We start from the raw sequence: 61,176 nt of genomic DNA, 5'->3' as shown, positions 1-61,176 counted from the left end.
TTTAACTGGGATGGTGCCCCCCTGGGAGTTCGTGCCCTACGCAAACTGTATACTCTGCGTATAGGGAGCGGCGGTACTGCACAAATTAAGATATTTTTGATAAAATCCGAGAACTTTCTGACCCTCCATAGACAGTAAGGGAACTACTATAGTCAAGGCACAGAAACGTAGTAACAACATTGATAAAATAGTCTATGTGACATCAGTGGTTCAATCGTAATTTTATGAGGCTACAAGAATACTTTTTGTGCGCAAAGAAAACAAAAATAACAAATTTACTCAACAATTTCTTCTCTTCTGGGTCAGTCTACTGCCATTCACGAGACTACCCCAAAGCAATGCTCTCCATCAGCAGCGGCACATGCATGCGTCATGATACTCTCGTGAATGCCAGTGGACTGACCCGGAAGAAAAAAATCATTGAATAAAGTCATAATTTTTTTTTTATTTGTGCACAAAAAGTTGAACCACTGATGTGTCAAAAATATCTTAATTTGTGTTTCGAAGATGAACGAAGGTCTTAAGGGTTTGGAAGAACATGAGGGTGAGAAATTAATGACAGAATTTAGATTTTTGGGTGAACCATCCCTTAAGGCTATATAAAAAGATATAAAAAAAGATAATTTATTTGAAATTGCAATGCAACAACGTAAAAGTCAATAGTGTTGTTTTTGATCAATTTAATGCATCCTTGCTGAATAAAACAATTACTTCCCCAAAAAAAGGCTTACTTGCCCGAAATTTCAGAATGTTTTTTGAATGGTATATATATTTTAGGTAATAGTCCAGCCTATTTAACTGGAAATTAGTATCCATATGCCTCATAATGAATTCAGTTCTAGCGTGAGCTAAATGACTGCAAGCCGATCCGAGCCAACCCATCATTAATCTATTAAATTGAAATCATAACTACTGACAATTCACATCACTTATAAATCAATACGTGCAGCAAAGAAGTGGCTGAACATATATGTAATGGATCTTTTACACAACAGGTAGGCTTAATTTAGTATACAGCTCTCTTTCCTTTTGCTATCACAACAGAGGATAACTTCTACTAAGATGAAGGAGCAGAGAGAAGGAAAGAAGAATGGATGGAAAAAAATGAGTGCCAGTGCGGCTAATTAGCCATGCAAATCCTCAAGCTGGCGGATTGAGTTTTGAAATGAAATTGCTCCTTTGGATCTGCAGTGCGTATGTTAATCTCTAAGCATTTGCCTGTTTGAAGGCAGTTTGTCGTTCTGAACAGAGAGTTCAAGAGGTTTCTTATTGCCGTCTCTGTCCTTCTGACTGAGCCACTGCTGAACATTTATCCTCCATAGAAAGGCCTTTCCCCCTCCTCCATATTCATCAGCCATTTATAAATTATTCTCATCTCCTCTATGACGACCAGATATGCCAGTGTGTGCCAAAGATTGCTGTGCAGAATTGGACCTTGCATGATAAATAAGATACAGTTTATGGAAAGCTAAATAAGAAACTGTGCTGAAAATAGTTGGGATGTAAATGATGAATTTATTTTGGCCAGTATTGGATTTTTAATTATGTGTGCTCATTTCTTTTTACATTTAGATTAGATTTTGCTTTCATTATAAATAATCACCAATATCAAAGATCGCTGGTGTCTCCACCAGGCTACAAACTGTCCCAACTAGCAAGATTTTAGCTTAACCAAAGTCAACCAGCTTAACCAAAAAGACCATGGCAATCAACCAGGTTTACCAGCTGGAGTTTTTTAATTAAGCATGCAGAGCAACCACCCAATAAAGCATTGCAATAATCTAAACCTGAGGTAATGAATGCATAAATTAACGTCTCTGCATTTAACATTCAGAGCATAGGTCGTAATTTTTATATATTTTTAAGATGGAAAAATGCAGTTTTACAAATACTAGAAACATGGTTTCAAAGAAAAGATTGTTATCAATAGCACACCTAGGTTCTAAACTGATTGCCGTAGCAGTGTTAGACAGTGTTTAGGCTATTACATGTGGAGGTTTTTTTTCTTAAGCATACTCATAAATACTCATCCAGTTTTTTATTGATATGTTTCATCAGGCCACAAAGAAATATAGAGCTGAGGATCATCAGAATAACAGTGAAAGCTAACACCATGTTTCCTGATGATATCTCCCAAGGGTAACTTGTAAACGTGAAAAGCAACGGCCCTAATACTGAGCCTTGTGGTACTTGACTGATTGCACAGACACTATTGGAAGAGAGATGAACTGGATGATGACATCACCGAATCATCAATGTGATTGTCTTCTTGTATTATTGACTAGTATTTTTCTACCATACCAAAATGTTTGTTAATTCTTTTCATGTGCAAGATATGCTGGTTTTTGAACATTCTTATAGGCATTCTGGGTGTGGGGAAATTATGGAGACTTTTGTTTGCTGCTAAGGACTTTTATTATGATGGAGGACACCTGCAGGACACCGGCCCTCCAGGACCGAGTTTGGACAGCCCTGATTTAAACTAACAAGAATTTATTGGTCAACCAGCTTGAGAAATACCATGGTGGCTATCGTTCACTAAACCAGCAAAAACCAGGCTGGAGTATGGAAATTCATTATACAGACCATTTCAGCAGGACATGTACTGAAAAAAAGAAAATTACCATGTTATTTGGTCACAGACATTATTCTGAAACAAAAGCTCCCATCTAAACAAGATTGCCATGTGACACTAAGCTCCAACTGCTGTCCAAAAAAAGCACCAGGACACTGTGACATCACTCTGGAAGTTTCATGAGATCAGAAGACGAATGTGTGCGTTGAGTTCCAGTTCAGTCCCTCCTTCCTCCTGACGAATGTCCATTTTTTTTCTCTGCCACTAATCCTTTCACTTTTCCATTTTAATTCCCTGACATCTTTTCAGACAAACCACATACTGTAGTGGAAAGAGACCCTGAAAATGCTGAGTCTGATTGAAAGACCATGTTGTTGCCCCTCATAAGGGCTCCAGATGTAACCAGAGCTGTTTGCATCCTGACTGGCCAGATCAAAAGGTCAGCGACACGTGTACTAATTCAAATGTAAGGGATTAAGCTGGCTTGGACATGATGTAGGAATGTAATTTACAACACAAGAATGGATCAGTAATGTAGACAGTCTCCTCTGTTCTTCTTGGCCACTGTCTGGTTCAGAAGGATTTGATATAATGCACCTAAAGTCTTGGAGACATCAACCAAAGGCTCCACATGTCCTGGCCAAAGCTTCTTATTCCTAAAAGTACATTTAGATGGATTAAAGCCTATTAGAGCTCTAAATATCTTATATTGGCTTGAATAGTGAGTATTGTATTGTATGCTGTGACATAAGTAAATATAAGAGCTGAAGTTTAGCTGGACGCAACAATTATTAAAAAAAAAATATGATTGTCATCAGCCCATCAGCATTCAGCTGCTATTATTTAATGTTAAAAAAATGAATGATCAAGTGACAAGAAGTTTGATGGGCCTACTTAAGGACTTGGAAAAAGTGTGCACTTCAATGCTTTTTGGACACAATCGAGATGGTCCTCAATGCAGAACACAAGATCCAGGGAGCGAGGTTGGATCCAGATCCAACTCCTCCCACCTTACATATACCTAAACCTACCCGTCTCCACCCTCTGCTCTCTAAACCCACCCATCTCCACCCCTAAACCTACCAATCTCCACCCCCTAGATGTGGAGCCAGCCCCGCACCCTGGATCTTTTTTCTGCAGTGAGGGGCTACTGGCACAATCTGGCACTATGTAATGGCAAACATGGACGACATTAGATAAAATTAATGTATGAAATGTGCATAAATTGTTATCCCATGTAAATACCGGGATAATGAACTGATGTTTGTCCACTTAGGACCTTGGTTAAAGTTTTGTAAGTATCCAACTGAAAAAAAATATAATAATTATAATAATGACAAAAAAAAGGTTTTTAACACTTCAATTAATGCAATAGAAATACCTTACAGTCTCCGAAGACAGATACTGCTTCCCTATTCCTGACAGTGATGGGGGAAAGCTGGACCCAACACAAAGCAGCATTGATGGAAAAGCTTTTACGATTGTTTAGGGAGAGCTGACATATTCAGAGTATCTCCGTGCCACAAGATTTGGAGTGGTTTTTGGTTCTGAGTTCACATGACGCCCAAATCTAAAACATACAATGTTCCAGCCCTCCTTACAAACCCTAGGATAAAAGAGAACAAACAAGCTTAGTTCAAACACAAATACAGCAATCTATGACCTCATTCATTCAAGCCATATCAGCAGACACATTGCAAATGTAAACATAGGTGTGAGTGTATTATCAAGGATGTCAAGAAATGTTCTTCTTTGTACAATGCATAGCCTGGTGAAAATGACCCAAAATGGTTGTTTTTGGGTTTCTTTTAAATTGGAAGGTCAATTTAAGCCCTTCTCTCTGCAGCCTGCATACCAATTGTAAGAAGCCCTTTACAGTAACCACATATGTCTTTAATATGCATGGTGGTCGTAACTTTCCCAAACCCACAGAACAAAGTGTCCCTGTCACTGTTTGTGCTTTAGTTGGCATTGTTAGGTATGGGTCTCTAAATTTCCTTTCATACCATGACTTATAAATTCACAATTCAGCATGGTTTTTGGTTTTCATTATTTCAAATGCCATGTTTCTCACATTTGCCAAAGGTTTCTTTAAAGAGTTATACGACCAAAAACAAGTGCTGTACTGCAGATCAGGCAAGAAACACGCCACTAGAGGGTTCTGCAAACCAGAAAGGTTTGGCTGTGGAACAAACAAGCTTTATTAGGAAAACTAAAAAACACAATTACTGCCTTGTCACAGGGAACTACATATCAAGCTTTTGTGAACTGTTCTTTTACTTCTTTTACTGTTTATACAGGTCGATACAACCGGCGGCAAGTAGAGTGTCAAGAAAAGTGCAAACCAAACAAAGTGTGAATGAGCCATTCCAACATAAACTCAACCCTATAAAAAACAAGCATATGATATACCCAGACCTTAAAGGCGGCCCTGCAGCCACGTCGGCCAATCCACAATCTAATCATCACTTACTTTATGGACAAGTCAAGCACGCTGCAGGTGACGGGCCCTAAGCCACCCTCGTCCCAGCCAGACCCCCAATATAACACCTCTTCTGTTCCACAATTTCAGAGCCAGGCATTATGGTTGCCCGTATACCTCCAGACAAGGCATTAAATAAAGCTCAGGGCCTGTGACAGCTGGGATGTGGGTGTGATACTGAAGCCTAGCTGGGCCAGCACATTGTTGAATATGGCTGGTTGTCGGAAAATTTTGACACAGTGTGAAAGAATTTGTACGCTATGTACACTACTATTTAAAAGTTTTGTGTCGGTAAGATTTCTTATGCTCATGATCGCTGTCTTCATTTGACCAAAAATGTATTTCATTGATTTCTGGCAAAGCTGAATGTTCATAAGCGTTACTCCAGTCCTGGGTGTCACATGATCCTTCAGAAATTATGCTATTATGATTTGGTGCTTAAGAAACTATTATCAAACTGTTATTAATGTTGAAAACAGTTGTGCTGCTTTATATTTTTGTGGAAACGGTGATGCATGTTTTCCATGATAGTTCAACTAATAGCATTTATATTAAATAGAAATCTTTAGTAACAATATAAATGTTTTCACTGTCACTTCTGATCAATTTACTGCATCCTTGCTGAATAAAAGTATACATTTCTTTAAATAAATATTCTTACAGGCCCCAAACTTCTAAACTGTAGTGTATGTTAAAAAACTGCATGCTTCTTTTAATATGTCATCGGGTTCATACAGTGGACATACGTTTATGTTAGCCTAACCATGTTTAACTTCACAGTTGCATAAAAAACTCGCTAGTGATGTCTGGTATTTCTGGAATGCTCTCCATCATGACTGCATTGTCAGTAAACTGGTATTTTACTTGGATACAGGGTGTTAAAACACACCCATAGGCACAAACACACATTCTTATCATGAGCCAACAACTCATGTAATGGCCAGCCTGAGCCATAACTGATCACGTGATCAATATGGATGATGCCTAACAATCAACTCTTAAACCGATAGACATCATCCATTGCGCTAAGACAATGTATCTCAGTCTGTAGGCAAGAGGATCAAATGCAATATCCCTGTGATAATGACTGGAGCCACTATGTCTTATCGTCCTGTCCGCCTACTTAGCTTTGATTATAACTCTTTACATTATGGCTAGATTAAATTTACAGCTTTAGATGTGTGTTATTTAATGAGAGAATGGGTGACTATAGTGGATAAGTCTAAGCTATTGATGCTAGTTGCATTCATCCCTGGTGTCAGGGAGTTTGATCTCATCACGGGATCTCTGTGCATTCAAAATTCCATCAATAAAATGCACCCGTGTTCGTTGTCCATACGCCTGCCCATAACCCCACCGCCACCAAGGGCCACTCTATCCACAACGCTGACATCAGCAAACCGCTCACCCACACGACGCCATCTACCCTGTACAGTGAAATCCGGGATTCCTCCGTGGAGAGAACACCTCTCCAAAGTGCTAGACGTCATCGAATGTGAGCATTTGCCCACTCAAGTTACGACGACAAACTGCAGTCAGGTCGAGACCCCGATGAGGACGACGAGCATGCAGATGAGCTTCGGTTTCTGACAGTTCTGCAGATGAGACGGTTTCTGACAGTTTGTGAAGAAAATTATTTGGCTATGCAAACCGATTGTTGCAGCAGCTGTCCGGGTGGCTGGTCTCAGACGATCTTGGATGTGGAGGTCCTGAAAGTGAAAGTGACGTGACATACGACCAAGTATGGTGACCCATACTCAGAATTTGTGCTCTGCATTGCACACACACAGCAGTGAGCACACACACACCGTGAACACACACCCGGAGCAGTGGGTGTGCTCGGTAGCCATTTTATGCTGTAGCACGAGGGGAGCAGTTGGGGGTTCGGTGCCTTGCTCAAGGGCACCTCAGTCGTCGTATTGAGGGTGGAGAGAGCGCCCTCAATACGAGCTCCCCCCACTTACAATTTCTACCAGACTGCCGGACCTGAGACTCGAACTCGCAACCTTTAGGATTACAAGTCTGACTCTCTAACCATTAGGCCACGACTGCCTGGACTAGTGTGGTGGGGTTACACGTTGTCTGCAGTTGTGAGGTCGGTTGGATGTACTGTCAAATTCTCTGAAACGCCTTTGGAGACGGTTTATGGTAGAGAAATGAACATTCAATTCACGGGCAACAGCTCTGGTGGACATTCCTGCAGTCCAAGCTCCCTCAAAACTTGCGACATCTGTGGCATTGTGCTGTGTGATAAAACTGCACATTTTAGAGTGCCCTTTTATTGTGGCCAGCCTAAGGCACACCTGTGCAATAATCATGCTGTGTAGTCAGCATGTTGATATGCCACACCTGTGAGGTTGATGGATTATCTCGGCAAAGGAGTAGCGCTCACTAACACAGATTTAGACAGATTTGTGAACAATATTTGAGAGAAATAGGCCTTTTGTGTACACAGAAAAAGTATTCGATCTTTGAGTTCAGCTCATGAAAAATGGTGGCAAAAACAAAAGTGTTGCGTTTATAATTTTGTTCAGTGTATATATACTGTATGTATTTTATTTTATTCTTGAGCACCAAATAAGTTTATAAGAATGATTTCTGCAGGATCATGAGACACTGAAGACTGGAGTAATGGCTGCTGAAAATTCAGCTTTGCCATCACAGAAGTAGCCTACATTACATTTTAAAATAAATTTAAATAGAATTTAAAATTCTAATTAAATTGTAAATATTTCACATTACTGTTTTTACTGTATTTTTTATCAAACAAATGCACACTTGGAGAGACTTCTGAGAAATTCACATTTTTGATTAGTAGTATATGACATGTTTTAAGATTTGATTTGATTTTGCACTCTTATTAGCCAAAATGTTATTTTCATTGACAAAATTAGATACCAGTAGAGTCACAGTAAAATTAATGAATAGAGAGAAGGAAGGAGAAAAAACACAATCAGCCAACAAAGTGTTATGTGAACATGCAAGAAACAATAAAAATCTCTCCCCAAAGCCACCCTGTACACCCTGTGCATATACCCAAACTTTCCCAAACACCATCGATCTGTCAGTCGAAGGCTTATTAAAATGTCATTGACCCTTAAACTGCATATTTATGCTGTGTTAACTAAGCTGATGCCAGAGAACTGCACACAGACTCATTGTCACCGAGCCGGGTTGAGTCAGACAGACTGTGGCAGTCAGAGATAAGCTTTATTGCACAATGTGTGCACAGGGTCCATATGATTGATACTTCTCCATTATTATTACACCAGTGCGAGGTAATACATTCTGGGATGTCATAAAAGCCTGGGTCTAAATTAGTTGTGTCAAATTGTGGTGGTGGCCCCGTCTCCCTATCACACCATCGAAATGAGGTGGCACTGACACGGTGATGAGGGGGTGAGCGAGGGCTGCATCAAACAGTGCTCAAAACACAGCTCACAGGATTTTTCTCATTAAATAATATATTTTTTTCCTCTCTTTCTCACTGTCTTTATAGAACGGTGAATGTTTGCTGCCTGTGCTGTCAAAAAAAGACAGCGAAAGCAATTTCACTGTTGCAAAAAAGCTCACTGTTGCTAATCTCTAAAGACAACCAAGTATTCAACAAGAGGCTCACACCAGTGCCCAAGGTATCCTATCCACCTAACCTATCCACCTGCGTTATTCTTGCACGTGTCGTCTATCTCCCCCCGCTGTCTGGGTTCAGATCCTCGAGCTGGCAGAGACCGTGACCCTTCACCCAGATACTACTCATGGCAGTGTTAACAGTTCAAATACAAAATAACAACTTCCCCATTTCTTAGATAGCAAGCTTGCCTATTATTATTTTAAACTATGGAAAATTGTAACACCTCATTTCACACATATATATTCGTAAATATAGGTGTCAAAGCCATACACTTCATATATAGCAAAATATGAATAACACCTCATGACTTTTTGACTAGAAGGTCCATTCTGCAAGTGTATTTAACAAATGCAAAATGCATCTCCTTGACATCAACCATTTCTTTGCAAAGCAAGCTTCATAAACATATTATTAATAACTTCACAGCAATTCATATTCGTGCTCTCCATATACAGCACATACTGGAAACATAACATCTTGACATTTATATTTCTGTAACAAGAGTTTGAAGTTCCATTACCTCGAAATCATTTGTTAACATTTGCAATTCAGTAGAAAACCCACTCAAATTAATCATCTCTCTCATATTCTTCATTATTCTTTTGTTTAAAGATTCTTGTTTTCTCATCAACTTCAGAACCTCTTTTAGTTTAACACAGATCTTTAGATTTTCCAGCTCTCTTGCGTCGTTCCTCTTTTTGTCTCTTCTTGTCCTCCTTACTCTGGTAACGTCGCAGCCACTGGTCTAAAAGATCATGAAAATCAATTTCTATTTTTCTGATTGTCTTGTTTGATTAGTTGAGGATGGATTAGAAAATGTCATACTGTTATTACATTGACAAAACAAATGTGTAAATCATCCTGGATAATTAGTGTGTTCAAAGGGAAGGAATCCATTCCCTGTCCCGGCACTCCTTTTCTGTGCTCATTAGAAGAGATGCGGGAGGATGAGCCGGCTGGCCAGAGTCTTATTTTATCACCTGCTTGTCCCAGGGATGGTAACATGAGCGGTGAGGTTACAGTACAGCTCTGTACAAGAGAGGGAGCCTCTTTCAGCGGAAGCACAGGAAAGAAGGAATGCTTGCCATTTGGATGTTAAGGGAGGACAGGAGGGAAATAGAGGTGTGTGTATATAGTTGTGTGTCGGAGGGAAAGACAGTGAGAGAAACAGATATACGAAAGTGTGGGAGAGGTTTGGCTTAATGCCATGTATTATCATGTTGATGTGTATGTCTGCTTGGTAGGAGGGGGTTTTGGATATGGGGACTGATATCCAAAATGATAAAAGCACCATACCTAACTATATATCCAGATGTTCAGTTAATTTCATTCTCTGATCCCATGATTTGTACACTTTGGACAGCTCACCTATGTATTACACAGGAAAGACTGTAAGAGAGAAGAAGAAAGAGAGAAACCACTTGCCAAAGCACTAGTCTGCACAGCATTAAACGCATGTTTAAGTTTTAACAGTCTTACCATGTATATACTGATATGATTAGGGCTTCTTCAACTTAAATTCCATAGAAAATGGCAAGCTTAGTCATGTTCGTTTTCTACAAATTCTTTCCGTATAATACAAAAGTGCATCACAATTTTGATTTTTTTTTTATAACCAAATGACAAAAGCCATGGTCTGAACCATTTAAAAACGAAAAAAAAAAAAAAAAAAAAAAAAAACACTGCTTAATCTGCAAATACCTGTTAAAACCACTATCTACTAATAAAGAGAAAACGAACCAGGTTACGTATGTAACCCAGGTTCCCTGAAGGGAACGAGAGCTGCGTCGGAGACGCTATGGGAACGCTCTCAGCGTCATTCCGCTCTGAACATCCTATGTCATCAGTCCAATAGAAGGGCGACGCGTCACGGGCGGGGTGACGTCACGACCAGGAAGTATATAAGCACGTGCGGCGGCGCCCGCGTTAGCTTCATGTCATGAAGCAAGCGCTGGCAGGGATGCCGGAAGTATGGCTTCGAGACGCAGCTCTCGTTCCCTTCAGGGAACCTGGGTTACATACGTAACCTGGTTCGTTCCCTTCCAGGAACGTCGAGCTGCGTCGGAGACGCTATGGGAACGCTATGCCCACGCCGCCAGACTGACAAGTCCCTGCCTGATGTCAGGACGAGAGAACAGAGGAGCCTGGAGTGGCTCGAATGTCGAGGTCATAGAACCTGGCGAATGTCAGGGGCGTGGACCAACCAGCAGCGTCGCAGATGTCTTGGACAGAGACGCCTGCCCAAAGGGCCTTGGAGGCCGCCATACCTCTAGTTGAGTGCGCTCTGACTCCCAACGGATGGGCAAGCCCAGAGGCCTCGTAAGCAGTATTGACAGCATCCACAATCCACCTGCTAAGAGTGGGCTTCGTAGCAGGAAGACCCCTCTTAGGCGGACCAAAGCAAACCAGCAGCTGGTCCGACTTCCTCCACAGGGCAGCTCTGTGGATGTATGCACCCAGTGCTCGCACTGGGCACACACAGTGGTGCTTTTCCTGGTCGGGCTCCCTGAAGGGAGGAGGACAGAAGGCCTGAAGCACGACCGGCTGTGGTATGACCGTCGGAACCTTAGGTACATACCCCGCACGGGGATAGAGGAACACTTTGGCCAAACCGGGCGCAAAGTCAATATGAGAAGGGGCCGAAGATAGGGCCTGAAGGTCACCCACCCTCCTCAGAGAGGTGATGGCCAACAGGAAGACGGTCTTGATCGTGAGGAGTCTGTCTGTTATCTCCTCTATAGGCTCAAAAGGCACCCTACTCAGAGCCTGTAATACCACAGCTAGGTCCCACGTGGGGACCCGTGATCGTACCGGAGGCCTCAGCCTCAGCGCACCGCGGAGGAAACGTGTAACTAGGGGGTGTCTGCCCACTGAGTGGCCACCGATAAGGGCGTGGTACGAAGAGATAGCTGCCACGTAGACCTTAACAGTGGAGTGGGTTAACCCTGCGGAGAAACGGGCCTGCAGGAACTCCAGAACTGTACCAACCGGGCAGTTGACTGGGTCAAGCTGGCGATCTCCGCACCAAGAAGTGAAAAGCTTCCACTTCAAGGCGTACAGTTTCCTCGTGGAGGGAGCTCTGGATTGAAGGAGGGTCTCGACAACCTCGGTTGATAGACCGGAAGCTATGAGTTGCGCCCCCTCAGAGGCCATACCCACAGCTTCCATAGCTCCGGCCGGGGGTGCACGATGGCGCCCCCGGCTTGTGAGAGGAGATCTCTCCTGATCGGCACCGGCCACGGGGTGCCGTCGAGGAGAGAAATCAGGTCCGAGAACCATACTCGGCCCGGCCAGAACGGTGCTACTAACAGTAGGCTGACCGCGTCCCGGCGCACTCTCGCCAGAACTCCCGGGAGCAGAGCGATCGGGGGGAAGGCGTACAGACGCAGCCTCGGCCACGTCTGTACCATAGCGTCCAGACCCAGCGGAGCTGGCGGAGCTAGAGAGAACCAGAGGGGACATTGCGCTGACTCTCGAGTGGCGAAGAGGTCCACCTGTGCCTGGCCAAAAACCTTCCAGATCTGCTTCACCACCTCTGGGTGAAGCATCCATTCCCCGGGCCTCAGCCCCTGTCTCGACAGAACGTCTGCTCCCACATTGAGATGCCCAGGAATGTGCACAGCTCTCAGTGATTTGAGCTTGCCCTGGGACCACACAAGGATCTGGCGTGCCAGCTTGTACAAGGGGCGCGAACACAGACCTCCTTGGTGGTTGATGTAATAGACCACCGTCGTGCTGTCGGTGCGCACCAGCACGTGTTGATCTATTAGGTCCGGGAGGAAGTGCCTGAGCGCACGGAACACAGCTAGGATCTCTAGCTTGTTGATATGCCACGTTAGATGGCAACCACTCCACAGACCGCGGGCAGGGTGGCCACTCATGACCGCACCCCAGCCGGTGAGGGATGCGTCCGTCGCTAGCGAGACGCGGCGACACGGAGCTCCCAGCACCGGGCCCTGAACCAAGAACTGAGGATCTCTCCACATGTCTAAGGCACGGACACCACGGCGTGACACTTTGACAGCGCGGAGCGAGTCTCCCCTCAAGGAGACCCCCCTGTTCTTGAGCCACCACTGTAGGGGCCTCATGTACAGCAGGCCAGAAGGAATCACGCTGGACGCTGCTGCCATAAGCCCTAGCAGCCTCTGAAACTGCTTGACAGTGAATGGCTGGCCTTCTCGCACTCTCTTGACTGCCGTGCGGATCGACTCGATCCGAGCAGGGGTCAAACGAGCCTGCATCGCGGTCGAATCCCACACTACGCCTAGATAAGTGGTTCTCTGAACTGGAGAAAGCACACTCTTCTTGGCGTTTAGTCTTAACCCCAACTCTTTCATGTGGGCGAGAACGACATCTCGATGCCGAACCGCCAACTGCTCTGATTGAGCGAGAATCAACCAATCGTCGATATAATTGAGTATGCGGATGCCCTGCAGTCGCAACGGGACCAGTGCCGCATCCACACACTTGGTGAAAGTGCGGGGTGAGAGTGCTAGGCCGAAAGGAAGAACCCGATACTGATACGCTTTGCCCCCGAAAGCGAACCTCAGGAACTTCCTGTGAAGGGGAAGGATGGATATATGGAAGTAGGCATCTTTGAGATCTATCGTGACAAACCAGTCCTCGGACCTGATTTGAGACACAATCTGCCTGATAGTGAGCATCTTGAACTTCAGCTTTCTGACTGAGCGGTTCAGGACGCGCAAATCCAATATGGGCCTCAGCCCCCCATCCTTCTTTGGAACAATGAAGTACCGGCTGTAGAAGCCGGCGTGGACTTCGTGAGGCGGAACCAACTCGATGGCTTCCTTCCTCAGCAAAGTGCCGACCTCTTGTTCCATGACCAGAGCCTGCTCGGGGCGGACCGTGGTCACGCAAACCCCGTTGAACGGCGGAGGTGGCCCATCGAACTGGATGGCGTAACCACTCTCTACCGTCCGCAGGACCCAAAGAGATACGTGTGGCAGGTGCTGCCAGGCTGCAGAACGATCTACTAAGGGAATCAGTCTCTCGAGACTGACCTCTGGTGTCAGAGAAGCGGCCAGACCGCTGTCTCGATGCGGCGTACCGGGACAAGACGCGTAATCTGGCGGCTGGGGCGCGTTTCTCAGGCCCGCTAACGTCACAGGCGGAGTAACCTGAGAGCAACACTCGCTGGGACCTGCTGTTCCCTGGGACTGCAGGGTTGACAGACAAATCCCCGGAGGGCACCGAGGGGAGACGGTCACCGTGTACCGCGGTGCAAGCCGCTCCACCCCAGTAGGGGTCGCCCTCCGTAGTCCTGGGGCTCGCCCATCAGGACTTCTTCGTCGAGGACCTCTTGGCCGCCAGGACATCCCTCAGGTCTGCCTTCGGCTTCGAGGTCCTCGATACAGAGCGCCGCTGCCCTCGGCTCCGCCGCGGGGGAGCGCGAGAGGCGACGCTCTGTTTCTGCGCAGCCCTGTGTGAGGAGCTGGTATGCGGAGGGGACTGCTCCCGCCCAGCAGCCCCAAGAGTTAGAGAGCGGCGGGGGAGAAACCGCTGAAACGCCTCCGCCTGCTTGCGAGCCTCCTGGAATCTGTTGACAACCGAACTCACGGAGTCGCCAAACAGACCAGAAGGCTGAAGCGGGGCGTCCATGAGGCAGACCCTGTCTTTCTCCTTTATCTCCGACAGGGTCAGCCACAAATGCCTCTCCGTCGCCACCATAGCTGCCATGGAGCGGCCGATGGCACGGGCCGACTCCTTGGTGGCGCGGAGGGCAAGATCAGCGGTTCTCCTAAGCTCTGAAATATCTTCTGGCCTAATATCACCGCCCTCGTCTAACTCTCTCAGCAGTTCGGCCTGGTACGCCTGTAACACTGCCATAGTGTGCAGACACGCACCGGCCTGACCTGCTGCCGCATACCCCCTGCCCACTAAGGATGATGTGGTGCGCAGAGGCTTAGTGGGCAGGGTAGGAGCCTTCAGAGCTGACGCCCCCGCGGGTGACAGATAGCTCGCGAGCGTTTGTTCGACCCGGGGCATCGCTCTGTACCCGCGCACGTCCAGCTCCCGCACATTACCGTAGTAATGAGACGCGGGGACGAACGGGCGGGACGAGAATGGTTTAGCCCACGATCTCGACACCTCGATGTGGAGATCGGGGAAAAACGGGAGGCTCCTACGCAGAGGTGGCTGCCGCGCGCGCAGAAAACGCTCATCGAGTAAACTAGCGCGCGGCACAGGAAGTTTCTCGGGGGGCCAACTGATGTCTAGTTTGGCCACTGCCCGTGTAACCACCTCTAAAAGCTCCTCATACTGGGGCGGAGGCGGCGAACCCTCATCGACGCTCGCCGTCCCAACCTCCTCGGAGGAAGAGAGACGAAGCGTCGAGTCCTCATCTCGGGAGGAAGGAACTGCTTCCTCGAGAGACGGGACACCAGATCTGGCGGATACGGGGGGAGATAGGGACATGCCCGTCTCACCCTCGCCAGCCAGATCAGCCTGTGAGCCCCACGAGTGCAGCCGCCGCTCTGCCTCGGCAAAAGCGGGGCCAGCACCGCGTGGGACGCTCACAAAGGCTCTCTCCTCGAAGAGAGCCCTCCGGGTGCGGAGTGTGCGCAGCGAGAGCCGCTCACAATGCGGGCAGTCGGCTCCCTCGAGAGCCGCTGCCGCATGCTCCGCACCCAGGCAGACCACGCACAGATTATGTGTGTCCTCCCCAGTAATGTAGCGTGGGCAAGGAGTAACACACAATCTGAAGCGCGATCTGGAATCGCCCCCTGTCTTGGTCTTGCTTTTAGGCATGTCTAGCTTCAAAAAGGACAGACAACACTAAATAAGACTCACAAACAGAGAATAGGACTGACAACATACAGAGCGCTTGCTGAATGACAGAAAGCTAACGCGGGCGCCGCCGCACGTGCTTATATACTTCCTGGTCGTGACGTCACCCCGCCCGTGACGCGTCGCCCTTCTATTGGACTGATGACATAGGATGTTCAGAGCGGAATGACGCTGAGAGCGTTCCCATAGCGTCTCCGACGCAGCTCGACGTTCCTGGAAGGGAACATATACACACATGCACAATCAAAGAACAAGAACAAAAGTAGGTCAAAAACAGAAAAATAAAGCTTTAAATTGATCCTTTCTTTCTGGCTAGCATTAAAGAAACCAAATATTTATCTCTGCATACCTAAAGCATAACTATTATGTAAATAGTTTAACCCTGCCTAGCTGTTTTTTAAAGACCTAGACATTGAATACGCTGGTTAATAACGTAAGTTGAAAAGAAAAAAAAAGAGAAATATTTGTTTTAATGATGTTGAGAGTGAATGAGTAACTATTTGTCTACCATTACTATTTTTAAACACATATCTTATCAGTCAGACCACACTCAAACACACAACCTATACATTCTTTCTTGTGTAACGTGTGCCTTCAAAAGCTTTATCAACCACCCCAGACCCCACCCAGAGTCACTAAGTAGAGTCTGACGCCAGACTGTAATTTCTTGCTTAAAAACAATGCTCAATGAGACCAACAGGTCAGCACAATTTTGCAGAGTATCAATTACACCGCAGAGCTAAAGCAAACAAAACAGAAAAAAACCTGTCTCCATCAGCGCCTCCCTTAACATACCACTTTAGAGAATAGTGGAGCTATTCAGGCACTTGTGAAAACCTTTAAACGTGCTGGAGGCGTCTGATGTCACACTCAAGTGTATTCTTAAGTGGAGTCGTTCCTTTTGCAGTTGAGAACTTTTCTTCAGTTACCCTTTTTACTTTAGGGGCTCTAATTAGGATAACTTTACAGTCTTTAGTATTGGATGACTTGAAAAACAAACAGGTATAGATCAAAGTAGACGGCTAAGGAAATGTGAAATATTCTAATACAATAAATGATACAGACAAGCATAACCAAACAGTTGAGTTAAGTCTGGTTGCCCTAAAGAGCCATTGAGCTTTCTGTTGAAAGGCAAGCAAGACAAAAGAGAAGCAACAAGCACCCTGTTGCAAAATCACTCTAATTTGTCATCACTCTTTGATTATGCAGTGCAGCTAACAATGTATCTTTCACTCTCTAACAAATATTAACAAGTCATGGATGGCAGAAATTTAATTATACAGTTTGGATCTAGTAAAAAACGCTAACTGTTTAAATGAGAGCTCTGCTTATGTCCTGGTTAATGGCATTAGGCTAGAATGTGACATTAACAAATAGTGTTCATTACACATTTTCCGTGTGACCGGGTCAGATCTTCCTGCATGTAAATATCGGTGGGAGAGGAAGTTCATGCTTAAGGATGAAAGATGCTACAGTATTTGATTGCAAATTATAAATGATTATCCATCAAAAACTAGCATAAAAATATGTGTGTGCTCTCACTATTACAGAATGAGACTCACACAGAAGATTAGAATAATGCAGATGGCATTTATTAACAGCAACAGAGGTAAATGGCAGGTAAGTAGAATGTTCAATGCAAAGGTTTGGTGAGGAAGGTAATCAGAGTCTTTTCCTTACAGGAGATCGTGGCAATAACGGAGGAGGAATGGATGACAGCACACACCTCAATGGAGCAACCCAGGGAGACACAACGGAGAGGACATATGCTGGAGAGGAGCACAGGTGCCAAGTACACGATGGAGGTAAGTACAAAGTATAGCTGTGTGTAGCATAGAGACAGGGGCGTAGTTTGTGGGGGGAATGGGGGGAGGTGGTAAAATTATGGTAAAATATGCGATATATTTGAATTCCATTGAGAAACTGACACTTTAAAATGCTATGGAGAAAGTGGAACACTATCTAAACTAAAAAGACTGATGAAAAGAGGAAAAAACTATCTTGCACCAGCACTAACATAATATTAAAATATTTTTAAACTACCGATGACCGCCTTTACTATAATTTATCACGTTTTACTGCAGGCTTATTTATTGTGGTAAATTTAGTCTAACTTGTAGAATTTATAACAGATAATCTGTTAAGGGAATAGATTTGTATCTAAAGATTTATACTACAAATGTGGCATGTTGTAGCCATTGTTTCTAAAGGCTGTTGTTTCTCATAACAAATGCAATATAGAGTAATAAAAAATTTTAAAAAAGTCATTATTGGCGTGGTAATGATTAATAGGCTAGCCTTATTATAACAAATGCTACAGTTAAGAACTATGGTACTTTTTCATAAGAGCAAGTAGCCTATAAGTTAAAATCGAGAGCCAATGGGTTCTAATGATGAGTGATGGAAAAACCAGGCCTTCAGATATTCCAATGACGGCATAGATTAAATCATTAAGAGCCGGATGAACTATGCTGGAACTATGCTGGAACTATGCCATTGCATAGAGAGTCCACTACGTATGAACAAGACCAGACACTGGAGTGGAGTGAGGTGTGTGCTTATAAAGTCATCTTGATGAGGGTGCAAATGCAGTGCAGGTGTGTTTAATCAATAATCAGGTGAGTGTGTGCGCTGTGATTGGATGGTGAGAGAGCCTGACCGATCTGTGACACTCACTCAGATAAAAAAATAAAGAAAACATATTTTATTACCCTCTATATTTTAACTTGTTTGCTGGGAATCTGGTTTTTAGGCTTTCAGTGGCTTCCTCCAGCTCTTCTCTTTGGTGTTTTGGACAAGGCAAGAGTAGGGAGATCTCTCCAGCTTTTGCCTGCAAGCTTTGCAGACCCTTTGAGAAAAATCTGAGAACCTGTCAATCAGGAGAGATTAGAATGGAGTGTGTCATCATTTGCAGTATTTTCATTTACATTCCAACACAGAAGAATGACATCTGGCTCAGCTCAAAATAATTTGTGAGGAATGTAGTAAATCCAAGAGCTGGAATAGGTGAAATTATTCTCTGCTTAGTCACTTTAAATTGCCAAGTGATACAAGTGATTTAAAAAAAAAAAAAACTTCTAACTAATACATTCTATAGAATCTAATTGGCTGAGAATCTGGCTGGCATTTATATATATATATATATATATATACACATACACATTTTTTAACTTTTATTTGCATATATATTTTTATATGCCATCAAAATTCACGAAGAGACACTTTTTCTTGCAAAGGAGAGTCAAACATTTTTATTGCGTTTTAATGAACGGTTACTCTTTAGCTGCAAGAGTTTGTTTAGGTTTCTACACTTCTGATATCACATATGCTTCTGGTCCCACAGCAGAGTATAACAGGGAGGTCGGGAACACGGCTGACATTTGTTTATGTAAGAAAGCAATCCATCTAATGACTGAGTCATCTTCTCAAAGGGCCTCTGGTAGAGGAGAGCTGAGATGAGAGTCACACGGGAAGGTTGCGAGACTCATCTCCAAAGCCAGGCCCATTAGTGTGATCAATGTGAGAGATAGAGAAAGAGATATTCTGACCAGAGCATTGTATTAGAGTGATATACACAGGAAATGTAAAAAGTTTCAATATCATTTCTATCGGCTGGAATCTCTATTTTGTGGACTGGATTTGTGGAAGCCATGTATCACATTTCCATAAGTCCATTTGGAACGTCCATTTTAACTTCTCATATTTTCCAAACTATGTTATTTGTGTTATACATGCAATAGTCATTCTCTATGGATGACCCCCATGCAACTCTTGTCACTCTCACTCTGTATTGCATATCAAACCTTCTCCAAGTTGGGTTGAGTCCTGCTGCCTCTTAGAGGTAGGAATGTGTGACACACACACACACACACACACACAAACACTAAATCACACACACAGTTAATCACATTTGCACTTAATTAGGAATTCGAAATCTGATTAATGAACACTGTCACACTTTTTCTCTAAATCTATTTTACATTGAGGGTCTATTGTTTGCACCCATAAAGGTATAAAATTTGATGTAAATAAGCCTCGGGCGGTTCTTTGCAATCAATCTTGATCTAAACATTTAAGTAGTATTTCAAATCTGACTCTTAATTTGACTAAGAGCATTATTTATTTGCATTTCCGCGGTTGTCAATGAAAATCCTTCCTCTTCAGTACCGGAAAAACACTTTGGTTGCACGGCTGAACCACAGATGTGTTTATGTATCTAAATACATTTTCTAACCATTTGCTTAGACTTTGGATGCATAAATCCTCTCAGCCAATTGTGTACTACATGCAGGAAAAGTAAAAGTTGTATTCAAATATATCATAATAAAGCACACTAATCTATCTATATGTCCAACTATCTGTCTGGACATCCTGAAATCAGAGTTTTACTAGACCGTTTCCTCACATGCCCTTCTGTTTCTATGACTGAACTGCATTACCTGCCCTATATTTTTCCGATAGCACTGGCCGTAAAGATGTCTCTCTCATGCTCAGATGTCCCAAATCCACACATAAAGCTGTCCAGTGAAAACTACAGCAAGCTTTTCACTGCAGCAAACCATGGGAGCTCAGGATTCACATGTCTGATGAATAAGAAGTTTTCTCGTCTACTTGAGGTGACGCTTGCTGACCATAAAAACATTGAGATCCTATTAACAAAACAAAGAAAAAATGATAACATCTTGTTTATCTTTAAAAAAAAAACTGTATTTTGATTTCAAAATGGATATATCTGAACTCTCTAAACAAATGACAGCAGATACTTGCAATTATTTGTTGTAAATACTTGAGCCTGTTTTATAATTCAATACACTCTAAGTATCCAGAGTAAATATAACAAAGATAAACGATAGATATTTGTATATATGCTCTTACATTTTTTATTCAAACCAAACGCATTGTATAATAGCGCTCTGAGATTTCCTCTTCTGTGTTACTGAAGAGATAAAAAAAAAAAAAAACACATACTTCTACAAAAGTTGCAGTAACAAAACTGCAAGGTCAAACACAAAAATGCATAAACACTGGCACAATATTGTGCAATGAAGTTCTCTCAGCCTGCGTTTTAAATTTCAGTGGACTGGCTTGTCCACTCAGAAACAGCGTTTCTGCACATTCCTTTATCATGAAACCGATAATGGTGGTGCAAAAACATTTGACCCAGGGGGCATCGCAGGGGGATGGCCCGGCTATGGTTGTTGCCTCTTCTTTCTCCCGGGATGGCCGAAAAAGGCCATGGTGTGATTTGTTAAATGCGAGTCAGCCCTTGCATTGTGTCCTCATCACGGGGACATCTGGCACAAACAAGCCGTGTTCTCACTGAGGTCTCCATCTCTATTCTGAAGCAGTGGGCTGTACTGCATTGAAACACTCCTTTGGCTTTCTCATGGTAATGCTGCAAACTACAGGAGCAGATGTGAAACATTTGGTTCTGTTCTTGTTCACTTGTAAAGAAATAATGTGCTGCTTTTACTTTTATTTCACCATGTTGTGTTCTTCTCTTTATTAAAAAAGGAAAGAGAATACGGTAACAACAGGGGGAAAAAAATGACTGTCGTCCTTGGTGGCCTGAAGTGCGCTGAGGTCCGAGTGTAATCGGAGTTGGAAGAATGACGGATTAAGGGAAAAGCAAAAGAAGAGCCAAATGTTCTCTCAGTGATGTATCTGTAAGGACATAAAAGATAAATAGTGGTGAAAACTGTGATGGAATGAACACCAACTTTTTTCTCTCTCTCTCTTATCCATAACCTACATTTCACTGCTGGTTATACTCTGTATAATTGTGTATGTGACAAATAAAAAATCTTGAATCTCTTGAATCATAAGCACAAATGATGAAGTGCAAACGCCTTATAGATTTGGAGATAATGTTTATAGATTTAGTCATGCAGTAATGCATGTCTGAAATAATCTTATTAAACCATTACTGTGACTGTGTAAACACACACTTGCACAAGAAATCAAACAACGTATCAGTTTCATACTAATTTTTTCCTCTATCCAATGGCTTATCATATGTTTAGCATTATCTTAAAATTCTATATATTTCCAAACTGAAAATGACAAAGCATTTTGGCCTGACTTAAGTAAGGGATTTACTGCAAAATAATGTTTACAATCTTAACAACTATATTATAACGTTGATTGGAGAGGCATTTGAGTCTTAGCAGTGTAGTTACTTTTTAATTTATTTGGTGAACATGGTGATTATTATGAATCTATAAACCATGTCTTGATTTCTCTACAACCACCTTGCGTAAACTACAAACCTGCATTTGTTCGGCTGTAGCCACGGGCGCTGAATGCGACATTTGCTTTGAACACGAGCGTGACCGTTCCCCAGCAGAAACTGACAGGAGTCTGCTCTGCCCAACCTGCATCCTATTGGTTACTGGCATGCAAATGACATGCGCTCGGGAAAGGTTTGTGGAACCTGATTGGCACGCGACATGTCAGTCACTTCAGGTGACGTCATTCTGAAGTTAGATACAAGGCACACACGTGTGAGCAACTAGTGCTATGAAAGTTTATCAGAATTTCACAAATCAGAATCAAATTCACCAAGTTTTTGAATTTTGGACTTATTAAAGGGGCTTCTTTTTTCGCTATACATTTGGACTGAAAACAAACTATTTAAGAAATAATCCAAATGAACTCCTCTAACAAAGTAATTTAAAATTCGCACTAAACTAATTCTCAGACTAGTAAGTGTTTACATAACGACAAGGAGCTTTACATATGCGCAAGGGTTTTTGGAGAGCGGCGCGTGCGAACTCTAATCCAGCTTTGATGCTCTCAAGCTCCAAACTCTGCCTTATTTTTTGATGGCAAGACTGAATAATGCCAGTCTAGCATGGCTGTCTCTCCAGCTCATGCCACCCGTGGACCGACATGGCATTTAGCCGCGTCCTTTCGGACCCTCCGTCCAAGAGCATCTTTAAGACCTTCGCGGTCATGTTGCTGTCTATACTCGCGTCTTTATACTTTCTCCACTGCCTCACGGAGCGATGCGGGACCTGCATGCCCACAGAGAGAAGAGAAGCGGGTCCAGTGGAGGGATTTTACGCCTCGAAACTTAAAGATTTTGAGTCGCTGAGGAGAAAGAGACTTCTTCAGAAATGGACCGTGATAAGGCACCACAGCTTGATCCACCGGCTCGAAAGTGTCCGTGAAGAGGATTTACCTTTAATTGATGCTGACAGACGCGTTTTCCAGGCGCACGGAACGATGCCAAACTCACTGGATGTAGATTTGGAGACGGGAGAATCGTATTTTGATACAGGTAAACTGAGTGCTTTAGGTGAGGGCAGTAAGAAGATGCCTCAGGCGATCATCATTGGGGTGAAAAAAGGGGGGACGCGCGCGTTGCTGGAGTTTCTGCGCGTGCATCCAGATATCCGCGCGGTCGGAGCCGAGCCGCACTTCTTCGACCGTAACTATGACAACGGACTGGACTGGTACAGGTAAGGTACATTTCCATTATGATGATGTGCCTAATTTACACAACAGCTTGACAGCTTAAGGACATGCTTAGATATCTAATAAATAAATACGTATATCAATAATTTATATCTCTGGTGAACTTGGATAAGAAATATTAACATTATCATAATCTATTATATTTTACATCTGAAGCCATTTAATAATGTATTATTGTATAAAATAATATTATTATTAATAATAATAATTCATTAGTAGTTGTATTATTTCATTTTGCTGTATGGAGGGTCAAGTGATTAAAAATAAAAAGGTAAATAAATAAAAGTACACCATACACACAAGCCAAATCTAAAAGTTAGCCTACTCTGTAAATATAGTATTAGAATAATATATATTTGATAAGATTAATAATAAAAAGAAGAAAAAACACTATTTGTGGAGTTCACAGTTTTGTTCATTTAAACAAATGTATTTTATTTATTTTTTTAAACATGCAAATAAAAATAAATAAATGCAAATAAAACCATCCCTTTTGATTGAATAATACTGTATTAACAGTATTAACATTAATAATTGAAATGCTTCACACTAACTGCTGTAGCTTTTTCCCAAATAATTGGTAGATCAGATTAAAAGTATTAAAATCAGCTCCGATCCCATTTGCTAATTTTCTAAAACATAAAAATCAAATCCTCATTTGGAAAGTATCTCTTGAATGTTTTGGTAATTTGAATTGCAGAAAATTAAAGGGAGAACACAAGCTAAAAAGTATCTTCACAATATTACATAATGCACATAGCTGGTCAGTATTTTTTCATTAAATATAATAAAGAAATAAAAAAGTGCAAGAAGCTATCTTTCACTCACTAGAATATTAAGAGAGAAAAAAATCCTTTAGAAGAAAGTATATTCCCATCAAACTTTTTTTTAATACTTTGTATAATTGCTTTAAAATATTATTAACTTTTTACTTAAGGAATGAAGATTTAATGATAAAATCTATGAGTATTTTGTATTTTGTGGTATTATTTTGACACACACACTTACTAAAGAATATAAGAAAAACAGTTTTTAGCGTATTTTTGTTGTGCTTTTATATGTATATTTTCTACATCTATATGGTGGGTGATTGTGTGTGCGTGTGTGGGGTTCATTCACATATCTTTAGGCTGCTGTTAGAGTTTAACAGCAGCTTGTCTTTTGCTGCTCAGAGTAATGGGGCATATCAGACATCACAGCTCTGTTATTAAGAGGGATTATGGCCGTAATGAAAGGTTACCTGTCTGTCTCCGCAGGTATATTTCACCACCAGATTTAGTTAACATACCGGGTCATGCAAAAGTGCAAAGGCAAACTTGTCCTAATGCTAACTTTCCCGCCCCTCTCTTCTCCTCTGATAGATTTCCAGACTTTCTTTTACCGAAAATATAGATAAAAAGAAACAAATAAATACAGAAATCCTTTAAAAACACTTACTCCCTTTATCAACATGCAATCTCTCTTTTATGCATCACTCTTTCACATCATTCTATTCATTCTTTGTGCTTCGTTATATCCATGAGGATCCCATACATCCAAAAGAGTTGCCAGGATTTTTGGTAATGCGACACAAGGCTCAAAAAACAGGCCTGATAGTCGTAAACCCCCCATCTTTTAGAAAGCAAGGGCCCTTAATTTAAAATGGCACAAGAAAACAATAACTGCAACATCTAAATGATTTGCTTGAATAACAGCATGTGCCAGATTACTCATCCATTTACAGTGTGTCTGCGTACTTTTTTAAAACACTGCAGAAAATGTGTTTGAAAATTGCGACCCATCAGGTAAACTGAACAAAAGTGAGTGGAATAACCAAGCTAGCAGAAAATGTTAAGAAGCGTGATTTACGTGAGCTAAAACACAACTGTGGACGGGTGTCAACTTTCTACAAGACAGGAAAAAATAAAGAAATAAACTAAGCAGTCAATGTTTTTCTCTCACTCTCTTTTCTCAAACGAGCTGAAAGACATTTCCTGAATATATGCACAAGACGTGACAGTTTGATGGATCTGTGCAAATGTCTTAAAAATAAAGAAAACAAACATAAAATTACTTTTGCGGCATAAATTCTCACCCTTTGTCAAACCCTCTGGGAATAATTGCATTTCTCCCGACCGCTGAAGTTATGAATGGGCTGTTTTTTGTGTGTTTTTTTTTCCCCTGCACTAATCACTGTGTCCAATTTGCTGGAATTATGTGACTCTTTTCAGGCTAGGCTGTGAATGTTTAAACACAGAGACTTCCATCTGCAGGGATGAAGGTCCTTTGTGTGTCGTAATGGCTGATACGGAGACTGTGAAGGAATCACACAACTTTGCTTCTCTGTGGGAATGTGAGACATGTGTGTGTTTTGTCAATTAAGTTGCTCGTGTCCAGTTGATCGTATTGGTGGCGCAAAAAGTCTGAAGAAAAATCTGAAAATCAAGATGTGCTGAGCATTTTCTACACTGTTTTCAGCAGTTTGTCAAAGAACTAAATGAAAAAGTAATTGTAATGTTGCCAGACTGCATCTGTGCTACTACAAATATCAGTGTTGTGCTTGCTTGTCAAAACATTACTCACCCATTTGCAGTCAACATCGCAACAGTAAAATCAGACACGCAGCCAGAACATCTGTGAGAGGTAAAACACGGAGTATTAGATTATATAATATTATGAAAAGCAGGCTTTTTCTTTGGGCTACCCCTTTTTTAAATTATTGACAGTTCATCGGCTCACTGTCAGCTAAAACAATACGTTTCTCTGTCTTGTGTTGAGACAATGCCACGTAAACCCCAATGCTTTTGTTATGGAAATCTGTTCTGTGAGTCTAAAAAGAGATCATTTAAAAGGCTCAATGTATTGGGACTTCTTTGCTTAAATGAAAGTCTGTTACAATCAAAGCTTCTAAAATGACGCTTCCAGAAACCTATTGTGTCCAGGGGTGTGTTTTATTGATTAAATGGCTGGTTGTGCTACATCTCAGAATTGGACCGTCATCTGTCATAAAATCATGAGGCCTTTACCATTGGTCTCCAATACCTGACTTATCCAGTAGATACTGTATTCCATAATTCCCAGTTGTGGAAGAGGAGACACTTTAAAGAGTGTGTGTGTAATATAGTAAACTTTCCAGTCACAATTTACCTTAGTCTTCCGTTCAAATGTTAGGTTGGTTGGTAAGATTTTTCACATGTTTTTGAAAGAAGTATCATATGCTCACCAAGGCTGCATTTATTTGACCAAACACATAGTAAAAACAGTAATATTGTGAAATGTTATTAAAATTTTAATTAAGTTTTGTATTTGAATGTAATGTATTCATGTGCTGGCACAGCTGAATTTTTATCAGTGTTGAAAACATTTGTGCTATTTATTTTAATTTTTTGGTGGAAACTGGACGGTTTTTGTGAAATAGAAAATAAAATAACGGTAACATTCAATACGTCCTTTCTAAATAAATCCATTAACTTTTAAAAAAAATTTAAACATTTATTAAGCTTTACAATGTATTGACAACTAATGCAGGGCCCAAAACCATATGAACAATTACACCACATCCAAAGTGTGGAACATCTCCAAATAAAGTTGTGTTACAACATCTTTGAAATATTATTTTGTTTTTGGTATTGCACTAATAGTCATACGCACTGAATTAGTTTCCTTCATAAATTATTTGGGCCACTTGTGGTAAATTTCATACTTCCTTTTAATTATAGCATTGTTTTATATGTGAGGAAATTAAGTAATTACACATCTGGTGAGCCTGTGCGCTTATGTTTCTTTGCACTCTTCCCCCTTAGTAGCCCCTGCGGTGAGGGCTTCTCTCAAGTGGATTCAAGGAACGCATATCAAAGCGAAGCCACTCAAACTACATTAAAACCTCTTTAAAATTCAAGCTATAAAATGTGGAAAAAATCCTAGGCCACACATCTGAAGAAATTTCTTTAGGACTACTCATTTTTCTCCTTTAACTATCCTAAGCTGAAGTTTGCATTGTGCAAATAACTAGTTAGCAAAAGCTCCAAATGTCTCTGAACATTAATAGTATTCAAAGCAACAGAGTTTGACTTGTAAAGCTGGTTTGTGATTAAGTGGGAAGCAGGCTCTAAAACACGCCTCTGTTTGGAGCTAGTAGACACATCTCTCATCACAGGTGTTGTAGAGAAGGTTTTGGAGGACCTGGTAGAGGGTAGAATTTGGCAGAGGGTAGTGCGAACTCCGTTGGAATAAGAGGAATGTTCTTAAGCGATGCATGGCACAGACCCCGTTTCTTGTACACAGAACATGGTGTTCGCTTCACACTGGCAGACGCAGTCTGTGGTTCATAGTGCAGTGGCAAAGTTCCTGGGAAAATAAAAGAAATACTAAAGAAATGTTAGTGGAAATACGGACAGATTCACATGAGTACAGTAAAAACTGACAGTCAGTAACATCTACATTTGCATTCAACACGCTATTTCACATTTGGTCTGGTGGAGTATTTCAAAGAGTTGTCTGAACCAGGCATGATCACATTAGCATTCATATATAAAGCTTTATTTAAAAATAAATAATAATAAATAAGCTACTTAAAATAAAGTGTTTCAAGATTGTACTTAAGTGTACTTCATGTGTATCTATACTGTACACTTTATCCAGCTGCAGCTTAGTTTGATTTTAACCCACCAGTACACATCTAAAATACATGTAATACCTTTCTAATTATATTAAAATGACAGAATATTACACAAGCATAAGCTACTTAAAATAAATTGTATCAAGATTGTACTTAAGTGTACTTGTAGCTGTGTAACAGACTCGGTCTGTTACATATGTGTAACAGTAGCTGCCTATTACATGTACATAATTACAAACTGTAAGTACAGGCTGTTCCATAACTTAGTCACATGGTACATTTGTTTCATGTAAGTACAACGGTTACTACTAAGTACTTAATTAGGTAATTACTCTGTATTATGACACCTTAAAATAAAGTGTTACCAAAACAAATGTCTTTAAAGAACTGTTAATAATAATAATAATTAGTCATCTATAATATAGGTCAAATACCAATATGCTACTACTAATAAAACCCGAATTCTGGAAATGTTGGGACTTTTATTTTTTATTATTTGAATAAAATGAAAACTAAAAGAATTTCAAATCACATGAGCCAATATTTTATTTACAATAGAACATAGATAACATAACAAATGTTTAAACTGAGCAATTTTACAATTTTATGCACAAAATGAGCTCATTTCAAATTTGATGCCTGCTACAGGTCTCAAAATAGTTGGGACAGGGGCATGTTTACCATGGTGTAGCATCTAACCTTCTTTTAAAGACATCTGGGCATAGAGGTTATGAGTTTCTGGAGTTTTGGTATTGGAATTTTGTCCCATTTTTGCCTGATATAGGTTTCCAGCTGCTGCTCTTTAGCCCGAGGACACGGCGTTCGTGATTGTCAACAAGAATGTTAAATTTGGACATAGAACACTTTTCCATTTTGAAACAGTTCATTTTAAATGAGCCTTGGCCCACAGGACACGACGGCGCTTCTGGACCATGTTCACATATGGTTTCCTTTTTGCATGATGGAGATTTATTTGGCATCTGCACATGGCACGGCGGATTGTGTTTACCGACAGTAGTTTCTGGAAGTATTCCTGGGCCCATTTAGTAATGTCAATGACAGAATATTCACAAACATATTAAAGTTGAACAAAAGTTGTATGCATGTATTTTTAACCTTTTTACATAAGTTGAAAAAATGCACACATTCAAAGCTGCTAGTGTGCAAGTTCTGCATCTCATATAAATAACAAGATCAAAAATGTTTTTGCTGAACTTAAGGTGTGAAAAAATTGAAGCTTTATTATTAGAACCTTTATTATTAGGAATCCTATGCAGTCGCTCACCTGCTCGCACACACACCTGCATGTGCTGTATTAGACTATTATAATGTTTTCTACCTGAGCCAGCCTTGGGGCAGGTTGTACTGTAATGTTGTAGCGCTAGGATGACATAAGCCAGCTGGGACATGAGATCACACTGAACAAAGAGACCCCTGTGCGTGTGTGGAGGCCTTTGATCTGGTTTGGCTAGGGGCACCGCTGTGACATGTTCGCTCAAGTTACCGCAAATACACTGAGAAACACTATCATCTCTCTCTGCAATTCTTACTCAGTTCAGCAGACAGTTAAACAGCATAATTACAATCTTCCAAACACTTTTCGATAACTGCAGGTATGCTGATCACTTTTCGCTCAAAGCATTTCCCCAATAGGGTCTGGCTGCAGACTTGCATTGCACTCTCAGTACTTGCATTCTCAGTCACTTGCAGTCTTTTTTATTTTGTTCTATTTATTGATTATTTTGGTTTGTTTGAATCTCTCAACATTTTACAACAGTAGCCAGGTGGTGAAGACAAGAAAAAAGAAACAAAATTACAATGTCACTTGCAATCGCCGCTTGCACTTTCCGCTACTTGCGACATCACTTGCATTCGACACGAATCGTGTGCATTGCCAATGGAGACAAGACACAACAAATATAAGACACACATAACGAAGACAAGACCAACAAATCTGTGGCTACAGAACAGCAGAATATGAACGCAATGCGCAAAGTTTCTCGTTAAGTTGTTTCCTCTCGTAGAAAACCATAAACACTTAATATGGCTTAATGTGTTAAGATACATTAAGTGCAATTAAAAGATAAAATTCTATGTATAGTTATTATTAAATGTACTACAAGGCAAGCAGACGGCCATAAACACAATACGCAAACTTTCACTTTCTTTTTTCTTGCTTTCACCACCTGGCTACTGTTGTAAACTGTTGAGAGATTCAAACAGAAAATAATCAATAAATAGAAAAAAAAAAAAAAAAAAAGACTGCAAGTGACGTCACTCGCAGAAGCGCAAGTGTCTGAGATTGCAAGTCTGAGAATGCAAGTACTGAGAGTGCAAGTTCAAGTCTGCAGCCAGACCTTTCTCAGCATTTCCTTGATAACGACACTGTTACCAGTGTAAAATTGCACATGTAATCATACTCCTTGACTAAAATGGACTAAAAGTGGACTTAGTTTATTTTGTAGAGCTAGATGCCAATGACTAAAGCTCGAGCCAAGTTAGAGCCTTATTATTTACAACGAGACGTTTAGTATACATGTGCTTGCTTGTGTGTGTGTGTGTGTGTGTGTGTGTGTATGGACGTGGGTCACAGGAAGGTTCAGACCTTTTATGTAGGTCATGTTTGGAGGTGAGAGGGGCCAGTAACTGGATCTGTAAAGTGAAGGACTTCAGGAGGGTGAAAATTAACGTCGTGGTACAACTGTGTGAGGGAACTCGAGAGGTCTCTTAACTCTTGTTGAGGGAATGTGTGAGCATGCAATCTGATATACACAGACTATAGCTGGTTACGGCCAACTACTTCGTGATGCAATAGACATTGTGATATATATGTCACGAGGAATCATAATGTCCTTATTGGGTCGTGATTAAAACTGTGCCAAGCAAGTTTTAATTGCTTGGCACGAGAAGAGAAAACTTCTCGCAGATTTTGCTTCACTTTTGTACGCTAATTTCAATATGAACACCTATGACATGATTCTTCGTTAACTGTAGGAAAACATTTAAAAAATAAATAAATTAAATTCAAATTAAAAACCTCACAACCATATTTACATGAGATTTTGAAATTGAGATTTTGAGTTTTTCTCTTAGACATAAGCATACTGAAAAGAATGATGTTAAATATGTTTGCAAGCCAAGTGAAATCTTGGTAATGGGCAAAAATGTGTAGTTTTTTTTTTTCGTAAAAGTTGTCCCTAATTAAAGAGAATAATTTAAGAGGTTTAATTGAAAACTGTTGCCCGTTAAGCATAAACGACACAAGGTTGTTCGAATACTTGCCATTACTTGAACTCTAGAAAATTATATCAATTTAAAAATAAACAAATAAATAAATCATACAAGGACCTAAACTATCAAGCCAATATGGGTTAGAAAATAACAGACTATAGCACAATTTTATATATTATACATAATATACACACATATTATGTATAATATATAAAATATAATATAACATTATATAATATATTATGTTAATGTACATAAAAATATAAACATACAGATACAAAGACCTGTAGTATAAATGCATTTAAAAAAATTACACTGCTTTGTATTTACTATATATTTTATGACAGCCCTAATACATAAACAGTACTACCACATATTTTAAGCCCTCACATACACAAACAAGCACACATACAAACTTACAACAAGTGTCTTATGACTTTCTCTGCAGAACACACATTGTGTTAACGCCCTCAAACACACACAAGCAAACATTCTTAAGCAGCTCATCCCAAGAGCCTTTTGGGAGGCCAGGGCACAGTGCTGGCTGTCAACAGCTGCCTGAAAGGCATTCTGGGAATCCAGCCCCCAGTGGGCACTGAAGAGAACAAGCAGGTGTAGACTGCTCCCCAGACACCTTCATACACACACACACACACAAACCCACCTGATGCCATTATCTGCTACAGCCACTTCACAACCTGAACACAGCTCAGCAGGACACACATTTTCAACGTTCAGACATGTTGACCCGTGTGCAGACACAGATGGGAGTGCAAGGGATCGGTTACTCACAAGTCGAGTGTCACCACTTGTTTATGTTGTTCGATTCGTGCAAGCTTTGATCACGAGAAAACAGTTAGGGACTATTTTTAACTACAGAGTTGGTGTCTAGGCGACTTTTTATATTATGGCACAGCAAAGAAGTGCAGAAAGACGCTTACATGTCTAAAAGCTGAATCCACATCACTCTCGAGACCAGCCTGCAACAAATAATTCATCTTTTAGAAGAAAATAATTGACACAAATGAAAAAGAGTCATCGAGTCATTTCTAACTCTTCTGACTTTTATTATTCTGTGAAGAAGAAAAGGTGATTTTTCAATATAATAAAAATTAATTAAAGACTAAGGCCGTCAATGTGCAAAATGACAAAAAAAAAGAAAAGCATCATAAAGTATCTTAACTCTTCTATTAAGTTAGTAGATTCAATTAAATTCACTAAAAATCACAAAAAGGTATTAGGTAAAAAAAACATCAGAAAATATGATTTAAATCTAAAAAAATACTTCTTCTGAATGCTTTCTGCAAACAGTAAAGTACGGCTGTAAAAGATCTGACCGGACATTACATGTAATTTTACAGTAAAATGCTGTTAATTGTACAGCTTTTAGAAGTAAAAAATTTACAAATCAATGTATTATTTACAGTCAAAAACTTTAAACTGATATTCCCAGAATTCCCTGTAACAAAGTATTTTGTTAAAAATAATCATGTTTCTTAATAGTTTTTGTTTTCAGTTATGTACATTAGGATTTTATATTACAGCTTCTTTTGTTTAATGAATGTTTATCACATTATTTAAGTGTTGTGTGAGCATGATGGTGTTTTGTGTTTGAGTGAATGAGTCTGTGCATCTTCTGTATATTAGTATATACTTCAGCTTGTTTTGATGAACCATTTTTCAGTATTTTTTACAAATTATTCTGGCAACCACAGCTGCCAAAATTATGATGTAACTATGGATTTTTTCACAATGTATGTCTTCTTAAGTAATACAAGTTTGAAATAGCATGAGGCAATTTAGTAAATGACAATAGAATTTTAAATCTGGGTAAATCATCTCTTTAAGTGTTTACATCTGCAGTGATTCAGAGTGACTGTTTTCAATAAAAGTTAGTCATTTTACATGACATGACATTACTCATGTGATCTACCTTCTAAACCAGTTGGATACTCATGCAGAAACCTGTAGCCTACTAACAACCAAAAGTACCGCATGGTCACATGGCGACCTCCTGCAATTTAATCTGATTCTTTAACATGTGAATTACTGCGTAACCATACACAAGCTACAGGAGACAACAAGTCATACATTAACAGCAGCTGCGTTTGCTTAATCTTGTTTTGCCAATAAAGACGTCTCTTGAATATTTTCATCTAAGTGGAGGTGTTTTATTGCCATAAAATTGTGAAACCTCCACAGATAAACACAGCAATTTATTCAACGAGCTCTTAAGGCCATGTCTGTGAATGTAAAATTTTGTTTATTTGCTCTGGGCATTGTGGAACTACACTGGTTGATGTTTTTGTATATTTTAAAGCAAACTAACCCGGGGCGGTTCTCAATGTATCAACCGAAGCAGCTCAAAATTTCAGCACTCCCAGCAATTTTGTGTCATTTCACCTTCCTGTGCACAGATTTCTTGCTCTTTCCCTAGAAAAACCTCGAAAGTGTTATCCTGTCATAAAGAAGTTGAAATAGTACACCAAGCACTTGGCAGTAGAAGTACATGTGGGTTTATGTCCGTGCAGAGCCTGCAGGAACAATGCAAAAGGAGTCTGACAATATAAAGGAGCCGTTGATGTCTGTGAACTAGAGCCAAAACTACCCGCAAAAAACAACAACTACAATAGAGCAATCCTGCAAAGACTGCATGCGAGCAAAGCTGTCGCTACAGCGAGCCAAAAGACGGTACCGAGAGCCGACACAAAGAGAGAGGGAGAGGGGTGTTGTGGGTAAATCATGCATGGCAAGAGCACATACGTGTTACGGACCTCAATGGGGTGGAATGGTGGAATAAACCTTCTCCGTCGCATGATGGATTTCATTTTCCCAGCGCACAGGCAACAGCTTTATCACAGGAAAGGGAGACAGCAATTTCCCACCCTAAGACAGACATGAGAGCGAGAGACGAACCATAGTTCCTTTTCCATTCTAAAGTAACTGTTAAACTGGTTTCAGTTAGCAAAAATCAACACTTTCCCAGCATGATGATATTAATTAGTAACATTTAATATTTATCAACTTTATCATCTGATGAAAATGAAATGCATGAAATGTGCGTGTGTGTGTGTGTGTGTGTCAGCCCAGTTTAACCCATTCTCTCTTCTTGTGCACTTCTGCCAGGCCTGCAAGCTCTGAAAGAAAAATAGAGAAACCAAACAATCAAATAAACACATCTAGAAGAAATCTATTCACAACTTCTGTAAGACATTGATGGTACATCCATATAATATTAGAATTACTGTAATAATGACTTTCCTACTGTAAAAAAAAAACATTGAATTGTTTGTCTCAGCATTACATTATTCTACTTGACAGTTTATCATATATAACTATATATATATATATATATATATAACAATTTTAATGGCATCTGCTTCAGAAGACAGATATGTAGTAACCGCTACATGTATTATATTTTATTATAGCTGATGTTACCTAATGTGCTTTCTTAGTTCTTCAGTATTTTACAAGTGAATATATTTAATATACTGTTTTTAATTAATTTATTTCCATTTATGCATTTATCAGACTTTTCTATTCAAAGTGACTTACAAAAGAGAAACATACAGTAAGTTGTTTATCACAGATACAACAATATTCATAGTACACAATGACAGATTTATAAGAGAGCCAGATTAGGAAATAGCTTTTTACCCCATTTTAACATGGATTTCTATGGAGACTGGAACATGAGAGCATCCAAACTGAAGTTATAATCCATCAATGTGGTCCTCATCAGTTACTCAGGAAAACGGTATAGACCAGTATAGATCAGTTTTAAGTTGTGTAAGTGTTTAGAAACTAGCAATTGGAAAGGCAGTCTCCAAGTTCCCATAATTTTTTTATAAAAAAACGTATAAATTGAGTAGTAGCCAATACTATCAAATAATAAAACACAAATTTGCTAAGTCTGACATCCAGAAGACAAACCTTGTCATAATTCTGCTGTATTTCCCAATCACATGCAACACAATCCACACTATGTGCACATATTGATTTTATTCTTAGCCACTGATGTGTTCATGTTCGCGGCAGATTGTTTTGACTGTAGAAATGATTTTGGGAAATGTATCATGGCATTTTCCGTCTAATCCAGTGTTACAGAAACTTGCAAGAAGACCCGCGTACACCACAGCCCCCCCAGTAACAGACACTTGAGGGTTGGCAGTCTCAGCCCAACTGAGAAAAAGAGAGACGTCTGTGGTAAAGAAAGACATCATACCTCACATGTGAATGCTAGACGCTCTGTAATAATCCTTATTCTTGCGGTGAAAATTCTCAGGTGGCCACAGTCTCTGTAAACGTACAAGCACTCTTAAATACTGCACACGGTGCAATAAACCATGTTTAGGTGTTTAAGGTGTTAGTCTGAATATCATATAATCCTTACCACAATAGCTGTAGATTCATGACACAATATTAGCAGGTTGGGATGTTCCAACATTCTTTCCTTTATTCTTAAGTATTCCACATACGTCTCAAAAGATGATCCTTGTTGTGATTTAAAGAGTCTCATAATTCCCTGCACACTTTTCACTGGACTGATCCAGTAAATGTTCTTTTGCATATAATTCACCATCTAGACATCTAACATGAGCAGCAAATGTGCTTAGCATATGTTTGTTGAATTCATTCATTCTCTTTATGAATATACGTTCAGCCAGATGTAAACTCGCCCTTACTAGTTGTTACGACATGCAGACGAATCAGTCATCAGGAGAGAGTGACCCGCTCTGGCACCGGAGTGCTGACGAATGAAGCCCGCTGGCAGAGCTTGGCTCTTTTGCATAAAGATAGAGTGTAGGCCTCTGAACGGCCTGTGATGGATACCGTAACCACAGACTCCTCTGACGAGGTCCAGTAATTTAATGAGTCCCAAACTGAACACTTCTAATTGCTAATGGAACCAGCTCTGACTCGCCATTAAACAGTCTGGAGGAACTTTGACAGAACGCAGTGTCTAAGTGATGGAGGAGAAGCACTTTCTTTGCTTGTTTTGCTTTCTAGTTCGTGAAAAATTATGCATTTATGGGGCATCGATTAGGCTCAGAATAAAGTGAAAAAAGGTGCTGTATTTGTTGAGAAACAGAGCAAGCGGGATGATAACACAGGCAAGGATTAAACACTGAGACTGATTTCTGCTTACTTTAGTTGCAGGGTTTCCACATTTTCTGACCAGAGATTTTTCCAGTCGTTTCTTAGTCATGGATTTTTAGAAATAATTTCCCAGAGATCATACTTGCAAAGTCTTAAACAGTTAGAAAAATGTATATAGAGTATAGACATTTCCATGACTTTTCCAGTCATTTGAGATGACTAATAAAAGCTTTTAAAAATTATTGCAGTCACCAAGAGTAATTTCTAGCCTAAGAAAAAATTATATACAGTAGACTATAGAAATGCCCATGACTTTTTCATAACCATTTAATTTCCATGACTTTTCCAGTCGCACTTTTGGAATTTCTGATAATTCCTGGTTAAGTGTATAATTTCTATTGCAATATTTTCTTTGAGTGTCCCAACGTTTACACGAAATAACAGCATGGGATGGGATTACCTGCTTGTCTGTACAATGGAAGACAGGGGAGTGTTTCTGCAGTCTGGACAGAAATATTACTTGACATTTGTAACTTGCATATTTAGCATGAGGTACTGTACTCAGGCATTTGAAAGTTTAGGATTAGATTTATTTATTAGATTGAAACTAGTCTCTTATGCTAACCTAGGCTGCATTTTTTTATTAAAAATACAATAAAATCAATAATATTGTGAAATATTATTACAATTTAAAATAACTATTTTATATTTTAATATACTTTAAAATGTAATTTATTCCTGTGATGGCAAAGCAGAATTTTCAGCAGTCATTACGCCAGTCTTCACTGCCACAAAATCCTTCAGAAATCATTCTGATATGCTGATGTAGTGCTCAAGAAACTCAACTTTATTGTCCTTAATGAATAAAAGTATTAATTTATTTTAACAAAAAAAAAAAAATCACTGGCCAGTAACTTTCTGAACTATAGTGTAGTTAAAAACTACTAACTGCATTAGATTTAAATTAATTCATTTCAAATTTCTAATTTGTTCAGTGGAGTCAAACAAATGTCTAACAGAAACCACTAGCTTGTACGACCTTGCCTACAAGCCTTGAACACTTAATAACACTCAGACTAGTATAGTATATCTATGTCACTCTTTTGAGAGTGAGTGTGACAGCATATTTAAAGAGCTTGGACAGATGAGACAGGAAGAGAGTGTTTTTAATGGCATCCTCCCGAAACAGGACACCCTGAGAACTGCGATGCCTCTGAGGTCCTTTAAATCTCTCATTCCTTCATCCTCTTGAGAGACACACCCTTCAGCTACTGTCCCGAGTAATGATGTTTCCACTGTATCTGGTTAATAAAGTAGTTTGCCTTGAAAAACATCTCACTGTTTGAATGCTCAAAAATAATTTGGACATTTTAGTCACTTAAAAATTTATGAATGGCATTAACAAAATATCAAACCAAGTGGCACTTATACAAAAATATTCATTTATACCAGGGCTGTCCAAACTCGGTCCTGAAGGGCCGGTGTCCTGCAGAGTTTAGCTCCAACCCTAGTTAAACACACCTGAAGTAGCTAATCGAGCTCTTACTAGGCATACTAGAAGCTTCCATGCAGGTGTGTTGAGGCAAGTTGGAGCTAAACTCTGCAGGACACCGGCCCTCCAGGACCGAGTTTGGACAGCCCTGATTTATACTTTCACTTCAAGAAAAAAATTATAAATATAAAAAGTAAGAAATATATATTTAAAAATATAACAAATAAAAATAACTATTTTTTTTGTTATTAATAAATAATTTATAATTATTTTTGATAAAAAAATGCATCTAAAAAATCTACCAAAAAAAAGAACAAAAGGTGGAGAGAACTGAGAAAAGCTTGAGATTAATTTGTATTCAGATGCCTCTTTCTTTTGTTATCTAATGCACTGAAGTGTGGCAAAGAAATAAATACAAACACAACAGTAAAGTATTACTTTAAAAGAAGGTGAGGAATCATAAGTCAAAAAAAAAAAAGAATCTGTCAGCCACTTGTTGTAAATCATCATGCTCTACTCCTGCATGGCTGAGAATGATCAGTTTGAGAGCCAATGGTCTTTTCTTATCCACATTAGTTTATCAAATTCACAGAACTCAAGTTATATTTAGCCATAGTGTACTGGAAGTATACATTGCTCCTCATTTTATCTCTGAGGAGGAAGTTTCAAATCCTCCTTTTGTTCAGAGCAAGAGACCTTTGGGAAAACATGGAGATTTATGTCCACTTTTAAAAATCTCTCCTCAGATCACTTCCTGTTTCCTCCCTCTGTTTACTGTACACAGGCGGACCATTGTGGGAAATTTATTTTCATTTGCTTATCACCTTAATTGAGGTCTCCCAGAGTTTCCGCAACAACCATAATTCCATTACACAAACTATTTTGAGACATTTTATTAACTCAAATGAGGCTTCAAGCCCTCCCACCACACCTAATGTCACTCTAGGCAGCACACAAACAATCCCACACATCAATGCTCTGCCGTCTGCCAGATCAGACCATCAGGGCCTTAATAACCTCCGCCACTCAGAGAGAAAGGAAGAGGAGATTTAGAAGTCCTGTCTAGATATCGGTGCTTCCAATCCCTACAACTATCACTATAAACCTCCAATGCTGACACTTATTTTTCTAATTGATCAGATATATGGTTTATGCATGGCAGGCAGTAAAATAGCTGGGGGAAAAATCTCATAGACTGAAATCCAGACTTGACGTGAGTTCTTCTGATCTATCTCAGTAAGCAACCACCCAGAATACCCTTGCAACGCCCTAGAAGCCATCCAGAATACCTTCATACCACATACATCACACTATCATCGTGGCGGTGAGTTTTGCACAGATAAGAAAATCTATAATACAGAATCTTTCCTACCTGCTTCATTTCTTTTAACATCTGGAGAAATTTAAACCTCTCCTGGGTGTGTGAAGGAAGAAGGCTGCTCTGAACGCATTGTTCAAAAATCTCAAAATGTGCTTAGCCTACACAACTGTGAGACATGAAATGATGTATTGTTAATACTGCAGTGTATTTCATTATAGAGATAAGTGAAATATGTGCTGGGATGGCTGTATATTTCTGTGCTGATCTCAGATACGACATATCTGTTTTCATCGGAGATTCAGTTATTCTGCAATAATCATTGGAATATTTTTAATCTAATTCTTCTTAATAATTTGGACGGCATAGCTGAGCAATGGATTTCATTTCAAACGGACTGGAGAAATACAATATCACAGAGAATTAATTGTGTGATTATTTGATGGAAATGTGCCATTTGAATTTCTTATGTATGGATATATGAACTATGTCAAATCAAAGCTGATTTTTTTAGTGATCACTGCAGTTTTTATGGATGAATGCAAAACCTGTTATTATGTTACAGTTCTATATTGATTATAAGTTACATGTTGAGTAGAACACAGAATTTATCATTTATAAGTTATGAAATATCAGAATGTATTACAACTACATAAAACTACTAAAAACTGCTTCGGTTAACTGAAATAAATCCGAAATAAACTAAAATATTAAATATAAAAAATCCATTAGAAATGCATTGGCAACTAAAATAAAAATAAAATAAATACATAAGAGCAAACAACATGTACAAAAACGAAAGCACATTATTATTAAAAATTAAACTAAAATTTAAAAATAAAACCTAATTTAACATAAATAATAAATACTGTAAACATATATACATAACACCAAAATAAGACTATAGAAAATGTTTAAATTTACGCATTTTTATGTTGTTCCAAACCCTCAACCCAACCACCCCTCACCCCCAAAAAATGAAAACAATGAAAGTGAACGAGGTCAGATGCCAGTTATCTCCAGAGGGGAAAAAAATAAAATACATAAATAAATAAAGACTGTATGCACTATATAATAAGCCATTTGAAACCTTGGCTTTGTCTGTGGAAAATGTAAGTGGCAGCTATCAAATTTCTCAAAATATATCAAAACAGTCATGGCAATTTATAACTATTTTAGGCTTTGGCAAAGCAAATTGCTGGCTACGAACAATGTGAATTTGTACCTTTTGTACAATTTGCTAATGGTTGGATTTGAAGTGGACCTTCATGCACACGTTTTCTAAAAACTGTAGGTTTTCGTACAAATTCTTACAAAATCGCCAACTTGTGAAAGGCTTTCTCATGAGATCGGGTTGCATGTATTCAAATATGGCACCCTGCATCAGGCTGCATAAGCAATTTAAATATGTGAAATGTGTTGATGTGGAGGATGTGTAAATGTCAATTTCTGGGTGCTCATTTACCTGTAAAGATGCTTTCGCACACTGACACAAATACTCATGCGAGCTACTTTAAACTACAGCACTGCAAGATTTAGAGCTGGCAGTGTTGCTTTTCGCATAATTGCCCCCCCCCCAAATCATGATTTTCTCCAACACACACACACAAAATGTTTTTAATCTACTCACTTCTGCTGCCTCAAACTGTGCGTAAATGACCAACTGCCTCCTCTGCAATCTTCATACGTCATACTGCTCATGATAGCTAATGTATATGCAAATCAGATGGCATTATATATCAGATGTTAAATCACCGAGAATATGAATGCAGCTAATATGCATTTTATTCTCTATATTTTGCCAAATGTTTTTTTTCTTGAGCGATGCTCATACAGTGATCCCGTCCTCATTATAATCCATTTCGATCTCTAATCGTTCTTTTCACGCCCCGTTTTTATTCATAGACTCTGTTTGGTATGTGTGGAGCATTTGTTTTTCAAGCATGGCCTCCTCACTCAATCTCTCTCTCTCTCTCGACTCCCCAAAAATTCACACATTATCTTCCTTCAGCACTCTCCCATTATTCTAATGCGTTTTGAGGAGCGATTGCATCAGTATGAAAAAATAGAGAAAAATCTCTCTGATTGATTAGGTGAGTTATCATATCGGGACGCCCACCCCAACACCCCCGTATGCCATTATGGGCGACACATAGACAACTGTTCATTTATAATCACTGCCATGAAGAGTGTGTAGCTTATAGAGTCGAAAGTAAGAGTTATTTTTTGGAATAAGCACATTAGTTATAAGACAGATAACTCGGATTGTAAATAAATACACCACAGAAAGAAGCATCATCATTCACTTAGATGTCAGTTTGCGTTAAAATGACCAGACTTTTGTTTAACAGGACAGGCTCCGTGACCCTTAAGCTCGCCAACATTCAAATCTTAAATTCTTCCATTGTTTTTCTTATTGGCAAAACTGGCTTATTTTCCAAACAGCCACTCTATCAAAAACCAATCTTTCCATTTTGTTCCAAGACAAAAGCCAAGTTCTCAATAGGTCTTTTGTTGAAGCCTTACAACAGCATCCTTCTGTAATCCATTTCTCATCTTCTCCTCTTCATTTAAATAACAGTGCCGTACGGAAACCTAACCGTTGTTGACAGCTTTTCACAACACCCTCCTATCAGCAAGCGGACCGTTTCTACTCAGCGGTATGGGTTTACCTTCACTGTAGGAAAAAGGAGGAAGTATTTCTACATGTTTCTATTCTCCAAGGACAGATATTTCTTTTTATCAGGGTTCACCGCATATTTTTCGGTTCTGTTGAATCTGGGTTCGATCCCAGTCCAATCGCTGCTCAGTTCAGACACTGTTACAAACCACAAAGGCTTTCTTCATCATCCTGCTCATCTCTTCCCCTCTTTTTCAATCTTCCTGCATATTAAATATACTAACACAACTGCCGCAGATAGCTTTGCTCTTTCATTTTATCGTCACGGTCACCTGTACCGCATGATTCAGTCGCTGTTGGATGTGAACGAGGTGCACGCAGCTCCATTTCTTCCTTGGGCTATTTACTTAATGGCTAATGCAAAAAAAAGGCCTCCGAAATGGAAATGGCACATTAACCCACCCCTTTTTTCCCATTTTCTAGCCCTCATGCCTTTCTTCGAACTCCTTGTTCGGATAAATTACGTGCTAACAGATTATTACGAGGCACATTACTTGTTCTGCCCAATATATAAGAGGAAAGGGAGATGAAATCCCATCAAATATTTAAAGCAACAGACTTCTAATCGACCTCATGATGGCTAACACACTGCTGGCTGTTTGTTTCTGAAAATGCTATACTGAACAAGAAATCTATGAAGAAGGAATAGAAAGTATATGTAACTGTATTTGCTATAAGTGCTTGCAAGGTGTTAATGTTTCAGGTAAGATAGGTTTAATCAAATCAATTCATCAAATTAAATAATCAAATTATACTTTTTCTGTGAGCTTTATGTGAGAATCAGCATGACCTGACACCGTCTTTACAGGTGATTAAATAGATATATGAAAGAAAAGAGTAATTCTTATTCGGTATGCAAATGCATGCAAGAAAGAAGACCGATTGTGATTCAGTATGCAAATATTGCCTATATGGCACAGATTCAATATTATGATATTTGGTTAAAATGCACTTGAGAACTAATGACATTATGAACCAATGAATGTCATTGACATCCAACTGGCACCATAAACAATTTGTGCATGCTAAATGTGTACTTTTTGAATAAATAAAGGTTTTAAAATACAAATATGTATTCAAATAAATGTATTTATATATTTATTTATATTTAAAAAAATAAATGAATAAAACCTTTTTAAAAAGTATACAGGAAAACTGATACAATGTCAAGTCTGTATGTTTGGGGTGCATTCATTTCAGATGTTTAATATGGTCCAAAACAAACCCCTAAGCAGAATGTTTAAGGGATATCAGTCTAGCGCTGCCTTGCTAGCACTGTAATGAGTTTATATGAAGCATGGGATAAAATGGCATTTTTAAACATGCTAATCTGCGCTGAGAAGTCTGTATGATGGCAGGCTGTAGCAGCACAGGGAAGAGCTGTGAGCGGACTGCTGTTATGTCTCTCGCAGCTTGGCACCATGACAGGCAGAGCAGGATGGGAGTCTTTTGTGTTAGTAGAGCTCAAAGTATAAGAGCCTTACGGAAAGAGAGAGAGAGAACTGATGAGGAACAGAGACTGGGTGAAGAACAGACTCAAGTATAATCACATGGAAAGAGCTAGGGAAGAGGAGAGAGAGAGAGAGAGTGACAGTGAAGTGCAAGTGAGGCTGATGAAAGAGCAGAAATTAAACGAGGAAGAAATAAAGATTATAGCTTACAGTAAGAGAAGAAAAGTTTAAGACAACCAGAGAGGGACTTAGAGAGAGAGCAGACTCTGTGTAATCAGCTTTGCTCCTCACTCTTCCATAAAGTGCTTGATGGTTCATCCCTAAGCCTTCACTTTTTTTCTTTATCATCTTGCATTTTCCCTACTTTCATCCCTTCCCAAACCACACTACACGGCCTCTGCCTCATTTTAGCTGGCCTAAATAGGACAATAAAAGTGGTGCAGACACCAAAACATCTGTATTCTGATATAAAAAGGAATTAAACCTCTGGCTCCTGTAGAAATACCATGACCAGGTCGACCCTGTACAGCTTCAGATTGTTTAAACAGGTTTCTTCTGTATGGCATTTTATGTCCAAAATGGGCTAGATGATCATAATATATGATGGCTACACTGAAAAAAAAAGGCTTTGTAAATTTCACAAATAATTACAAAGGAACAGCAATTTTGAAGCAGAAGGACTAAACTCATACTGCAATTCACATTCAGATTTTATATTGTAAGGACAGACATCACAATTTGCATGATATATATCTAGGGCCCTATGATTTCCGCAATGCAGAAAACGCGGATAGAATCACGAAATCCAGTTATAACGATGGAATTTACTAAATAAGTCAAGTCAAGTCTGCTTTATTGTCAATTCTTCCACATGTACTGCACATACATACAGAGAATTGAAAAATTGCGTCACTCTCAGACCCTTGTTGCATACAGTTAACATTTAAGACACTGACAGTAGACGTTCAAATACGGATAAATACAGTTTAAACATATGTACATACAACTATACAGATATACAAATGAGGATATTTGTAGAAAAATAAAGAAAGAGATAGATAAAGGGGCATAAGGCACATGGCAGATAGAGTGCAAACCAGTTAAATAAAACAAAACAGTGCAGATATATGTGTGTATATATATATATATAGAGTGAATATATATAGTGCAAGAGGAGCTTATCAGTCTGAGGACATTGTAGAAAAATAAAAAAGGAGATAAATAAAGTGGCATAAGGCACATGGCAGAATAGATAGAGTGCAAACCAGTTAAATAAAACAAAACTGTGCAGATATATGTGTAGTGCAAGAAGAGCTTATCAGTCTGTTAAAGTGACAAGAGAACAGTCTTTTTCTCAGACTATCCGAAGAGGTAGTTTGCGGTCAATGCTGGATGAGGTAGTGATCAGGTAGTGATCCAATGCTGGACTGAGCATATGTGATCATGTAAATAACATGGAATGTCATGGAATTTGCGAAATTTTGGATGTATATGTCAAAAATAGGTCAGTACACCAAAATCAAAATGCAATAAATACGTGACAAAATAAAAGTTCAGTTTAACTGAAGAAACAGTGACAGAAAAATACATAATGTAATGATAGTACTATAAAAGTATTATTAAAACCTTATTTTTTACAAGAAAAAAAAAAAATAATATTTGTTAAACATTTAATAAATTGCTGTTTAATATTGTAAGTGTCATGATTTTAATTAATTAGACATTCTTTTTGATGACGAAAATGCAATTTAACCATTAAAACTGAGTCTAGAAAAATTTAAATGAAGGAAAAAAAACTGAATCCAGAAGAATTAATGGAAAAAAATAAAACTGAATTTGAGAAAAAATAAAACGGATTTCATAATATGCAAGTGTAGGCAAGTTTTTGCATTGGTTTATATGTTTGTCTCATATTAGATTATAGAAAAAAAAAAAATTTATTAACTGGTCTTGAAGACCAGTCATTGTCCCTGTCCTGATTTAAACAAAGCCAGACAGGTTTTGTTGCCTTTAGAGCAGAACAATGGCTGCCTTCATACAGCTGCTGTTTGACAGGATCTCACATTGTGGGAGGACCAGGTGCCGGGAATTGAGTTGGGATTTCCCTTCTGCACGGCACTGGTAGTGTACACCCATGTGCCATGTGCTGGCCCTATTTGCATTCACTCAAGTGTAACCCCATATTATTACTTAAGTCATACTTACATCAGCTTTTATTACTTTGGTTTCTCCGAAGCAGCAAACACGAGTTATCCGGGAGTGAACTTAAATGCAAATGGTGATATCAGTCTATTTCGACGGATTAAAAAATCCAGATGATGAATGAGCCTCATGCACTGATTTCACAGCCACAGGGCATTGGTTTCAGAACGGCTGGTCCATATTAGACAAGCAATAAGAGCACAATGTCTAATTTATAGTCCTTTTACCAGAGCCACACACAAAAGAGGAGAGTTTGAGCACAAAGCAGCTTGTTCATGTCATCTTTACCCAGTTTGATTTATAGTGGCTCTGATGATTTTCTCTCTTTGGGAGAATGCTGCTCCGTCTCTACTGGTCTACCTCTCAGAATGGGGACTAGAAATGGCAAAATAACCTTTTTGCAAGTTTCGTTGTTGGTGTTCGGGATACAAATAAGGAACCATGAAGAAGGAGCTTTTGGTTACAGTGGTCTTTGCACTGAAACTAATTTTCTACATGGCTTGTCTTTTCTAATAGTCGACTAGAGATTAAAGGAGTAGTTCAACCAAAAATAAAAATTCTGTCATCATTTACTCACCCTAATGTCATTCAAAACCCATTTGATTTTCTTTCTTCTGTGGAACATAAAAGGAAGAAAGAAAGTTATAAGAATGAAATAATAACCTATAAAGGTTTTTCCATGCAATTACAATGGGGTCCAAATCTTTCAAGCTTCAAAAAAAGAACTCAAAATCACAATAAAACTATTATATACATTTTTAAAAGTAGTCTACATGACTAAAATATACTCTTAAGTCTTTAGAAGCCATACGATAGCTTTGTGTAAAGAACAGGCCAAAATGGGCCCAGGAATACTTCCAGAAACCACTTTCGGTAAACACAATTTGCCATGCCATCTGCAGATGCCAACTAAAGCTCTATCATGCAAAAAGGAAGCCATATGTGAACATGGTCCAGAAGCTTTAAAATCATGGTCGAGATTTTAAAATTGATAAGCAGTGAAGTAACATTTTACAATAGCATTGAATAAGAGTTGGAACTCTAATAAAGGAAGAGTCTGATTCTTTACAAACTGTATCTACAGACAAAGGGGTCAAATCTCAGCGGCAATGATATTAGAGCCCTCCTGAAGAACACAGAAAGGGTAAAATACTAAGCAAAACCTCACAGTAGTGCCTAGAGCACAACTTGAACTAGCAGTCAGCGCAGGTCTCTCACCCACAGCGTCGCAACTAACAGGAAGAACTCTGACATGTGGAGCGAATCCTCTGAGCCTCTGTTATAATAGAGAACATATGCAGGCATACTAGAGGTCTGAAAGTCATTGAGAAGAAGCAAGTACCTGCCGATTTCACTGTAGGAGTGCCAGACTAATGATACAGCAAGCATCATCACAGCATGGCTGCCATATGTGTTGGGTTTTGATCACCTCAGCTGTAGAAGATGCAGAAGAACATAATGTGGTCACAGCAAGTATGATTCTGGTTCAGCACAGTTTTAGTGCAAGGGTAGAATGAAAAGAAGCGTGTATGTGGGAATTAGTGAATACTTTTTTGCTAATTAAAGGAAAGGGAAGTGGTGTGTGGCCAAGTATGGTGACCCATACTCGGAATTTGTGCTCTGCATTTAACCCATCCCAGTGTACACACAGTAGTGAACATACACCCGGAGCAGTGGGCAGCCAATGCTGCGGCACCTGGGGAGCAGTTGGGGTTCAGTGCCTTGCTCAAGGGTCTCACCTCAGTCGTGGTATTGAGGGTGGAGAGAGTGTTGGTTATTCACTCCCCCCACCTACAATCCCTGCCGGACCTGAGACTCGAAACCCACAACCTTCAGGTTACAAGTCAAACTCTCTATCCATTAGGCCACGACTGCCCCTTAAATCACAGTTTAGTCCTTAAAACAGTAAAACAGGTGATATTCTATATATAGTATGTATGTAACACTGAACCTATGCTAATATCGCTAACAAAAACTAAATTAAAACATTAAATGACTAATAAAGCTAATATAAATGTGGAAAATGTAATTAACCCTCTGAGCCCGACAAACGCGAATACGCGTTTTGGGGCAGATTTTCCTGATAAGGCAGAAATGAGCTTGAATTACTCTGCCATTTTTGATCGTTCAGATAAGAGCAATACACCATTCGAATCTGTAAGGGGTCTTCTTTTATTTGTATTCACTCATAATAACAACTAAACTTTGTGCTTTTGAAGAATTAAGAAAACAACCAGGGTGCGCTCTCTGTCTTCTCCGTCTCCGCGATCTGTTTTCAGAAATGCGTCTCTAAAATGAAGTGTAACTCAGCGAATAATCAACACACAGACATGAGAGTTATCTCTATAGAAAGCTTGAAGTGTCTTCTTTCAAATGAAGTAAGTCATATCGAAAACAAATATTCTGTGATGAAGTAATCCGTATGAAACCAACACCATGTTCAGTCTGTCCCGTCTAACTCATTATTTCTAATTTGATCCCGCCCCCTCGTGTTCACATGCAAATAACCACGTGACGCGCGCGCGCTTGGAGACGCCCAACAACAAACACGGAGACTGTTCATTGCTGATATACTGTTAGTTTCTGGAAGAAGACGCGCTGAGTAAAGGCTGCTGATCGATCTAATGAGTAAGTAATGTTTATGTTTTGCATTAGTTAACTGTTATTGTGACATAAACTTGAACACATTACTAGATGGGTTGTTCCCAAAGTACAACACGATGCATGCTACGCATCTAAGAATGTTTAGACCATGTTTATTATTAATAATCTGTTCACAAATATATTTGAATAGTGTGCTAAACGATAACAATTAGCTATCAGATATAAAATATCCTTTTTTTATATTACGAAGTACATCCTTTTATAGTACAAAGCATGCGTGAGTCTATGACTGCAGAATCATATCTTTTATACTATAAAATCATACATGATGTTCAGGATGGCTATATGACTACAAAATCATAGTTGGGTTTTCCCCAAACTATAATTCCTGACTAAAATGTTTGAAATCCAGTAAAACATTTTATAAAACAATAAAAGTAATATTAGAGTACACTGTAACATGATGAATGCTACGAGTCTAAGTATGTTTACAACATGTTTATTATTAATAGCCTACTCTGTTCAAAAATAGATTTTAATAGCGTGCTAAACAATAATAATTTGTTTCTGAAAAATAAAATGTCTTTTTTTACGATAATACAAAGCATGAATGAGTCTATGACTACAAAACATATATATATATATATATATATATATATATATATATATATATATATATATATATAGATGCTCCTGATATAGACATGCTCACAAATGTTTTTTCTCTTTTTTTGGTTGTTTGTATTTTATTGAATCAGACACCTGCACCACAGATGAATCCTGCTGACTTTCAGTCTCTTCCAACTGTTTTCCTCGCTGCAGCAACATCAGAAGTTCAGAATCTGTTGCAGGAACGAGTCACAGTCTGTTCACATCTCTGTGGTTAGATCAGTGTGCACAATAATGTGTCTTTGACCTTCATTATGTATGTTTTGATTATACTGTGTTGTAAATAAAATACAAATCATTTTAAAAGCCCATTTTTTCAGTCTCCTCACACTCTCTGTCTTACCTGCCTCAGTCACAGTCACACTGATGGGCCATTAGCAGCTTTAGGGGAGGGCCCTTTGTCTCTCAGGTGAGAACCACTTAATATTCAAGACCATTACCACTCCCTCGCATATTGGCTTTAGATCACAAAACATGTCTTTAAAAATGTAAATCAATATATTGTTTTCTGTGAATGAGTAAGCAGAATGATTTTCACATAATTGTGAAGTAAAAATTCTAGCCTACAAGATCTGGTTCTCAAGAGTCTTGTAAACAATTGTTCTGTATGTGTTTTATGGTCTTATTTCAGTGACTTCAAAATTTTTGTTTTTCACTAACCATGCATAAACGTTGTTTTCTCAAAAACACAATCATGTACATAAATGCTGCTAACATATTAGTGTAGCCCTGTTTGTGCTGTTTACAGTGTTATTAGACTTTAGCCATTTATATTTTTATAAGCAACTGAAAAAAGCACAAATGTCAAGGCATGTTGAAAGTTCTCCAGGCCCCCAAAACACCCTCAGGGCCCAGAGGGTTAAAATACAAAAAAAATTCATGAATCCAAAGAGTAACTAAAAATTAAAAAAATCTAAAATTAATGTTAGTTTTTGATAAATAATGAAGTTTTCAAATTTTAACCTAACTTCATTAAACAAATGTTAAAAAAATAATAAGATTGTTTGGAACCAGTAATAATATTGTTGATAAAAACTAAACCCAAAATTAAAATACAAATAAAAAGTAATATAACTCTAATTTTAGGAATCCAAAAAGTTACTAAAAATTAAACATGGCCAAAAATTCATGTTAATTAGTGATAAAGAACAGAGATTTGCCTCGCCTTCATTAAACATGAAACATTCACAAATGCTACTTGAATAATACTGTATCATATAACAGTGAAATGTTAAAACTACAATAAAAACAAACTATAAAAAAACTCAAATTCTAATACTATAATACAATTCTAATACTAAATGAAACTATAAAACATGAAAAATGCTAAAACTAAAAATGCCAGAGTGTAAACCAAAACTACTCTACACTGAAAGGACAAACTGAAAATAAAATAAAAACTGAATTCAAACCTATAATAACCCTGTTTGTAACTGAATAGATTGTGGCCGATTACAGTGCACAAGTTGAGGTTAACATTTATTGAGCTGCATGTACGAACCAATAACTCAATCGAAGCAGTGAACTTAAGGCCTTCTGTTTTGAGCCTGAACAGACAATCTTTATAGATTTTTCCAGAGGTTGACATAATACAGCGTATCTAGTACAACATGGCACTGACCTTTCAGTCCAAGATATTATGCTCCAGCAAAATAATCCAGGGACCTTAAATGCCGGGAACTACCAGATGAGTCTGTGTCCAAGTCACTGAGCAAAAACAAAGACATTTCCATTTTAAGACATCTGTTCCATAATTATATTTAGATATAGCTAAAACAAATTTTCACTCTCTCTGTATACATACACACCTGGACCTCATTAATAAAGTTAAAGATCCAATATTTTACTTTAGTAAGTACTGTGAAATCAAGCAGGCCATTGCTGCTGATGGAGTGATTGTTGTTTTGCAGAGGTCAAGTTTCTTTGTTATTTTTTTCCTTATGTGGGTCTTACTGAGGGATTTTTAATAGGTCTGGAGTAACAGACGTCTAATCGTCTCCAGCTTCCTCCTGAGGGATCGTATCCACGCCTGGCAGAAAGAATGAACCTGGCACAAAATCATTACCTCTTAACGGAGGGCTTAAATGGAAGAGGATATACTAAAGAATAGGCCGTTTAAAGCTAACTAATCTCTGCAAAGCTCAGCAATCGAACACACAGCCATTATTTTTTTCCATAAACTACTCAGTGCTGACTCTTAATAAACATATAGTGTCATGCAAGTGAAACTGAGATTAAATAAAACACTTTCACTTGACCAATCACTTGACATGTACCTCACAGATGCAGGTCTACTAAAAAACCTGTTCCAGTCACGTTTCTACATGGAGTCACTGGAAGAACCAAGTAGTTGTGATGTGCAGCACCGCTTGAGTATTAAGCTGATCTTCAGGTAATACAAAGCCTCAAAAAAGAGCTTGGCATTAAGTTTAGGTGTCTTATCACTCTCAAGCTCTAGAATTTGCTGAAAAATAACAGGGAGACAGTCTAAGATGAGACTTTGTGAGAAATGAAAAAAAGAGAGAAACAGGCCTTAACATGTTTAAGAGTAATCTTGTTGCTGTTCGTGGTGTCTGTGGCTCACTGCAACTTAGAAACAAGTGGGTCAGAAAGACATTAAAAAGTAATGCAGATGCCATGTTGAAGTGTAGTTCAAACTTACACTAAAGCCCTTAGCATCAGCCTATAACACACACACTGCATGCACATCCCTGGTCACCACAGCCACACTTGGGTACACGTATGCAAAGATTAATTTTGTATCTCATTTGGCATATTGACCAGGGCTGTAGAATCTATTGCATTGCTAAGTCCGCTTAGCACAGTAGGACATTGTAGTATACATAAAAGTATACATAGTTGTAAATAAAACAAAGATTATTGGAGTATGTTTTAACAAATCTTTCTACTTGTCATTTCTTTGTAATTATTTGTGAAATTACTGATTGAAATTGGTGCTTGAATAGTGCTCACTGCTAAAATTTGAGACATTATTGAACAATATTTTCAAAAAAGGCCAAATAAATTGAAAAGAATAAAAACAACTGTAGTTATATTATTATTATATTATTATATTTTGCTTTTCTGATCAAATTTTGTCAAAATTTCTTCATGAACAGTCACAGATGTAAAAATCACAGATGTCATTTCTTTGATCATTCCTGAAATTCAGTTCAGTATTCCAAACAGAGCTGTACGCTGCTCATTTTGGAGAATGTAGGGTATTGCATACCGTACATAGTATGCATACTACAGTATATACTACACCAACATTAAAGTGCCCTTATTATGGATTTTTGAAAATTACCTTTCATACAGTGTGTAACAAAGTGAATGAAAACATCCTGCAAAGTTTTAAATCTGAAGGTGCACCGTGTATAAAGTTATCGTCTCTCAAAAGAAAGAGTCGACTCTGAATCATTGAAACGAGTCATTTTTAAAACGAATCCCAAGCCGTTTCATGTTGACGTAAACATGAAACATTAGCATATTGCCCGCCGACTTGTCGGTGTTTTTGCGTTGGTCTGAATGAAAATGCAAATTCATTCTTTGCTACTAGGTGTTGCTTTTGGAGCGGTAACAATAGCTGTTTCCCCGGTAACGCTGTACACAATGCAGCACTGCGCTCACAAACGCTGCTTTATCAGGCATTACAGGCTTGATGAAATGGAAATGAGACCAATCGGACCAATCACGGCAGATTAGCATCACGCAAAGGAGGGGTTTGGAAAAATGAATCGTTGAGCGAATCATTTGGGAGTCGTTGAGCAAGTTAGGTAAAATTAAATGCATATTACAAAAACAATGAACGTGTTTTTTTTTTTTTTTACCTTGCATGCATGTCAACCTGTTGTTGGGGACTCCCAAAACCAAAATATGAACATTTCATTACCCATAATAGGGGCACTTTAAGAGAAATATGTTAGAATGCTATCCCGAAGCCTACACACACACACACAAACACACTTTGACAGTTCTTCAGTAGCACACACTAATGTGTGAACTGCTTCCCTAGTAACCGTCTGTTTCTGCGATGGCAGCGGGGTGGGGGATCAGTACTATAAATCCACAAATGTCTTCAGCCACACTCAGCTCATTTCAAGCATTCACTCTTCAATCCACAGCCCAGTTTAGCTGCCAAGAGGATCAGAGGAGCGGTCAGGGTTTTCCCTCAAAGCAAATGCAACATTAAAGTTTCCCATCTCGTAACGGAAGGCCATAAGAAGGGGAAGAAGAGGTGCATATCTGTGTGTGTGTGTGTGTGTGTGTGTATTTTAACGGGTGGAATATAAAAGCATGTTCATCCTCTGATGGCAGAGAGTGTTTTCTCTCTGTCTTTCATTCCAGCCCATCTTTCTCTACAGTTAGAGAGGGTGAATTATTCACAAGAAGGTTGCCACAGAGATACTGCTTATTTTTCCTCTCTTACACAATAAACTTGGGAGTTACTCGAGGCACAGAGAGACGTGGACTGCGAGAGTGACAGAGGAAGCTGTGCTGTGCTTAAAATGCTGCTGATATATTTATAAGAACAGACTGTAAAGCTAACTCTATAAAATTTTTACTAAATTGTGCAAAGGCAGTTGCTATAGAAAGGGAAAAAAGAAATGGGAAAAACACCTGCAACAGACCACAATAACAGCCTAACGCACTTCCTGTTGAAAGATTTATTTGTTCAAAATAAGGTTGAATAAATAGCACATTTAGCACACACACAACATAGTATTTTTTTGTAGACATATTAAGTAAATTTCCGACTTCCCCTTTATTCCTGTTATAGTGAAAGTGGAGCGGCTCAGTGAAAAACTTTTCTATCGGTGTACATTTTCCCTTGCACTGGCCCAGTTTGACTGTGGTTTGAATAAAGTACAGTGTGTGTGTGTGTGTGTGTGTTGTGTGTGTGTGTGTCAGGTCTGGAAACGTTGCTTGAATGCCTAAATTAGATTTTATTGGATTATGGTAGGAGTTTAAATCACTGACTGAATTAATACCATAAGGTACCAGTGAAAATCTTTGTGTGTGTACATTCTTGAATCTGTCATGAAATGAACTATTTGTTTAAAATTTCATCTCCCATATTTAGTCTCAATGAGAAATATGTCCCTGCAGTTTTGACCAGTTTATTCGCTTTATGAAATGAAATACAGGAAACCTTTCTGCAGATTTCCCTGCAGCTATAAATCCTAGATCTTGAATTCCAGCGCTTTTGCTAATTTTGCACTTTCCTAAACCCAGATTGAATTACCTTATTTTTGGAAGGAGTTGTTATTCTTCATTGTTTATTTATTACAATTTATAATTGTATGTATACATTTAAATAATATATATTTATATACACTAAATTTAAAAAGAAAAAAAAATGTTTTATTATTATTTAAAAAGGTGTAAATGTTATTTATTATTTATAAAATATTTTATGATTTATTATTACTTATGCATTTTATTATTTGTTTTAATACTGCTTAACAACTTTAAATTGTTTAATCATTAGTTAAATAATGCTTAATTTTAATTTGTTAAAAAATAAATGCAATATTTTAATTTAAATAATCATTATTTCAAAATAAATATTCATATGTACAATCATCATTCATAGCAATCATATGTACAGTAAGTGCTGTGGCAAGTCCCAATTAGTCTGACGCAGTTATGTCATTTAGCAGTCATAAAATACAAATATTTGACTGTAGAATGCTGTGATTGACCAATCAGAATCAAGTATTCCAGAGAGCTGTGTAATGTAATGATACAACGACTTCTGTCACTCTAATACAATCTGCATTGCTTCAACAGCAAAATGCACACACTCTTACTTAGATGTCACTCTTCGCCTTGAGTCTACGACAAGACATTAGTTGAAAATTGAGGTGAGAAACACTACAATAGATGACAAAAGACAATCCACACTTGTCTGGCACTAAACTTTGCGAATGGCAAATAACAAAAGCTCACACACAAACACACCTCACACACAATAACAGCTTTGTCGTGGCCTTTCTCAACAGCCAGAGTCTTCTTGATGGTTGAGTGGAAACAACAGATATGATTTCCAGCACTCACCTCCTCTGCTGTCCATCAGCAATGATTAGCTCTCGCATAACCTTCAGAGAGTGCAACCTCCGAGTCACTTCAGCACAGGTGAACCATCGCAGCTTCATAAAGCATTGTAGTTGTAGTTAATTCATGTTATTTCAAAACACACAGACTAGCACACAGACTGTGACAGTCATTGTAAATCACAGACACACTCTTTTGACCTCCACTGGAGTTCAGCGGTGAGGAAAAGAGAAAGAGACTGTCTGGCCCAAGGCTAGAAATATTGAGCCAATTAGATGACAATTATCTGCTCTGGTTGCCAGCGTGGAGTTGTGGAAGATATTTATGGGTGTTTTACCTCTCTACGGGGAGACATGAATCTATGGCGGTGTGGCCTCTGTCTGTACCCTCGTGCTTTTTAGTGATTACCGCCCGTTTGACTCGCCGTGCCCCCTGCCTGTCCCTGTACAGCACACTTGCGCCACAACAGGAAGACGTAAATCTGGTCCGATATGAAGAGAGATGCTTGGCGGCAGTTCATTTGCATCAAACACAAATGGAGCAGAATGCTTTGAGAAAAGGTTGAATGAATTTGTGTAATCTGCCATAGCGCCTTCAAAAGATTTAAGTCTACATTTTTCATGCAGCTTTTAATATATGATTATCAAAATGTTGATTTTTAATCAGCTTGATTTTGAGCTTGAATTTCACATCAAGATCCAATATATACATCATTTGCTTTGCTTAAAGTGAACATTTCAATTCTGTCATCATATACTCACCCTCACGTTGTCCAACCTGGTATTGTGTTCTTTTAGTATCATTGTGAGACTATTATAGTTTTTATTAATATTTTTAATTACATTATATTTTATATTTTCAGGTTTAATTTTAGTAAAATTTTTAATCATTTTGTCATTTTTAGTAGTTTTTGTTTTTTATGTCAATGTTATTTATATTAGTTTTAGTTTTAGCTATTTTAGTGCACCAATTTAAACTACATTAAAATGAGATTTTTTGTAATGGTTTTAGTAAACTATATTAACCCTGTATAAAACTTAATCTTTCTCTCCAATAAGCAAGTAATTTGACCAGATTATTGAACTTGAACAATTCAGTCTGAACGAATGATTAAGACTAGTTATGTGAAGTAGATTAAGTGATTATTTGAAAAGATTTGATTCAAACAATTAAACCATGTACTTCTATTAGGAACCAAGTCATCTTACTGCACTGGAAAGGACATCATTCAAAATTTATTTTTGTGTTTCACAGTAGAAACTTACACAGGTTTGAAGTAAATGACAATAGATTTTTTGGGCCAAACAACCCTTTAAAGTACATTGTCTGAATTTGAAACAAAGCATTTTGCCGATATTCTTCAGTTCGATCGCCCTGCAATGAACCGGATGTGTTTGATGGCTGAGGCTTTCTGCCTGTATTAAATGGCTGAATGTGTGTACAGGGAGTCATATTCTTACAGCGTGAAGAAGACATCAAACATTGCTCTGAAAGGACTGTAAATCATTTGTGCTCGGAGGCAAAGCTACTTCAAGTGTTACATCATTTGCGCCACCAATAAACATCTGTTAGAAAAAGCCTCACTTTCCCTTGCCAGAGAATGGAGGAAAATATTCTTTCTCTAGCACCCTCCCTTTTATACTGTCCCTCAGAGAACGGTAAAGCCGTGAAAGCTGTCCGTCATATGTCTTCCCAGATCTCCCTTGAATTCCTTCTCTCTCGCTCGCTGATATCATTTGAGACTTACAAGCACACAGGAGTTTGTTTAACTTTTAAACTCTCTACGGGCTCTAATGTCTGAGAAATGGCCTTGTGCTGTGACAGAAAGAAGATTTATTCTGACTGCTGGTCTTTTTCAAACAGTCGCATCCCAGAAGAAGATTCCTGTCTTTTTGTACTCATATTTAAAGTGCAGCCTAAAAGGAATATTTGGTCATCATTTATTAACCGTGTTCCCAAACCTCGAAGAATATCTTTCTTCCTTGGAACATTTAAAGAGAAGATAGTAGTCTCAGACGTTCTTTTCCATATAATGAAAATTAAAGAATGAAACTGAAGCACTGTTGAGCTATAAATAAAGTAAAATAAAATAAAATAGTCAAATTAAATGAAATATATATTACATTTAACTTTAAAGAAAAACAAATCTGGATAGAATTTCCATACCAATTTTTTTTTATTAATTTTTGGGATGGTGGTACCTGGACTTTCCTTTGGGCTATTTTGACTTGACTACAAGAAGATGCAACTTATTAAATATGTATGCCAAGTTTGGACCAAGCTCATGTCAATTTTATAAAAGAGGCAATGTTTTGCATTTTGGCATGGACGTAGTTTGACCCTGATGGCCCTACAACCTCACAGGTGGAGCTCAGATTGCCTTTGTTTTTTTAAAATTGTGTTTAATTCTTTAAAACGTCCCACGAACGTCCCGTTTTTATGTTGTTTCTGCATTAATTTGAATATTGAAAATGAAATCATTGCAATATAAAAGTATATTTAAAAACTTTAATGTTATTCGGGAATAATTGTGATTAACCGTTGCAAGTTCAAAGTTCGCTAGGCACATTTTTCAGCATTGTTGCATGAGCAAAACACTTAAGCCCAGATTATATTTTTTTGGGGGGGGGGGCTCATCCTGTTAAAAACATATTAAAGTCACTTAAAACATCAGCTAAATGGAAAAACAAGTAATATGCAAAATGTTTTTCTGTGTTACATCACCAGTTTAATCTGCGCTCCAGAAACTTCTTCTGTCTGTGGGAATGCTGCAAACCCGACTCAATCAGCAACCTGTGGTGTTCACTTGAGCGAAACGGCCCAGCTGCACAGCACATAAACACTAGCTGCCACATGCTGGAAAGTCACTGGGCTCTTGTTTTTATCAGGAGGCATGAATTTGTGCTGGCATGTGACATGAAATACAATTGGCAATGAAAAATAAGGGCCATTTTCAGAGCGACCTGAAGGGCTATCTAAAGTCGCTGACCCTCGGCCCGCTAATGCCATTATGGCCCATAAACCGCCATTGGGGTTGAGGGAGGCCATTTTGTAAGGGCCTAAACCCCCCAGAGGAGGGAGATAAATAATTGAGGGCCGCATTCTGCACTTGGGCTGAATTTGAAGCGAACGGGCCTTATGAGGCTCTAAATGGTGGAGTGGAGTGCTGTAAATCATTAATCCACTGCTTTTATCCTCTTTGGTTCAGGTCAGTGTTCTGAAGGCACTAGAGAGCAGTGGGAAGAGAGAGTGAGAGCGGCATGGACAAACACATTAGACTCTTCTCTTCCTATTCAAGATGCGACAGAGCTAGAATGCAAAGCACAAGAGAAAATCACATGAAAAGTATTACAATTGCCCTCGCTGACTTGTAATGGAAACAAGATGAACAGCTATATTTCTTAAGAGAGGACTATCTTAAAAACTTACCAGCATGAGCAGAGACTTATTTTGGTGTTTTTGTCAAAAACGCTGTCTTTTTGCAGTTTTGCTCAATAATTTGGCTTGTCAGTAACTCTGCTACAAAAGAAAAGAAACCTATATTAGAGCAGAGAGGGTCTAGGGTCATGTGATGTTGGGGTCAGTGCTTGATGGTCTAATGGAGTCTCGATTGGCACTAAGAGCCTGTGAGAAAAGCATTCATCCTCTCAGAAATGAACAGAGGTCAACTATGAGAACTCTTGAGTGTTGGATGTTGTTTTGGAGTGAGAGCAAAAAGCTTTAGATACAGTTTACCAATTAAACCACTGACCAAAAAAAAAATAGTCAAATAGCAAAAAAGGTGCATCAATGTACTAGGTGACAATATACTGATATATATTGTTTTGACTGTAATGTTTTGATTAAACGATGCCGTTTTGGTGAGGTTTCTTTCAAATAAAAAAATCTTACTGACCCCAAACTTTTAAACATATATAAAGTTTTTATATATTTTTAGCATTTTTAAAATAAGTCTCTTTTACTCACAAAGGATGCATTTATTTGATGAAAAATACAGAAAAAAACTGTAATATTTGTTCAGGATCCTGTAATTTACATTTATTTGAAACTGAAATATTTTGTAACATTATAAATGTCTTCACTTTCTATTTTGACCAATTTAACACGTCCTTGCTGAATATAAGCATTTTTCTTTCTTTTTTTAATCTTACTTGCCCCTAACTTTTGAATGATAGTGTATCATGGTTTACGCAAAAATGTTAAGCAGCAAAATCTCTTTTCAACATTGATAATAATAAGAAATGTTTGTTGAGCACCAAATCAGTATGTTAGAATGATTTCTGAAAGGTCATGTCACGATTAAGACTGAAGTAATGATACTGAAGGAATAAATTACATTTTAAAATATTAAAATAGAAAACAGTTAAATTGTAAATTGTAATAATATTTCACAATATTTTTGTTTTTTAATGTATTTTTAATCAATAAATGCAGTATTGGTGAGCATAAAGAGACTCATTTAACAAAACTCATAATTACTTTTAACAAGTAGTGTATGTTCTGTAGCTGCAGCATATAACTGCTACAATAATTACATCAACTTATCTTTCTCTCTCTTTCTCCATAGGGACCTAATGCCTAAAACCCTGGAGGGCCAGATCACCATGGAGAAAACACCAAGCTACTTTGTGACCCGCGAGGCTCCGGCCCGGATCTATGCCATGTCCCGCGACACCAAGCTGATCGTGGTGGTCCGGGACCCCGTCACTCGAGCCATCTCTGACTACACGCAGACACTGTCCAAGAAGCCTGACATTCCTACTTTTGAGAGCCTGACGTTCAAAAACAGGACTACAGGGTTGATCGACACCTCGTGGAGCGCCATTCAGATCGGCATCTACGCCAAACACCTGGACAACTGGCTGCAGTACTTCCCCATGAGCCAGATCCTGTTCGTGAGCGGAGAGCGGCTGATCAGCGACCCGGCCGGAGAGCTGGGCCGCGTGCAGGACTTCTTGGGGCTCAAGAGGATCATCACAGACAAACACTTCTACTTCAACCAGACCAAGGGCTTCCCTTGTCTCAAAAAGGCAGAGGGCAGCAGCAAGCCCCATTGCCTGGGTAAAACCAAAGGGCGGACCCATCCAAACATTGACCCTGAGGTCGTGCAGAGACTTAGAGACTTCTACAGGCCTTTCAACATGAAGTTCTACCAGATGACAGGCAGGAAATTTGGATGGGATGACTGACAGTAGACCCTGTATTTTGAAACAAGGGAGAAACAACCTTACTGTGACCTCACCAGCAACAAAACTATGATAACCCCAAAAGTGGTCCAATCTGGTTGTGGAAAATGATAGACAAGTCCACATCCAATTCAAGTTAGGCACAGAACACTATGAACAAATGTTAAAAACAAAAGTAAATGTCCTCAAACTGCTATTACAGTTCTGAATTCTATTCAATTTCAGATTCAAAAGTGACATTTTGACCTCTTATATCTTCATCAGGCAAAAATATGAGGATTTTACATTGCCTTTGTTGATTAAAACAGTACTCCTTTTTTACCCAATCAGACTTTAGCCATATTTCTCATTTAAACAGCCATATACCGTACCGTAAGAGGACCTAGATGAGACACCTGAAAGCTGAAGAGATCCACTCTAGAACTATGCATTTGGATGTTGAACTGTGAATTATCCACTGTGTCCGGACGTGGAGATCAGATTAGTTATTTTGCCATATTTAATGTAGAAAGACTAGCTTCTTATATAGCTACCTTTACAGTTATTTGTAAGAAAATATCAAAATGTGTATTTTTTTTTATTATTTATTTAAAAAATATGTACACATATACAGTTGAACTATTTTGAATAATCTTCAGTGAACACCTCCCTTCACTTTTTTTTGCACGTGGAGGGTGGGTGATTTCTTTTGTATTTTGAACCATATAACACAATGCCTTTTCTAAAACGTTTCATGCGGTCTGAAGTTTGAATGTGCATATTTAAATATTTACCATCCTGTTCACTGAAAGCAATGTTATCTCAAAAATGTTTCTTATATTAATGGATCAAAGACAATAATAAGACGGCCAAAGTAGTAAACATGCAGAACATGACGTAATTTTCCCCCAGGCTTGGGTTTTTGGTTTTACAGAACAAATGAATGAAAGTGCAATTTATGATTTGACTGGATGGCAAGCTTTTAAGAGTCCATTTAAAGTTCTGTCTCTATGATATGTGTGTGAGAGAGAGTATGAGAGAGACACTTACAAAGCATCAGTGCCTCTAAAAGAAATTCAATCAGTGTTTCTCCATTTAAAGGTGATGTGTAATTGTACAATGTTAAAATGCTTTAAAATCCCACATTTAAATGAGCCATCAATAGGCTGTTTTTTTGCTCAGAAAGTTTAAGGTGCATGAATCTATTTGGAAACTTAAAAGCAGTCTTTTTTTTTTTTGCATTACACACATCACCTTTATGTTCAGAGTAAGTGAAATAATTTTTTTCCTTTGCAATATTATCAGTGACATTATGCTTTTATAGTTCTGTTTATTTAATTTGAATAATGAATTTTATAAAGCACATTTTTAATAAAAACAATTTTTAAAAAATAATTTTTGTATTTGCATTAAAGTAATAGTTCACCTAAAAATAAACATTTTCTGAAAATTTACTCACCTTCAGGCCAACCAAGATGTACATGTAAATGAGTTTGTTTCTTCATGGATACAGATTTGGGCAAATTTAGCATTATATCACTTGCTCACCAATGGATCCTCTGCAGTGAATGGGTGCCATCAGAAAGAGAGTCCAAATAGCTGATAAAAACATCAAAATAATCCACAAGTAATC

General features: G+C 38.8%; 1 protein-coding gene across 1 annotated transcript; it reads left to right on the top strand.

The window, feature by feature from the left end:
• The first annotated feature begins 22,008 nt into the window (after nt 1-22,008).
• Nucleotides 22,009-60,913, top strand: LOC306858064 (heparan sulfate glucosamine 3-O-sulfotransferase 3A1-like). Its single transcript, XM_079398442.1, has 2 exons — nt 22,009-22,958; nt 58,946-60,913. Exons 1-2 carry the CDS (start codon nt 22,387-22,389, stop codon nt 59,565-59,567), a joined length of 1,194 nt encoding a protein of 397 aa, XP_079254568.1. The 5' UTR covers nt 22,009-22,386; the 3' UTR covers nt 59,568-60,913.
• Nucleotides 60,914-61,176: the final 263 nt, after the last annotated feature.

The sequence above is a fragment of the Barbus barbus genome (genome assembly GCF_936440315.1).
Source record: "Barbus barbus genome assembly, chromosome: 38".
NCBI classification, from domain to species: Eukaryota; Metazoa; Chordata; class Actinopteri; order Cypriniformes; family Cyprinidae; genus Barbus; species Barbus barbus.
Note: the sequence above shows the minus strand (reverse complement) of the source record. Positions and strands in the feature narration are given on the sequence as shown.

Bases quoted from the DNA above. Each gene is read 5' to 3' on its own strand.
- LOC306858064 (XM_079398442.1), top strand. From the start codon at position 22,387: ATGGCATTTAGCCGCGTCCTTTCGGACCCTCCGTCCAAGAGCATCTTT. The intron at 22,959-58,945 runs GTAAGGTACATT...CTTTCTCCATAG, and splicing joins AACGGACTGGACTGGTACAG to GGACCTAATGCCTAAAACCC.